The sequence below is a fragment of the Aulonocara sp. 'chitande type north' Nkhata Bay genome, linkage group LG18, assembly GCF_057382095.1.
Source record: "Aulonocara sp. 'chitande type north' Nkhata Bay isolate Kocher_YH1m ecotype deep benthic linkage group LG18, A_spYH_male_GT1.1, whole genome shotgun sequence".
Lineage (NCBI taxonomy): Eukaryota > Metazoa > Chordata > Actinopteri > Cichliformes > Cichlidae > Aulonocara > Aulonocara sp. 'chitande type north' Nkhata Bay.
In genome coordinates, this window is record NC_141361.1 from 26,377,007 (window position 1) to 26,445,610 (window position 68,604).

The 68,604-nt window shown below is 44.3% G+C and overlaps 1 protein-coding gene across 2 annotated transcripts; it reads right to left on the minus strand.

Annotated features, from left to right (window-relative positions):
* Positions 1-14,886: 14,886 nt before the first annotated feature.
* ephb3a (eph receptor B3a) lies at positions 14,887-60,631 on the minus strand. 2 transcript variants are annotated; one of them, XM_086273523.1, is made up of 15 exons: positions 60,031-60,631; positions 54,268-54,332; positions 51,476-52,148; positions 49,242-49,397; positions 45,707-46,042; positions 37,618-37,742; positions 31,156-31,312; positions 30,861-30,969; positions 30,500-30,552; positions 28,791-28,913; positions 27,866-28,113; positions 23,075-23,290; positions 22,636-22,785; positions 19,649-19,842; positions 14,887-16,655 (listed from the first exon to the last, which is right to left on the minus strand). In XM_086273523.1, exons 1-15 carry the CDS (start codon positions 60,092-60,094, stop codon positions 16,544-16,546), a joined length of 2,781 nt encoding a protein of 926 aa, XP_086129649.1. In that variant the 5' UTR covers positions 60,095-60,631; the 3' UTR covers positions 14,887-16,543. The 2 variants fall into 2 exon arrangements, with proteins under 2 accessions (XP_086129649.1, XP_086129650.1); XM_086273524.1 differs by lacking the exons at positions 54,268-54,332; positions 60,031-60,631 and adding an exon at positions 53,478-53,577.
* Between the last annotated feature and the right edge of the window lie 7,973 nt (positions 60,632-68,604).

Sequence of the window (68,604 nt, forward strand, 5' to 3'; positions counted from 1 at the left end):
GGGATTAAATCATCCACTAGAGTGGTAGTGAAAAATGAAGGCTTTCTTTCTTTCTTTCTTTCTTTCTTTCTTTCTTTCTTTCTTTCTTTCTTTAGCGCTTCGTCAAGACTTGCAGGACAAGGTGTTGTTTAGCAAAGAACAAATCCTGAAGTCCCTCTTCTTCATGCTTTTCTCTCGACTTTTCATTATCCTTACAAATCTCCCAGTGTGCTAACAAGCCGCTACGCTCAGTGAGTGAACAGACGGAGCTCAGGGGGGGAGAAGAGGATCAGAGAGACTTGGAGCTCTTGGGTTGGTGTGTGCTTAGAGATTCACATCTTTTTTTTTTCCTTTTTCTCCCCCCACACATACAGCTGGGGCTCAATTAGTGTCCATTTTTGCTAATTAAGTACACTCCGTCTGAATCAGTGGTGCAAAAACGTTGTTTGTCAAATCATAGGCTGTATCCGGCTTGCTGCCCCTGAGGCAGGCTGGAGGCCCTTATACTGTACATTGCTCTTTCTCTTCTTCTTGTTTTTTCTTTTTTATCTGTCTTCATGTGTTCAGAGAAGAAGAGAAGAAATGAAGAATTCCCCGCGGTTTTCCAGAGCTGGTACATACACATATACATGTACCGGCCTTGTTGACACAAACTCAAACTTAGTAAGTTTAAAAGGAAAAAAAATTAGGTGAAAGGAAAAAGCGTTGATGTTTAATTTGTCTCTTTACCTGATCCCGTTTAAACTAGAAGCCGAACATCCGTTTCCGCGTGACGTTCGTTACCGTGGCAGCGTGCTAAAGCCCAGCTAAAGGCATGGCAGCGGAGTTATGTGCATATTTTCCTAACAATGAGAGGCAGAGTAAGCTCGGCACAGCAGATAAATCCTAAAGGACTTGAAGAAGAGACCCACAGTCACAGGCATTTACAGTGTGAAAATACCCTCACTAGTGTCTGAAGTTAACACTTTGTAGTATGATATGTGTTAAATTGCTCTCACAGAGAGAACTGGGTCCAAGACTGTCAATCTCTACACACCATCTGCGTATGGTATTAATTTCCCAGACAAGACGACGGTCCTTCCGCGGAAGGGTCAGACTCCTCCAAAATGATCTGTCAACCCCTTCATCCCCTGTCGCACTCTTATCAATGCTGCACACTTTCCCTCTCCACTGTTGCCATGGCTACGGTTTTGGCAGGGATGAATGGTATCAAAAGCGCGCCGGAGTTTAGTGAAGACTCCTCTCCGCACTTACCTCTGTTATGCAGCTCTAATCCCATCCTTTTGATCTCCTTTTGATGGAGACATTAAACCTGGAGGAATTCAGGATATACCTAACAAAACCTCGCGCTACCGTTGTGACCGGACGAGAAGTCAATTCTCTGCGGACAGATGCTCCGGTCCGGCTAGGCTGCTCTCTTCAAGCTAACAGATACCAACCACCTCATTATCTGCAGTCCACAGATAGGGAACCTCTAGCAGTTAGAAGCCCGGCTTTCTTCTGCTCCGCTCTTTGAAGCTAGAGCAAAAAAAAAAAAAAGGAAAAAAACCCAAAACAATGAACTCCACAATTTCAGCCTGACGAACCCCGTGCAAAGAAAGCTCTCTTTTGTGCCAAATAATTTATTTAAAATACTTTGCAGGCTATGAAAAGGAAAAAAAAAAATCCAGATGGAAAAAGGGCTAAAGAGTTTGAAGCCACGCTAGCAGCTTGACGAGGCTGTGGGGCTCTTTGAGTTAAAGGCTTGCTTGCTAATTGCTGCGCACTAACACTAAAGTTTAGCTGAGATTGACTGGAAAGTCATTTTTGCAGGTACTTTATCATCAGCCAGAGTATGATAACATTTAAAGCTTGTCTGTATATTCACTGACTGAACAATGAATATCTATTAGCTACACAATACTAAGAGTCTGCAGCATAAAGGAACAATTACATGGACGCAGTCACAAAGACCTGCAAAAGTCCAAGCAAAGGATTTTGTCAGGGTCCGGGCAGGCTGTGGGTTTTTTCTGGTTTCTATGCTGAGATGGATCCAACTCCACTCGTCCACCCAGCCAGCCACCTCACTCTGGTAAACACCTCTCTCTGGATTATAACCTGCCTGCTCATTCCAAGGTACCACCGGATAACAGCCTGCCCTCTGACCACCCCTCTCTCAAGTACCTTTCCCTGGACTGCAAGTAAGACATCCACTCAACCCACACCTATCCATATGGCCCCTGTCCATCCACCCTCTCTAACCATGTCTCTCCCATCTCCACAGACCCTCCCCGACCACCAGCCTAGATTTTAGTTCCTGCTCCGTTCCCTCTACCTTGATTTCTAAAGTTTCTGCTTTTGTAAATAAAACCTCCAACCTTGCTCACCGCTGTCATTGTCTGCTTCTCGGGTCAGTTGGCGACATCCATGCACGAGAAAGAAGAGCCGCTTTGTTTCTTGTATTTGGCCCAAACAAACAAACAACAACAACAAAAAAAAAGCTGAAGTGAGGAAAGTGAGAAAGTGGTGTGTTCGCCCACTCCTGGTTCCCTCCTGATGATGTGACCTCGCGGAGGAGTCTGCACGGCCGCAAAAAACTGGAAGGCAAGCAACTGTCCACGCAGATCTTTGCACTCGCCATCTGATGATGAACTGCTAATATGTGTGGCTGCAGCTCAGGAGGCAGAGCGGGAAGGTTGGTAGTTCGATCCCGGGCTGCTCCAGTCTGCATGCCAAATATCCTTGGGCAAGATACTGACCCCAAGTTGAACTCTGGTGCATCCATCGGAGGGTGAAGATGGTTAAAAAGTGCTTGTACATCTGGGTGAATGAGGGAAGCTGTACTGTAGTAGTCGAGTAGAAAAGCGCTATAAGACTCAGTCCGTTTACTATTTAATGCTATTATTAGCATCCATGCTAACATGTGCAAAATGATTGTGTTTACATGTTGGACTCAGAGCAGGGTGGGAAATTAATTTTACCAAGGAGGCCACGTGAGAAACTAGAACTGGTTTGAACTAGAACTGCACCAATAAGCTGAACTCAACTTTCTTCAATATTAATTTAATCTCTTTATAAACTGCTACCGGTAACAGAAGACAGCACAGCCAGGCACTAATTGTGCCCCGTTTGGAAAATTAATGACCCATCCTTGATTTAGATGATGTGTTAATGTGCTAGTTAACTCTACAACAGAGAGCTGAGAGATAACTTCATTATGTACTTGTTCAAACACTGTTGCCTCATATTAAATAGATTTTCTGCGCGGAGCACATTCTCCCCGAGCCTGAGTCTCAAGCCAGTGACGTCTGCTTTCAGACAGTGGTGATTATGCCCATATTTTATATACAGTGTATGTTCTCATGACAATGGTGGCAGAAATGGCACGGCAAAGAAGCAGCAAACTTTGGGTTCAGTGTCATTCTCCTCCATTTCAGTATGTGAAAGAGGCCGGGGATTGAACCAGCAATTAATGATAGCTCACCTTTAGGGTATTTTCACACCAATAGTCCATTTCCTCTGGTCCAAGCATCTGCACAAATGAACTGCACCAAGGGGGAAAACAAACCAGAGTTTGACTTAAACAGATTAAATGGGACTGGTGTGAAAACACCCTTAGAGGAACATGAATATCTGCATCAAACAGAGCTGAAACTCATCCATTTCTCCACTATAAGATCATTTGTTTCTCCCCCCAAAAAACATAGATGGACAGTTAAAGCTATTAGCAAAGGAAGCCTATTTCATAAGCACAAAAACACAAAAACTGCACAATAGCAGCATGTGAACATGAGTTATTTTGAGATGAGACCAAATCCCACCTAGACTGATCTGTAGGCAGAAAGTTTCTGTGAAGCGCGAGCTCCAACCAGCCTGCACTAAGGGTATAGTGGTGGAAGAAGGTGGGAACAACAAAGTCTGGTGCTGTTTTTCTTACAGCGGTTTAGGTGAACTTGTATTTATAGATGGAAGCATAAACTCTGAAGTGTTTAAGGATAGCAGCCACACGCTGAAAGAATATTTTCCCTTCCGAGAGAAATTCGAGCCTTAGCTATGGGATTTAGGCCAGAAACGAGATCTGAACCACAAGGAGCATCTATGTGCCGCCATGGATGGAGAAAAATCTGTGTTTGCGGATGCTGCAGTGCGGGTGAGCTGAGGCTTTGTTGACTGAAACGGCTTGAACCCCTGTCCACATGTTTAGTGTTTATATATTTCAGTCCGAACCAAAGTGGTTGACCGAAGGCAGGCATTGCATATTTCTTAAAACTGCACCGCTTGCAATGCTAACGAGGAGTGGAAATTAACACGCAACACCCATGACGAGGGGTGGGCGGATCGATCCAAGTATGGATAGTATCGATGCATCGTTGGTATTGGTATCGGCTTCAATATGCTGTTCCTGTTCATCAGAAGGGAGACACGTCTGCACAAACTCCTCTGCTCTTATGCAGGAACTATAGGAGGGCTGATCGATACCGACACTGGTACTAATATCGGATTGTTACTAGGGCGATATGATCGATACTTTGTTTCTATCCTCCAAGCTTCAGCATACAGCCCACTGAACCCTTTAAAATAAATTATTTTTTGGAAATGAAACGATATACCTCAAGCATGCATAATGAAAAACGTCTGAACCCTTTTGTGTTGACTGTCACCTCTATTTTAATTTATAGCCTACAGCACTTTCAAACCACAGAAGTTGACCCAAAATTCTTTACAGACAGGCACATTTTTGCCCTCCAGGTCTCTAATAACACCCATGTTTCAAAATACATGAAAAGCTTGGTATCAGATCAATTCACCGCTGACTAAAACTGAGCGAGCGCGGTCCAGCGTCGACATAAACCCTCCAGGTCTCTACATCTGTCCCCAGGAGTGACGAGAAGATGTGTATGTCTACATCCCACAAATATTTCCTCACGCTCGCTCCTTTCCTTCATCCCGCACCCCTTAGCCCTTTGTGAGAAACATCAATATCTCTGACAGATGGTAGAAGCACAGCAAGAGTGAGGGAGGGAAAAAAAATAACATCTTCATACAGTCTGACTATTTGTGCCGTGCGCGCATCCTCATCCTGTTTAATTTAAAGCCAAAGAATTTCCATTTCTGTTTGTATAAATGCTAAATGAAGGCCTGCTTCCTCGGTATCCCCCGCTGACTGATGTGAACCGTGGCGGCACATGAGAGTCAGCTCCATCTTAACAAATTCACTTTCCCCCTGTCACGTTAGCTCTAACGACTGACAATTAATGCCGAGGGAAGAGCATGATGCAAGGCGACACACGTGCGCGGCAGATCGTTAGATTTTGAACGCGTCATCATGCGCTGACATGTTTTGTGTGGCTACTTGTCAGCGGCTGGTATAAAAAGTTGACTCTGACTTGTTGTTGTGAATATGCTGGAGTTTATATGGGCTGCATGATGAATAGCTGGTGTCAGGTGTTACCATGGGGATGATTACTTGAAAGCAGCCAAGGCAGTATAAGCATTTGGGATTTCTAGCCAACCCATCAACTGCTTGGCAGGCCATTTATTTCGAATATACAGGTAGTTTCGGGCGATAAGAATCAGCCTGTGTGTGTGTGTGTGTGTGTGTTTGTGTCTCTTTGTGATATAGGCAAAAAAAGAAGAAGAAAGAAATGGCACTGAATTTCAAACAGCCTCTTGCCATTTAATTACAAACCCGCAGTGACACCCATCACTGTCAGCATCGGCACCGCTGACCCCGGTAACGGGACGAGACAGTGTGACGCACTGGCTCGTCGCCGCTCTCTGCGCGGATTGCGAGGAAGTGTTTTTGCTCCTTGTCTCTCCTCATCTTTGCAGCGAACTGTAAAGTCGTCCACATGTAGGGGGAAGAGTCCCCGGAGCCAGTCGGCCTCTCGGCCTTCTCACTCTCGGCCTTGTTGCTAACACGCCCCACAGGCCACAACAAAAGCAGCTCTGAAAACAAGCTCTCAAAACTTTGACTGGCAGCCTGGTGATGCGATCCGCCCTGATGCTCCGCGCAGACACTTTGCAGATTCACTGAGATAGGAGTTAAGCTCGGGAACCACCAATCCCTTTTGGTCTTCTTTTCTTTTCTTTGCCAATTTGGGACATCTGCTCTGAGACCACAGCACTGCACACCCCCTCTACGTTTACTCAAAAGCCTAAAGTCGGTCTCTTCCTGCTCTCTCTATCCATAGCCCCTCTCCTCCCCTGGTGGGGGATTTGTGATTCAAACTGGGTTAAGGGACCTAAACCCCTCTATCTCATCGGCAAACATACAAATGCATAATCTGCTCTTTCTTTCCATCCATTCACATGCATGCTAATGATCTCTGCTGGCCTCTCTTTTCACACAGAGCTCACTGCTTCAGGGCTTTGAAACACACACGCCCTGGCAGTCAGATGTGGTCTTTCACATGCTGCATCGGGCTTGGTTTTGTTTGTGTTTTTGTTTTCTTTATGCTGGACAATGGAGATTTGTTACAGTGTTCCCTGTGATGTTTCATCTCATGGCAACGTGACAGCGCAGTCACGGCCTCTCAGTCAAACACACAACTGAGCTGTTAAATGTTAGATCCTTATCCATCACAGATAGCAGCTAACAATTTAGGAAATACAGTTATTTGTTTTTGTGCTTAGATGGAGAAGCTTGTCATCCATGTAGGCCTGCATAAAAACCAAGCAGCAACGCCTGGAGCTAAAAAATTAAGTCCCAGAGTTTTGCTGCACTTCCTCTAGAAGTGAGTCCCATTTACAAGTTAGCAGCATTAAAAAACATGTTTACAGCCCAGTCCAAAAAATGGAGGGTTAAAATTGTCAACATGCCGTGTTCCTTTTGAAGTGGGAAGTCGGAAATCTTGAGTTCCAAGTCAGATTTTCTTTTAGCTAGAAGGCTCTCTCAAGCTGGGAAGCCGCACGACTTTGCTGTTCAGTTCAATTCATTTCGTATAGCGCCAATTCACAACAGTCACTTTATATTGTAAGGTAAAGACCCAACAATTATACAGAGAAAACCCAGATACTACTCCTTATCAGAAAGCACTTGGCAACAGTGGGAAGGAAAAACTCCCTTTAAACAGGAAGAAACCAATCCAAGAGAGCTGCAATAATACTGGGCAGGGAGTGTTGTTAAGTGAACACAACAGTTATTGTGTTGCATTATGAGTGGATGAATCACTTTAGCCTGCTAGCTTGTGGACTCTAAAACCAAGTGGGTTATATTACAGTGGCATTGTATTGTCAATGTCTTATATAAAGTATATCAAAAAGTCATAAAACATCTACTGATTATATTTTTATTCATGTAATGTAACAGGAACCTTTACTTTTACAGTTAAACGCAGTTAAAGTTGTGTTATTTTTAGGTTTTAGAACCTATATGTCACCTGTAATTTAACATTTATTTTGAAAGTCTTTAAAAAATGATAAAGCATGGTTCTGTCTTTTACTTTCCAATTTCTAGTATGCCCGGCAGCTTCAACATCCTTTGCCCAGTATGTCCACTATCCCTCCTCTGCACATGCACACATAATGGTAACCTTCCGGGCTTACGAAGAAATAAGTAACATAATAGGAGTCTTATTTGTTTATCTTGCCAGATGGAAAAGATACTTGACTTCAACATGTAGCTGCACTTAAAACAGCATGCACTCGTTTTTTACTGTGCATGCAGAATATTGTGTGGCAATTGAAGTATCTAGTTTTCCTGCCAAGCTAGGGTGAATAAAGCGTCACACGTAACAGACACAATCAACTTTCTGCTAGAGAGTGAATAAGCGTGAGTCTGAAAATGTTTAATACGGCGCAGCTTTAAACTGCAGCGATTTATCCCCAATCCCTCCTCATCCTTTACATTTCCTCCGCTCCTAAGTCTTCCCTCACTCCCTTCCTCCTCCTGACCTCGTTCGCCAGCTCTGATTCCCTTCAAACTGTGGCGGCTGTGGCCCAGAGATCAGCAGCCCTGGCAGCAACAGTAGTGGAACGGGGGTGGTGATTGTGGAGGTGGCGAGAGAATGGGAGGGGGGGTTAGCAGCTAGCAGGCACTTTTCTAATGCACATGCATCCCGTCCTTCAAACCCAACAGGGTACTGACACCCGTTAATCAATGGCTGGGGCTTCAGAGGCCATTTAATGGCTCACACTGCAGAGATAGAGCCAGAGACTGGCAGAGGTGGGGAAGCCTTTCTGTGCACAAAATGCACTGTCATGCTAATCACCCGTCCCTGCAACACTGAGGGCTTTTATAGGGAAAGTGCTGGGAGGTAAAGGCGAAATTGGAAAGCATTATTTACTATCCCAGATGTGCATGTGTGTGTACGTGTGAGAGTTTCTGTGTAGCTCTTTTTTAATTAAATGTGAACAAATCATTTGAGGGGAAAATTGAATATTTCTGTAATGAGATATTCTGCAGCTCCCCATATATTTTTCATTAGGTGCGAGGCTGCAGCTCAGATTACAGTTGCATTTAGCGCCAGCTGCTTTGCAGAAATGTTCAGATATAATGGGCTACTTGAAGACCAGGGTGAGGGATTATCTTTAACAAGATTACAATAATCTGGTTACAAGAAATGTTAAACGTAATCCATTAATTTGGATTAAAAGAAGACGAATGTCACATAACTTTATAGCTTTATAATGAGTTTCAGATTTCAGTGTTAAATTGTGGGCAGATTGGGAAATTCTGTTCATTTTCTAAAGGTTCTTAATGATGAATTAGTGTCTATCAGTACGGAAAATTTCATGCCTAGTAATACTGTTGAAATACGGAATGTGTTGCCGAGGCATTTTTTCATTTTAATAATAAAATATAACTGCAGCTATCAAACAGACCTTTAAGGATTTTTCTTATTTTCTGTCATACACAGTCAAGTGAAAAAGAAAGTCCTTCACAAGACTCTATGAAGTGAAAAACTAACTACACCCGACTGCTTTCATAGGAATTAAGATGGTAAGTAGCAGCCAGGTGCTGCTACTGTGAACACCTCAATAAAAGCAAAAGTTGTGTGGTCTGGAGCATTCAGGTTTGTAAGGTCACAATCTTTGCCGGAGCAGACATCCCAGCAAATTCCCAGCAAAACCCAGAGTAACATCTCAGACTTTCCAGGCCTCAGTTAGCATGTTGAATGTTAAAGTTCATGACAGTACAATTAGAAAAACGCTGAATGTGTACAGCTTGTTTGAAAAGGCTGCCAGGAAAAAACATCTTGTCTCTAAAAGAACATGGCAGCACAGCTTAGGTTTGCAAAGTCACATCTGAAAACCCCCCCACAAGACTTCTGAAAGAATATCTTTCAGACAGAGAAGACCAAAGTGGAGATATGTATAGCACCATAGCACCATTTGTATGTATAGCACCATATTTAGAGAAAGCCAAACACATCATATCAGCACAATGGTCTCATGCCAACTATCATGCACGGTGGGGGAGGAGTGATGGAGTTTGTCTTGCAGCCACAGGACATGGGCACCTTGCAGCAATTGCATGCACTCCTCTGTGCTGATGTTTTGCAGACACGTGGCTGCTAACCACTAGGGTTGCCAACCGTCCCTTAAAATACGGAATTGTCCCGTATTTAGAAACAAAAGCACACGTCCCGTATTGAGCTAATAAGGGACGCACTTTGTCCCGTAATACAGTGAGAATCAAAAGTAGTCTATAAATGTTAATGGAATTAACGCTTTGTTGGAAAGCATAATTCCCAGCCCCTCTCCTGCTTTGTGACCAATGAGCTGACAGCACACTTATGACAATTCGAGTATGACAATTCAGATTACCGCTCATCTCATTGGTCGATGAAAGGTCGCTTACGGAGAAAATACCGGAAGACAACAGATGACCACAACAAGAAGCATGGCCAACAGGGAAACAAACGCCGACACGGCGGTGCAAGTCTCGGACGACAGTACACCTAAAGCTGGGCAAACACTGTGCGATTTTCAGTCACGTTATTCAGCTCCTGCTCAAACTGCACGATTGACTCGCAGGGGTTAGAAGTTGGTAGGTCACGATGCAGGTCTCACACTATACGGCCCGATGCTCTGATGCGACCTGAGTGCTCACACTGTGCCTCCATAACATGAAGGTTATAACAGAAAATCTGTCGCTCGCTCTCTCTGTCTTTCACTCACACAGACACACCACTACCATCAACTTTGCTAAATTGCTAATGAAAAACATTGATCAGGCAGCTGTGATTGAGCAGCAGTGTAAATCCAACTATTTTCACGGTTGTTGTGGTCGTGATAATTTTGTGATGCCACATCGAAAAGGCTCGGATGAGCTTTTCAAAGTTCTACAAGTTGTGCCTCCATCACTTGTGTCCAGATCACACGCTGCACAGCCGTGCTGCTCCGTCTTTTTCACCGACGTTTACGTGTTTGCGCGTGAGCAGTGTGAGCGGCTCACGAGCGATTGATGATCGGGAGCTGCTCGAGGTGTTAATCGCTTCTCGTTACCCCACGTATACTACACGATGCACGATGAAGGCCAAAATCTGGCCGATCACCAAATCGGTCGCACGACTCAAAAATCGGCTCAAAATGGGCCAAAAATCGCACAGTGTAAGCCCAGCATTAGAGCAGCAATGTTTGTTCGCTCAGAGAAAGAAAAATAGGCTGCAAAAGTACTGGGAGGAATGGGAAAAGGGAAACACCTGGCTGGGAAAATACACCATAACACCTTTAAAGCGCACTGCACTGTGTGCCGGCGCACTTTTTCCATAGGCATGCTTCTATTGGTGGGCACATGAAGAACATGAGGGGCGTGAAAGCTCGGGGAACCCTTAACCAATTTCTTGTCCACCAGGCCACGGCAGAAGCAGATATGGTATGTAAACACTGGTTTGTTGTTTAAACCCTCTGGTTAAGGTTAATATGGGCATGTGCAGTGAATATCAGCGCTATGTGGCCAGAAGTGTGATAATATAACTTATTTTGTGTAATAAACATCTGTAAGGATAGATGATTACAACAAATAGATCACTAATACATAAAAGTAATACATAGATGAATAATGATGATGAGTTATGATGCGTAATCATGGGAACAAGTGGGTTTACAAACCTGATTAGCTTTAGAAAAGCTGAAATAATACCTCAACTGAAGCCAGTTGTACTAAATGCACTAAATGTGCACAGTTACAAGAATGATTTTGTTCTATTGTTTTCTATTAATTTATATAATTTTAAGTTAAGCAGGACAGAGTTCTTTTAAAGAAAGATTTACTTATATCCTCAAAAGCTAAGCATGACAGGCTTCTGTTTAAGAAAGAGACCTGTTTTACTGTGTTAATGTTGTCATTTTGAGCTAAAAATAAATGGCTAAATGATCATTTGTTTCCCATATGGTCATATCACAAAGAATATGCATCTGCTTAAATCAAATTCAAGTCAAATGGTTAAAAAATAATTTCACACACAAAAAAAAGAGCTACCACACTGGGAAGGGTGAAGACAACTGGGTTGCCCGGCCCTGGCCACGAGGTGTCCCTTATTTATTTTTCAGGGAGTTGGCAACCCTACTAACCACATGAGACTAACTTCTGTCACGCAGGCCTTGTGACCAGTCCATGACTATCTGGCAACCACATGTTGCTGGGAAAAAAATATGTATTCTCCAGCTGGGTGGTAAAATCTGTCTTGGGTTTAGTTGCTAGCATATTGCTGTGGTCATAGTTTGAATGGTAGTGAGTCTTATCTACAAACATCCAGCTGCTCTTCGAGGTGCAGTGAAACTGTGGAGAGCATTTGCCTTCAACACATTTTTAAAACACTTTAAAGACAAACCTCAATTTCTGGTCTGTGTTGGGTTTTTTCAAGCTTTGCTATTGCTCGGCTAGTAGTTAGCAAGCATTTGCAGACAATCATGACAAATTACAGGGATATTACAGGCAGCCATTGCAAACTGCTAGCAACCAAGTCAATAAGCAGGAGGTTTTTAGTGCAGCACCTTTTTTTGCAACCAATTTCACTCACCGACAGTCAGAAACCTCAAGAAACCACCGCCAGGAAGTCGGGAAATACATATTTTTCCCTAGCAACCGGTCCTTGTATTACGTCTAGTATGGGTGATGACTCTTGAGCAACGAGCGCATGATGTAACGTGAGAAACTTCAATACCAAAGTATGTGAGGCCATCTGCTCGACAGATAAAGCTTGACTGCAAGTGGGTCATGCATCAGGACAATAGTCCCAAGCACAGCAGCAAATCTGCAACAGCCCAGTCAAACTCCAGACTTTAACCTGTCTGAAATGCTGCAGTGGAACTTTAAGAGAGCAGTGCATGAATAAATGCAAATTCCAAAGATGTGTGACACTAAGAAAGTAATACAAAAAAAACTGCTGCTGTGAAAACTTCCCTTTTCACATGGCTGCTATAATCTTAGAATAGTTGATGTTCATGATAAAAATATCCAGAGCTTGACATAATGATCTTAGCATGTGTACAAGTAATCGCTGTGAATGAAAGCTCTAATTGTGCCATCTCAGACATTTTTTTCTACTTTTGGATCTGTATGATGTCAGTAAGAGCACATATCCCTTATATGGTCATATCAGAAGCCCCGCCCACCTCCAGTTCTGTTTTGTTTACTAGGAGCAGTCAATCAGAGGCAAGTCTGAAAGTCACCAAGACTCAGTGTGAGATAAGAGATATGAGATTTTGCTCTGTAAATCATGTAAAGCTCTTCATAATAGGCCCCCTTGAATTTTTTATTGCAGATGGTGGTGCACATTAATAATATGGACATGGATTAGTCAAATCTACTACTGCATGATATATATATGTACATACAAACAGGATATAGCTAATCCGTTTAACTATATAATTTGAAAAAATCAAATCAAAGCCAGTTTTAGTATAAAGAATATATATATATAAATTTTGGGGAGATGAAAAGTTCTTTTTTTCCTTGACTATCATATATAATTAATGCAGCACATCCCGTGCTTCGTGTCAGTCTTACGCCAACTATCTTATCCTCTTGCACCCATTCCTTCATTTCGCTCGCTTTACACCCTTGACACTCTGCTGTACAGTATCAATTAAAATAGAGCCCGTTTTACATCCAAATGGCTGCTGAAAAGACTTTGATTTCCGTTTGTGCTTGCGGTGCAGAGATGCAGAAATTCCTCCACGCAGAGAGTGTGAAGAAACAGCCAGCAACAACTCGTTAAAAAGCCCGAGATTTCGTCTTCTTTTTTTGTCCTTTGTGTGCGTCTCCTCACAGTTTTGGCTTAGTGCTGCATGCGCTTCACCATAAAGAGGGTAGTTTTCCATTGATGAGCCGGCGCAGGCGGCTTCACCACCACCAGCAGCAGCAGCAGCAGCAGCAGCAGCAGCAAGCAACAGCAAATCACTGCTCTGTTAAAAGGCCCTGATGCGTAGCAAACACTCCTGCCAAGCCGCCTCGCTCCAAATCTGCCTGCTTGCAGACCCCCTGTAATTGGAGGCATTAAACTTGCTTTGGACAGGATGGCAAATGAGTGCTTTGAGCTTGGAAGAGAACTGACTGCTGCATTCAGAAGGGCTACAGCAGTAGATGCAGCTAAATCTGACTAATCGCTGCCAATCCAGCAGATCTGAGCGTGAGCGACGCGGGCGTGTTTGTAGTGAGCCTGTGTGTTTGTGTGTGTGTGTGTTATTTTCATGTCTTCTGTGGGTCCTGTCTTGGCTGGTGTTCTCGTGTGATTATATACATCCAGTATAACGGCTGGGCTGGTGTTAATCTTTCAGTAATCGTTGGGATCGCTGCGGCGACGCAGCGATTTGATGTTGAACCGCAGACGGTCGGGGTTAGTGATGAGCAGCGAGCAGCCTGCGAAATAAAAACCTGCCTGTCATCCTGCCACCGCTTCCTCGGCTCCCCCCCCCCTCCCCTCCACGGAGCACGCTCATTAAAATCTCTGTGAGGAAGCGTTTCAGCTGATGGTACAACAAATCCAGATATTTTCCTTTAGGTTTGCTGCCGTCCTGCGTCGTCTATCAGGGCCCCGCAGCAGCTCTGCTGTGATTGGAAGGGACGTGAAGGCTGGTTTATAGTGAGCAGCAGGCTGAAGCGGCCTGCAAAAACTGGAAACGCTTCAAAGGTTTTGATGATAAACAGGATGCAAATTCTCACTTTTGACACCGTGTCAGATCTCAGATGTAGCGGTGAAAACCAAGAGACCGTGATTAAAAGCAAGGCCCCCCCCAAATGCAGCTTCCCCCCGACAGACTTCCTCCTCTGCAGGCCCGTGTGCAGAACACTGCTCCCCAAGGTCGGGCATTTCTATTTCTTTTTTTTCCTTTTTTGATGTATCCATAAAAACCCCACCACAAAGCATCTATCTACCTTCTCTACCTGAGAATCTGACACACTTGATAAATGCCACGGGGCTGTGTGTTGACTGCTGTGTGCACATCCTGTGGGAGCTGCAGAGATGATTAGAGAACATGTGGAGAACACGGCAGCAGTCTTCCCTTTGGTGGCTGATCATACAGCAGCAGCCTGAGCTGTGAGTCAGAGATGGTTAAGTATGAACCCCCCGACAGTCGAGCTTCCTCTCAGTCAATAAAAACAGCGGGTGACAGCTTCACTCAACCGCGGCAGTACGCAGGGACCTGGTTTGTGTCCTGGCAGACAGATTAAAGCCAAATAACGCTGACATTTGGTGTGAAGCCAGATTAACTTTGCCTCCTTGAAGCCTCTCCAGCAGCAACAGAGACTGCAAAATCCCCAGAATAGTCCTGTGGTCTCGCTAATTGGCGAGCTGTGCGGACGGGGCTTTGATTAATCTTAAATCTTAATGAGTTCATCCAAAGCCGCTGTGATATTCCGACCGAGGAGGTAAAACACGCTCGCTTCTCGCCTAGTTTCATCCCACGGCTGGATGAGAGGAGGCCGGGAACTTCGGCCTAGTGAACCCACGGAGAAATCAAAGAGAATACCAGAGATCCATTTAATAATTTATTTGCATATGATTATCGTAAAAATACTGAAAGAGAAATGCTTATTTTTGTTCTAGTTTTTCTGGCAAATTTTTTTCTTCTTTACAATCTAATACACCTTTACTTGCACAGGAAAAAAAAAAAAAAGAGTCTGCCCTAACAGACACATTTTCTTTCAGCGTGACATATAGTTTCAGATATTTAATGACCATTTAACTGTAATTTTCCTCTATTTGTCTGCTCCTCAACATTAAACAAACAAGCATATAAACGAGGGTCATAGAGAGGCCAAAGTCAGGTCAGATAGTTGTAAATGCCGAGCAGGTTGGTCTAATACAAATATAGTGTTATATACAGGCAGTCGTTTTAATAGGAAACTGCGCTGAGAGCCGGCGTGCTGGAGAAAACACGTGAGGAGAGATGAACCAGCGAGCGGTCGATTTTACATCCGTGTTTGTAGGTCTGGTCGCTATTAAGGTCACCAAGCTATCATCTGGATAACGACCTTTTAGATTCACACTGACCTGCAACACCAGAGTTTAATGTACAACACAGCATTACCACAGGCGCTTTTAATTTGAGGAAAAAAAAAATCCCCAAATCCAACAACAACCAAAAACAAAATGAAAAGACAGGCCCTTGAACATGTCTGCTCAGTGGGTTTAAAGGTAATGTACTCTGTGTGAGCAGAACTATTGATTCCTAATTCACCCATTCATGTCTGTCTGCTTTGTTTATGTCAGAAAACAAGTGATTAAAAAAAAAGAAGGTAAGTCCAGGTAGGAATCACCTCTTCGCCAGATAATAAGTTAGCATTCAAAACAATGCGTCCGTGAGTCAAACAAGATTAAGAAAAAACGTGGACATTAAAGCCCATCCAGCAAGATGCCGACAAAGCAACAGTTAAGGAGGACCGTTATTCATCCTTTTCTCGTGAAGACGTTTCCACTTTGGCATGCACATGACGTGTCCCGCACAGTGTCAGCTACGCCTCCCCTCGGACCGAGAGAGAGACGGTGTGAAGACTCGGATGCTTTGTACAGGTTTTGTAACGTCTCCCGTTACACACGGAAGACGGTTTTTAAGAGGAAGCGGATGAAAAGTGTGTAGTTCTTTTTTCTTGTTTTACAGGAAAAAATAAGAATAATAAAATTTGCAAAATGAATGAACATATTTGGTTGGGTTTTTTTTTCTTTTAAAAAGAAAAGGAATCGCTGATTGGAGAGATGGTCCACAGCTGTCTTTGAGCTGGTTTTAAGCAAACGATTGCTTTATCTTGGCACTGTTGCATCATCTGCATGAAATTGCCCGCCCTGTCCTCAGTCGGAGGGTGAAGAGAAGGAAAAGACTGATTCCCCAACCAGCAGAAAACACATGCAGACATGCAAACACAACCTGAGAGGGAGCAATAAGAAGTCTGGCTTTATGTCAACAGTCACAAATCCACAAGTGTCAAGTAATGAACACACACACTGGAATGGAGAGTTCTCTTTAAACAGACACTGAGTCTCCAGTGGGAAAGAAATCTCCAGATTGGTCCTCTTTCGCTGTGTCGCCGGAGCTTCCATCCTTTTCATTTACTTCTTCTTCTTTTTTTAAATTTATTTTACATCAGTTCTTCGTCTCAAGAGTTTTTAGGTAGTTTTTAGCTAGTCCTTCCAGCTCACACCCTGATCGGGAGAGTTTGGCTCATCTGTTGCCGAATGATTTCCTGACTGTTGTCCGGACTCTTCCTGTTGTGTCCCGGCAGCGTTCCTCCCAGCCGCAGCAGGTCCCTGCCAACACAAAGCCACACAGGTCAGCGCCAAGTTCACGGCCACTTTAAACAAAAGGTGCAACTCATTATCGCGCCACTAAGTGCTCTCGCTGAAGGTGGATAAAGGCCTAATCCATCTTGGTGTCAAGCGTAGCTAAATTCTGCAGAGTCTATACACTTAAATCTCCTGGTTATGGACAATGAAAAAATACAGCGCCAGGAGAATGAGCTCAAAATTGCTGATCCGGAGATTCATCTGCTATAAACAGCATCCAACTCAAATGCCAAGCCTGAATCTATTCATCGCATTTCCAGTTTTAATAAAAGTTCAACACATTTCTCGGCTATCTTGGAAAAAGCCCCGCGAGCCTCCGAGTGTCCTTTGTTCCTCGGCCAGTGTCCTTGTTTTTAAGGCCCTCGTGGCACAAGATACTCCACAGATAGCGCCGCATCTCATATCCTCTCTCTCCCTCCGTTATCTGCCCCGACATCACTGAGCAGCCAATGGCAGGTGAGCAGCAGCGAGCGTTCCGACGGCTCGCGCGCGCACGCGCAAACACGGGAGACGCTCTCTAAATCATGCTCTGACAACATGATCCGTTCCCTCTCCTCCTCTTCCTCCTGCTCCTTCTCCATCTATATCTCTAGCTGCTGCATACAGATGAGGCCATAAATTAATCATTGGCATGTCATCGGAACACAACAACAGCACAACATGCATACACACACACACACACACACACACACACACACACACACACACACACACACCCATTGCCTTCCTATTTGCTCATCACAGCATTGGGTGCACCCTCCCCTGATGCATTAAAAAGCTCATTAGCAACCTAATTAAACACATTCCTCTCTTTTAGCTTCTCCTCAATCTCCCTTATTACTCACACTTCATCACCTCCTGCTTTTCCACATCAGCAGCTCTGGCTGCTGTCTGTCCTATCACCTACATTCCAGCATCCAGCCAAGTATAGGGGGAATTAAACTGAGGTCAGCCATTACATTTCCACACACAATTAGCTTCGCCGAGCCCAAATCCTGGCATAAGAATCGCCCTTGGGGCTCAGCGTTAGAGTGAAATTGTGAGCCAAGAAGCTGGCATCAGACCCGGATCCTCTGCGTACAATTTCTGCCTCATGTGACTCTGAAACAGGGTGCCATCGCCGACGTCAGAGGCAGGGGCTCGAGGACGTGTGCTCGTTTCGTTACGCATCGGTTAAGATGTAGGGATCTGGTACGTCTTAAAAGAAGTACTAATCATTAAAATTCAACAGTGAGAACAAGCTCGAAATCGAAGACGGGCGCCTACGAGTAAGCGAAATCTTTACACGTCCACGGGAAATGTCAGAGTCCGCTGTTTGCTCGCAAAGGCCTTCAGCTCAAAGAGGCATCCTCCAAGTCCCCCAAAAGCATAAAACAAAACCGAAGCCAACAAGCATGAACCCTGTTGTGCCTTTCCTTAGGCCAGCCATAATTTTCTTTACTGTGACATCTCATTCCCACAACCCAGAGGCGCGGCGCTGCTCGTCCCTGCACCAGTCTTCATCCTGCACTTCACAGCCGTCATATGCATTACAGAGGACAATTTCGCACAAGGTGAAAGAGAAGGAATTGCATCACTGCTTCCTTGTGTTTGCACTATTTCTGCTCTTATTGCAGAAAGACCTCAAAAGCATTTTATGCCTCGGTTATACATCAGGTGCCAAGTCTGCCACAACACAGCTGGTATTATTTCTAATTAGAGTCCATGCTTCTGCATTTACTGTAAACTCTGGCTGCTGCTGCTGTGACCCAGGAATCCTCAAAACGGACACGAGCTGGATTCTAAATTTGCAGCCCCAAACACTCGTTTAGAACTTCCTGTGCATGGAAATCCACTGATATTTTATTTATTTTTTCTGTAGCAGCTACCAAGAAAAGTAAATTCAGCGAGTTTCTCTGAAGAGTTGCTAAATCTCGCGGCAAACTTGCCAAGGTGGTGACAGTGAAGCGCTTTGCTCTTTCCACAAAGGACTGAGACGCAACACTTTTCTAAAAGCAACACTCTCCATCCACTTTGCAACTTCTCTTCATCTACTTTAACATTAACTTCAACTTCAACATTGATCTTTAGCTAGAAAAAGAGAAAACTCTGTCTCAAAGTGCTTGCTGGGTGGTGGGAAAGTGTCTGAAACCTCCAGCCTTCCAGCAAGGTAATCTAAGTCTGTGATTCTAACAGATCTATACCATCTCTGGATGGAAGAGAAAATTTAACCGAACTTACTTGTCTTCCTATAACCGACAGAAAAACCATACTGAAATCAGCCCGACTCTGACATGTCACATGGACATCTACTTTAAATTTATCCTGCATATACAGTTAGATTTGAAGAGCAAACTTTCAGATTTAATTCAAGAGGTTTTTACTAAATATTTGAATGAACTGTTCAGGAATTGCAGCCATTTTTATACATAGCCCCACATTTTTAATTGGACGTTTGACTGGCAATCAGTTTTAATAGGCGGGTGAGACCGGTTCCCTCCTTGTTATTTCACGGTAAATGAAGAAAACATAATAAACAAAGTTCATTAAGAGGGAAGAGAGGGAAGCCATCAGTTCACTGAAAAACAATCTGGTACTTTCTTAAAAAGAAAAGAAGAGACTGGTCAGCTCAGCAAGACCAAAAGTGAACTAAAGTGGATGATCGCAGAGTTATTTACATGGTTAACAGAAACATCTTCAAAACATCTAAACAAATCAAAAAGAAAAAAGGAAAAAAAAACAACAACCTTGAACTAGTTTTTTCAATCACTATAGAGGATTCACAAAGTGCAAACCACTGGTTACACACAAGAAACAAGAAGGCCAGATTAAACTTTGTAAGGGAAAAATCTAAAACAACCTGCACAGTTCTGAAAAAAAAATCTTTGGACAAATCAAACCAAGATGAATTGACTGTTTGCCTTAATATGCAACTTAATATGCACTGCAACAAATCAAGGACCTAACTGTAGACTCACCCTGAGTAGGTGCTGGTCACCACCTTGAGGCTTGCGGCGTTGCGAAGCAGCTTGTCCAAAGTGCTGACGATTCGGGAGAATTTGGGCCTCAGGTTTCTCTCCTTCATCCAGCACTCCAACATCAGCTGGTGCAGCACCATGGGACAGTCCATGGGTGGGGGCAGCCGGTAGTCCTGCTCTACTGCTGTCATCACCTGAAGGCAAAGGAAGTCAATCTTAACAACTGGCTTGTCCACACAGGGAGTGTTTCACTTGTTGTGCATCACTTTGGTAAATGGCCTGTATTTATATAGCGCTTTACTAGTCCCTAAGGACCCCAAAGCGCTTTACATATCCAGTCATCCACCCATTCACACACACATTCACACACTGGTGATGGCAAGCTACATTGTAGCCACAGCTGCCCTGGGGCGCACTGACAGAGGCGAGGCTGCCGGACACTGGCGCCACCGGGCCCTCTGACCACCACCAGTAGGCAACGGGTGAAGTGTCTTGCCCAAGGACACAACGACCGAGACTGTCCAAGCCGGGGCTCAAACCGGCAACCTTCCGATTACAAGGCGAACTCCCAACTCTTGAGCCACGATCAAGAGTTGGGAGTTGGGAGTTTGAAGCTGACAGTTTACTCCTGACTGATGAATGGTAATCCTCTCATTTATTTACAATATCCAGTATGCTGCACTCTCATTGGTAGTCGCTTCAATCACTCAGCTCTAAGTTGAGAAAAGTTTATACTAGAATTGTCTGTCTAAGTCTGGCACTTAAATAATTTTAACCGTGCACGTAACTTAACGGTCACAAAAATTTGTATCTGTAAGGTAATTTTGTTTGAGTCTCCACTAAATACTGAATGAAGCTAAAAGCAATAATATAGTATATTTGATGTCAACACTGACAAGGGTTTTATTACAAGTGTAAGATGGTGTAAAAAACTAAGGTGTAAACATGTTTCATCCTCAGTGCTTGCCAAGCTGTCTCCAAGGTAGGAGAAATGTGACCATCAACCAGTTTTCAGCCAGTGGGAGGGTACACCGACATCACTAAAGTTAGCTAGCTAGTTAGTGCCAACGCTAGCTAGCAAGCTAGCTAACATTGTTTTTGTTTTTGTTTTTGTCAGGTATTAATGTTATACTTGTGGCATGATTTGATGTTTGTGGATGCTGAAGTGTCTTGATTAGGTCTTTGATGTAAAAAAGGGTCGGAGGCTTGACGAGTTGTAAAGTTCTGCAAAATGAAGCAGCTAATGTTGATAATGGTCATTAGCTACAATCGCCATTTTCAACAAGCGCATTACTAGCCGTCTTTGGATTTGAAACAACACTACCCTGTTCATGTACTATGCAAAAAGTATTTTGTACTATGCAGAAGTGTACTACAAGAGATAACTGAAAGAATACACCATAATAATGTTTAAAATGTTTAGGCTGTTAGCATTTTAAGAGGAGAATACCATTTGTTTTGCAAGTTTTTGATCATTTGCTAAAGAAATCTGAAACTTGTTTCAGCTATTACTCTTCATCCTTTGTATACTTGTAAGAAATTTTAATGGAAACCTATCTTAGAGTTTTCAGAAATTATTGCATTAAGGGATAAAGTTGAGGGGTCTCTGAAATCATTAAATTTCCTTTGAAGACAAAGAACACCAATACATTTGGACACATTTTATGGCAAGCTTTCTGATAATTGTAAACCTGTCTCACTCTGGTCCATAATCATTTCCGCCACAAACACATTCAAATGAAGATTACATTTGAAATTTGCTATGCTAAATAAATATCAACCCAGAAGACTGTGCATAAGGATTTAGGCAAATTTCATGTGGCGCCTCTACAGAGTGTTACCATTTGGCTCTGAATCATTCGTATTATGCTCATTCTGTTTGGCCTTTGTTGTTGTGGTGTGAGAATAATCGGCAGTTCCTGTATTATCTCCTGCATTAGACAGTTCCTCAGCTCGTGCTGTCACACATTCCAATCTTTCTTTCAGTGTCTTAACAAAACTATAAAAACAATATTCTCAAATTTGTCACTTCAGAACTGGCATGATTGATGGGAGAAACAATAAACTGGAGGAAGAACACGTTGGCTCACGGATGCGAGTTCGCCTAGCAACTGCATTTGCCTCCGTAAGCTGCGTATGGGTTTTAACTCCCCACAACAATAAAAAAATTCCATTTGGGAACAATAAAACATTTCTGCAGCGCTTCTCGTCTCCCGCCGCTTCTTCTTTGATTTTTATGTCGTGCTTCTAAGTCTGCGAGTACTTCTGTTTATATCTCGTATTTGTTGACTCTGTTGCTTATTGAGCGATGACTGTGGCACAAAGGCTATTGGGAACAATAGTGGGCTTCTACTTTGATGCTTTCATTACTGCATGTGGGTTCTGTTGTGAAAGTTATACATACATTACTGCCATTTTTCATTTCTGATCCTTTTTTTTCTCCTTTGCTTTATTGGTATCAGCGTTATAAGTCGCTTTTTTGAAGCTCAGTACAGAGCAGATATTCCTCAGAGAGTGAAGTGGAGGTGTACACATTGCTTCAGTACTTTGTTCAGGGAGGAGGAACCAAGAGATTTATTTTTTCTTTCCTTCGAGCTCACTGCTGCAGTTACAATGTCTGTGCAGTGCAGATAGCCTACAGGTACCAACACACGTAAAGAAGAAGGAGAGAAAAAGCCAATCCTGAGTATGCCTTTGTAAGTGTGAGGAGGGAGGCTTTGCAGTATGGATTTGTAGGGGGGTGGGCAGGCCAGGGCCGTAAATAAGGTGGTAAAAACTAGAACATAGGCACGCAGCTGCAACCAGCATCTGCAGTGAGGAGATAAAGACAGCAGAACAGGCCCGAGTCCAACATGTCACGCTGGAAATCAAAGCCACAGCAGCCTGGAGAAACTCTCAGCCGGCCCTAAACTTAGACATGAAACTCCTTCCATGAGCTTTCAGGCTATAGATATACGTTTTCTCGTGAGACTCTTGTGCTGACTTACATCCTGGTTGCTCATGTCCCAGTATGGCCGCTCTCCATAGGAGACCACCTCCCACATGACGATGCCGTAGCTCCATACGTCACTGGCAGAGGTGAACTTCCTGAAGGCAATGGCCTCTGGTGCTGTCCACCGAATGGGAATCTTACCGCCCTGCACACACAGACAGAGGGGGATGGTATCAGCACTCTGAAAGATACTCCAATCCTATAAGCGCAGGCACAAGCAGCAGCACACAAATGCAAAAAAAACAAACAGCAAATGCAAATTTCACAGATGGTGTCGCGCGCCAACGTAAATATTGGCACACGTGAACAGTCACACATGCATTTATGTGTACATGTGAAACAAGTGAGTGGGGATCGAATTAAGACGCCCAATTAAACAAGCACAGTGTACACAAACGCACAGCGGCACACACATTCACGCGTATTTGACCAACCAGAGAGCTTGTGTAAGTGGGGTCAGCGGAGGTGTCGTCCAGAAAGCGCGACAGGCCAAAGTCGGAGACCTTGCAGACCAAGTTGCTGTTGACCAGGATATTTCGGGCGGCGAGGTCTCGGTGAACATAGTTCATGTCGGACAGATACTTCATGCCTGCAGCGATGCCGCGCAGCATCCCGACCAGCTGTGTCATTGTGAAGCGCCCGTCGTTCAGCTGCAAGCAAGGAAAAAAAAACACACATGCACACAGTCAGAGATAGAGGGGGAGAAGCGGGGAGGGTGCAGCAGAGGAGGCGGTTAATGAACAGGGAGTGGAAAATGAGAAAGAGAAAAGATGTGTTGAAACAGATGATAGGGGCGAGTACGGGAGATAAGAGGAGAACCAGAGGCAGGAGATCAGTCACCGAGGCCACGTAAACATGACATCTGTCATAGTGCTTCATGGCTCCCGCTGACAGTCACTGACAGCTGACCTTTTCATGCATGCTGTCCAATTAGCTGATTAATTAGAGTCTTTACTGTCATACTAAAGCTGGTATGGCTCGCCATTGACTCAACAAAACAATATAATAATGGGAGCCAAAACACTGCAATCAAAACCAGACCACTGCAGGTATTTCCCCCTCATTCACTGACTGACAAACTAGTAGCAGTTAAAGGCTGAACATGGCTTTGCTTTTTCTTCTTCCTGTTGACATGAGAATAAAATCAGCCCGTCAACAAAATCACTATGTCATGTTGCTCAAAGATCATTTGTAAAAAGGGCAAAGTCCTCGAGAAGCAGAGATTTGCCCTCTCGTGCAACATTTGAGAAGCATGAAAGTAATCTTAGATGAGGGCTTTCAGGGTTTAATTTACAATTCTCCGCATTTGTGACGCGTGTCACATACTCGAGATCGCAATAAATCAGCGCTCCTGACTCGCGAAGGCGCGTGTACCCTGATGTGTGGGAGCTGAACTAAAACTAATCAATTAACCAGTTAAAAAATGATCTGAAATTTCTGCAAAATTGAACGAAGCTACGGTGGGAGGTTTTCTCTCATGACCTGAATATCTAATCCGAGCGAAGGGAGTCACAGGGGTGGGGAAAATAAGAATTTTTTTCTCGACATAATCAATTCCTTCTTTGGCTCCGCGATGAGAAAGCAAAGAACACAGGACGTGCCATCGCAAACCCATAAACATCCTGCCTTGTAGTCTGCACACTCCAATGAAGTCTGACAGGCAAACAAGCCGGGATGGATGGATGTGTAAACAGCCGTGATTCATAGCAGGCCTTCAAAGCCACGGTGGCATGAGTGCATGTGTGTTATTTCTGTGTTTCTATAAAGTTTTCTACATGTGCATATGTCCACATGTCCGGGGGGGAGTCTGAAGCTCCACTGCGGGTGACACGCTTGGACAGTTTGTGCATGTGTGCGTGCACATGTGTGTGTGTGCATTAACTCAATAGTTTCCTTGTTAGAGCAGGACTCTGAGTTCCTCTGAGTCACAGGCAGTGTGACACTGGCGAGAGAGCGGGGGTGAGGAGAGCACAGAGCAGGCACTTTTCTGTTATCTGTAGGACAGCTGGCTGAGAGGAGTGGGTGAGAAGGAGGGAAAAAAAAAGCTCAGGCTGCACTATCAGATGTGGAGCTGCAAATAATGAGTGTTGGCGTTATCAGTTCATTATTTATAAATTGAAAATTAACTTGAAAATTGTGAAAGTGTCCAAAATGCTTAGAAAGGAGACGGCGAGTTGGCTTGATGATTGACAAACGAATAAAAATGACGAAATACAATAAAAACATATATCCTAAAACCCAAAGATTTTATACATAAAAACATCTGAAATCGTCCGCAGTAATGATACAGATGATTACTTGATAACTAAGATTAGAACCAACAAATGTTATTTTAACTGAGCAACTGAGAGAAAGAAAAGAAATCAGAGCCTTTGATTCTGAAAAACAGACTGTAAAGAACAGGTTTAGAAGATCTCCAAAAAGTTGATTCTGTTCATCTGGACGTAGCGTTTTGTGGGAGAAACGTTTCGTCACTCATCTGAGTGACTTCTTCAGTCTCAGCTGACTGCAGGTTTCTCCAATCTTATAAACAGCCCACTGAGGAACAATGGGCTGGGAGGTCAGTTCCTTAATTCCCCAACTCTCTGTGAATGGTACTCATGACCACTGATCAGTGGTTGTTGATCAATGGTCATGAGAATTTGCATAATTAAGATCAAGGAACTGACCTCCCAGCCCATTGTTCCTTCAGTGGACTGGTTTCAGTCATTATGCAAATGTACTGTTTATAAGATTGGGGAAACCTGCAGTCAGCTGAGACTGAAGAAGTCACTCAGATGAGTGATGAAACGTTTCTCCCACAAAACGCTACGTCCAGATGAACAGAATCAACTTTTTGGAGATCTACATACCTGGATGATTGAGCATGCATCAAGAGGTTTAGAAGATATTTGTCACTATTTTCAGGTTCATGTACTTAAAAAGTGCTGCTGCACAAAGTAAATCTAAAGTATTTTAATGATTTGCCTAAATTATTGACTCATTAATGTGCACATCGGTTTAATGTGGCAGCTGGACAGGAGTTTAATCACCGATACCCTGCTGAAATGCTTTATATATAATAACACAGCATCATATATTAGTAGATTTACAATCTAAAATCAGCATATTTATATCATATCAGTGTTATCAGTCCGATCTAGATGTTGGGTAATGCAAGCTTAACAGCACTCTGGTCTGATAGCATTCGTGGTGTCACAATCATATTGGAGTGTGGCTGTCACCGCCCAATGCCCCCTTCCCTGTATCGAAATGTAAACCAGCTAGCCCCCGCTCGCTAATTTCTGGCACTGCCGAGGTTAGCTGAGCTCAGTAACCCACTCTTAAAGAACCGTTAAAGTGTCACCAAACATATTAAGTTCAGATGAATAAGTCGGTCTCTACCGACTGGTTGGAGAAAAGCGTGGAAATCAACTAGAGCCAGCCGTTCATCGCCAATACGACGGTAAACTTGCCCCTCATGTCAGCGGTTTCTGTAAAGCTACTTATTCAGACAACATTTATAAATGTTATTAATTAGTTACACAGCGACTAAACGTAAAAAAGGAACAAGATTTTGAGTGATTAAATCTCAGAAGCTACGACTGATGAATATTTATCATTTATTCCATCTCGACAAATAATTATCAAAACTGATTAATTCCCCGCTGATCGAGAAAAGGAAGTGAGGGCTCTCGTGTGGAGCTGCAGCTATTATTCTTATTGCTGATAAATCAGCTGGTTTTCAGGTAATTAATGAATCCTTGTAAACTCCGATAGATCTTTCACAGAGTCAGAGAGGACCACGTCAAACCGCTTCTTTTTAAAACAAATATATTAGCACTCTAAAGTCCAAAAGGCTTTGAATTGAGAACGATTTTAAAAAGAGATCAAATTGTGCTTAACAATTAACATCCTGAAAACTGAAAAAAGTGAAATTTTTGATTATTTTATTTTGTTTGAAATGCACAATATTAACATGTACATAAGTATTAAAAGTACTGCATTGAGAAGTATTGAGAAGTTTGAAATTCTTCTTAGATCTGGCCACTTGACCAGTCCGAGCGATTGGGGTAGAAGGACCTTTTCTGCAGCACTCCACCAATCAGGCCTGTTTGGTAGAGTGGCGAGACTGAAGGTTACCCGAAGGGCTTTAAGACCATGAGAATCAAAATACTCTGGTCTGATGAATCAAACATCGAACCCCTGGCTTGAATGCCAAGCATCACATCTGGAGGAAACTAAGCATCACCTGGCTAATACCATCCCTACAGTGAAGCATGGTGGCGTGCTGTAGGGAAGGTTTTCAGAAGCAGGAAGTGGCAAACTAGTTAGGATCAAGGGTAAGATGAATGCAGAGATATGCAGCCTAGATGATAACCTGCTCCAGAGCGCTCTGGATCTTAGCGTGGAGCAAAGGCTCATGTTCCAACACAACAACAACCCTGAGCACACAGCCAAGAGTGGCCTTGAGCAGCTTCAACAAAGTACTGAGCAATACTTTTTTAAACTGTGTGACGAATTCTCTTTAAGAGAGAACCGACATCACACCAGGCATCAAACCCACCGAAACCAGCTCGACAAGCTGGTCAGTGTCGCCTTTCTTCAATATCATTAACAATATCCCCCGAAAACTGCTATTAATACCAGCATCAGAGCATTTATTCATCGCAAGCATGAAGAATTGTCATTTAGTCAAAAAGCTGCAGTAGTCTTCTTCACAGTACAGCCACGCAAGAAAACACATTTTATTGGATGTAAATGACATGTAATAGTCCCCACGCAGCTGGAAATGTACCTTGTGACACCTCATTTCTCATCCCGCCTTTGTTCAGCGTTTTGTGTAGGTGGTCTGAACCAAAAACTCTGATCACTAATGTATTCTGCGGTGGTACAAAGACTCTCTAATACACCGAAGCAAACCTATCCAAAGGTCTGCGTGTGTGACAGTTTTCCACCAGGAGTTTGTGCACGGGAAGAGCCTGTCAGCATCACTCAGTCACGTCAAGCAGAGACACTATGCTTGTCTCCAGGCGTTATATTGCGCATTTAATCTCTATCACTCAGCAAGTAAAGAGCCTCGGGGTGTTTTACAGAGAGTAAAACATTCTGATAACCCAGAGGTATCGTGAATGACTGTGTGTGTGTGTGTGTGTGTGTGTGTTCCTCTCAGCTTTGATGCAAACAGAAAGCAATCTTTTTTCTGTCAGAGGTGTTGGGCGGCGCACGCCTCCCGCCAAGCTTACCCTGAGGAAGGAATCGAGCGCTCCGTTCTCCATGAATTCGGTGATGATGAGGACGGGGCAGCTTCGCGTCAGGACGCCCTCCAGACGGATCACGTTGGGGTGGTCGAACTGACCCATGATGGAGGCCTCGGCGAGGAAGTCCCGCCTCTGACGCTCGGTGTAGCCGGCTTTCAGCGTCTTGATCGCCACCACCATCTCCCTGCGCCCGGCCTGCTTGAGACGCCCGCGGCACACCTCGCCAAATTCACCTGGAGCGAGGAGAACGAGGTGGCGAGAGGAGGGGTGGGGGGTGATGGAGGTGGGCAGGGGTTGAGTGAGCAGAGGAATGAACGGGGAGGAGGGGTGGCGGGAAAGAGAGCGTCAGGGAGAGTGCGGGGAGAGGAAGCGTTACTGGTCGGACTCGGGAGTGAGTTGAGGGTCGACTTCGACTGTGGGAGAGAATTAGAAAAGAGAAGACGGGGGTCGCTAGTGGGGTCAGGGGTCGAAGATGTTGGGGAGAGAGGGAGTGACTGGTATAGATCGAGTGTGCAACCTGGGAGGGGTGCAGGGAGACAGAGGGTGGGCGAGGTACTTGAGGGTTTTGCATTTGGTGCCTGAGTACGAATGTTTACAAGGGAAGGAAAGACAGAGAAGACAGGAAGGTTGAACGAGCGGGAGCAGACTGTCATTTGAGGTGAAGTTAGGACACAACATGCTGCTGGAAAGACAAGAAAGAAAGAAATAAAGGAAGGAGGGGCGGAGAGCTACAGAGAAGTCCTTCCCACCCACAGCTCTCATGTGCACTCTGAATCCTAACCTTGCTCTCCCACAGAGGACTCTCTAACAGAGCAGCGCCCGGCCTTGATGGCATACTCTTGCTCAAATAAATGTTTAATAAAGGTAAATTATTCTGTCCACTTGGACAAAAACCATCAGGGTTCTTTACCTGCGCCGATGACTTCTTCTATTTTTACACAGGAGATGTCTATTTCTTTGGCAAACTCGTGGACTGCGTCATTGGGGTCCTCGTAGGTGAAAGGGTCGATGTACACTTTGACCCCCGGAGAAACTAAAAAATAGAGAAAAATGGAAAAAATCTGCATCTTTAATGTCGTTCATATGAGTTCATCTGTTAAAAGCAAAGCTTTGAATACGGCAACGGCTGAATAATATGAGTGAAATCAATGCTGCAGTATAAATAAGACATGTTCCTAGCTATGCTGTGTTTGATCCACGGATAGCAAAGCCAGACGATGAATCCACACTGATTCATCTCAACAACTTTGTGGCGAACTGCTATGAGATTCAGCATTCGTGTAATGAAAAGGATAAATCCTAATCCTAAAGATCGGTCTGACTTTTCTTCTGATGCACGAGTGGACATTTTTTACAGAGTGGCCACATATTGAATAAGTGAATCGAAATATGGCTGCAGTGAGAAGATTTCTAACATACAAAAACAGAACATAAGATATAAAACACGGAAAAATCCACTTAATTCCTACATGAACATTTACACTGATGTAGGAAATTGTAGGCATCTGCCCACATGTGAGTTAATCCCAGGATCAGGTCAAAATTTAAGGCCTAATCGTGTAATTTCCTTCTCGACACATACAAGGTTTTAATAATCACACCACATGTTATTTTCAGAGACCTTATAGTGCCATCCTGAGAGCACTTCTCTCTCAGACTGAAGGTTTGCTTGTGGTTCCTACGGTATTTAAAAGAAGACTGGGAGGCAGAGCCACCGCCACCGCATCCACCACTCAGCATTTAATAATTAGCTGTTATTCATCTCTGGCTCTCTTCCACAGCGTGTCTTTTATCCTGTTTTCCTCCACTCATTCCCAACTGGTCATGGCAGATGTATGCCGGACATTTTCTTCCTTTTAAAAGGGAGTTTTCCCTTCCCGCAGTTGCCAAGTGCTGGCTCATAGGGCATCGTATGATTTGGGGGGTCTTTAATTTATAATATAAAGCACCTTGAGGCGACTGCTGTTGTGATTTGGTAAAATTGAATCACTGAGTTTAGTTTATAATAACTGCAAGTGACACTATTGTGCTCAGACAGAGACTCACAGCACAGCAGTAGATTCTTAGTCCTGTTCTCCTACTGATAGCGCCTTGATTAAGATCTGTGCAGCGAGGCTGATGTTTTGCATTAGAATCTATCAAACCTATCAAAACAAAATATAGTTAACAAACAATTCATTTTGCTTTATTTTTGGCCTTCAAATGACAGCATCCCGTCCACAGGCAGACAGAAAAGTGGAGAACTTGAATGACATTGGGGAGCTTGCAATTCATGCCATGTGTGTTTCAGGGGGAAAAAATAGAAACCAAACAAATGACTTTCCGCAGACTGAAATTTCATCAAGCAAAGACCTCGGAAAAATGTTGCATTAACAAATATTTTACATTTCAGTGTGTGGGCAGCCCCTCCTCGTCCAGTGTGGAATTATTTCCCGCTGCGCACGTATCTACTTCAACTCAGATGATCTGTGTGCTCGGACCTCCTCCGAGACAACAGGGAAGTGTTTTCCTGCCTCAAACAGGTGATTGGATAATTGATTGAATCAGTGGGCTAACTGTGCTGGCATGAGCAAAAGTAGCACAGAGGAGACGGTTTCCAAGCTCAGCACATAAACTTACTGTATTGCTGCAGTTTCTCAGTGTACTCCAGCTCTGACCCGCTGCGCTGCTTCCTGTAAACAAGAAGCACATGAGAAAAGTCACATTGACATAATCAGCCCTGGCCAGCTTTCCAGGTACAGTGAATCAAGCTAACGTCTAACTGCGCTATCAGATAATCACAGGCTGAGGACGAAACTCCTGGCAGCACATCTGCTTTTTCCTTTCTTTGTTTCCCCTCTTTTGGAGCTGATTTGTAGCGGCTAACAGTTTACATCCTCTGAGAGCATGTTAAAATTTAATGAGCGTCTTTGTTCAAAGTCTAACGGACAAAGTGAAAACATGTAGTTCAGCCTGTCGGTAATGAAAATCAAACACTTACTTAAGGCAGACAACAGCGATAACCACCAAGGCAACAATGACCACCAGACCCGCGGACGCCGAGCCGATGATGAGAGGCAGCTGGTCCTGCACGGACTTCTGAGGGTCACCTGGGCCACGGAGACACACAAATGAATGCATAACAGCAGAGAGATTAAAGGGTGGCTCGCGCTGCATGCATAATGGCTACCAATTAGGGCAGCCATAAAAACTATCAAGTCTGAACCCTCATTAAGAGAACCGCTGCAGCAGATCATCAGGAACAGACGGTAAAGTGGGAGAGAACGAGTCCGTACTGTGGAGGCTGGTGCTGAAGTCCATGGGGTTGCTGTAGCGTCCATACCCAGCAACGGTGCGTGCTCTGACCTGCACCACGTAGGGCGTGGCAGCCCGCAGCCCCTCCACCTTGGCTGAGCTGTGCTGGGAAGTTACAGTGTGTGACATTGCCTGGCCCTGAAGGAAAAACATAAATATTAAATATTAGTGCAGCAGGGTTATGTGTCTCCATCTTTCTATCCTCGCTTAGCTTCACAAACTAATATCATACTTTGAAAAAATGTCGTGTCATAATCTTCTTCTTAGGGATTAAAGGATGAATTCATTATTCGTGGATGTGCCAGTCCTTCTTTTTATTCTAACAGACTAATAAGTTTTGCTCTTGCTGCTTTCTTTAGTCTATTACAGGCGTGGCAAACATACGGCACGGGGGCCAGAATTGGCCTGGCGAAGACTCTCATCCGGTCCGCTGGAGAATGTGAAGGAGGACATACACACTGTGGACTTAAATGAGTTTGACATCCCTGGTCTGACCAGCTGGTTTTTTTATTACTAATAAATGAGCCATTGCTAGCTGAAGATTGGCAATTTTCTTCTAGCTTTAGTGTTATAGACCCTTTTACAGTTTGTAAACAGTGATTACGTAGGCAGTAAAAGAGTCTGTAGTTCTTTTTAGTATATAACATTATCCTGGAAGTGTCACTTGTGACCACAGTACTTGGTGTTTAACAAAAATTGCTGTTATGTTTTAAATTCAGACGATAAGTGTTCTTTAAAACAAATACAGCTGAAGATGAACTCATAAAGAAAGAATCAAACCTGTGCTGATATTCAGTGTAGCAGGAGTAGGTCTTAAAATTTTAAAATGACTTAGCATTTTCCTCCCCTGGCTCCTTTATCTGAAAGTCAGCAGATTTTTTTTTTTATTGGGCTTTTTCTGTGAGACGACTGAAATACGGTCTGCAGTTAATGCAAGCTTTAGTGGTAGTCACGTTTTGTACTACAACATAGAAAAATCCAAGTTAATACCCCTCTTGTGTATTCTGAAACTGTAACCAACCCAAGCCAACACAGAGGAGCCAAAAAAACTACAGCTTCTTTAATGGCCACTTGAGGCTTGCTCTAAAAGTGACTCAATCTCCATAGACACCCATGTTAAAATGTCCAACTTTACAGCATTAAAAACACATGTTTACAGCCTGGCATTAAAAAAACAAAACAGTTTGGGCCTCTGTGGATAGTTTCCCTCTTTGTTATAACTGTATCCACCGAATACTGGAGTTGCATTAATACAGTTTATAGAAGCAGCTGCTGAACAAGCTTGTTAGTGTTTGCACTGTTAGCACTGTTCGAACTATGGCATCAAAATAGTGAGATTTTGGAGACACATGACCTCTAACTACTTGACTAACCTGACTGTCATTTGGACAATGCAGGGTCAAGCGAACAAGTTCCAGTCACGCAGGCCTACAGGCTGGTCAATGACAAACACTTGTGTATGACTGGGTGGAAAAAGCCTCCTTGCGATTTCTTTGGCCACTACTATGTTGCTGCAGTCGTAGTTAGAAATTGAAGCGACAGACATGTGTAAAAACACTGTCCAACTACACTCTGAGCTGTAGTGAGACTGTGAAAAGAGCAACACAACATATAGACAGCAAAAAATGCAAATTGCAGGCTGCACTGATGAAGCTTTTACCTAAAAAGTGAAAAATGTTTTGTGATTTGCATCGTGACTTTTCTTGTTTTACTGCTGCTGTTAATGATTAAAGCAATTGCTAGAAAAATTTTTGTGAAGTATCTTCTTTTCAATCGATTTCAACCTTCAGGACAGGGGCGCCACCAAGGGTGGTTTCAGGGGGGGGCACTGGTCATCCCCCCACAATTCTCCTGTCTGTCCAGGAAGGCCCTGGCATATTTTTCCATATATTTTTTTGGTTGTTGTATCACATCCAGGGTTTGGGTGTGACGCATTGGAAAGTAATACTTTAAGCTTGATTTAGACTTCTGTGGGAAATCTTCATCCTATCTTACAACATGACTGGAAGTCCCTCTTAACACTTAACCTTCCACATATCTTTTCTCCCAAGAAATTTAACTACATGGCAGGTCAAAGCTGCCCGGAAAGACTATGTTTCAGTAAGAAATCTACGTCAGTTACTGTTAAGAGAAGAGGTAACAAGCGGTTTACAGCTTTTGAGGACTGAACATACAGGGAGTGCAGAATTATTAGGCAAATGAGTATTTTGTCCACATCATCCTCTTCATGCATGTTGTCTTACTCCAAGCTGTATAGGCTCGAAAGCCTACTACCAATTAAGCATATTAGGTGATGTGCATCTCTGTAATGAGAAGGGGTGTGGTCTAATGACATCAACACCCTATATCAGGTGTGCATAATTATTAGGCAACGTCCTTTCCTTTGGCAAAATGGGTCAAAAGAAGGACTTGACAGGCTCAGAAAAGTCAAAAATAGTGAGATATCTTGCAGAGGGATGCAGCAGTCTCAAAATTGCAAAGCTTCTGAAGCGTGATCATCGACCAATCAAGTGTTTTATTCAAAATAGTCAACAGGGTCGCAAGAAGCGTGTGGAAAAACCAAGGCGCAAAATAACTGCCCATGAACTGAGAAAAGTCAAGCGTGCAGCTGCCAAGATGCCACTTGCCACCAGTTTGGCCATATTTCAGAGCTGCAACATCACTGGAGTGCCCAAAAGCACAAGGTGTGCAATACTCAGAGACATGGCCAAGGTAAGAAAGGCTGAAAGACGACCACCACTGAACAAGACACACAAGCTGAAACGTCAAGACTGGGCCAAGAAATATCTCAAGACTGATTTTTCTAAGGTTTTATGGACTGATGAAATGAGAGTGAGTCTTGATGGGCCAGATGGATGGGCCCGTGGCTGGATTGGTAAAGGGCAGAGAGCTCCAGTCCGACTCAGACGCCAGCAAGGTGGAGGTGGAGTACTGGTTTGGGCTGGTATCATCAAAGATGAGCTTGTGGGGCCTTTTCGGGTTGAGGATGGAGTCAAGCTCAACTCCCAGTCCTACTGCCAGTTTCTGGAAGACACCTTCTTCAAGCAGTGGTACAGGAAGAAGTCTGCATCCTTCAAGAAAAACATGATTTTCATGCAGGACAATGCTCCATCACACGCGTCCAAGTACTCCACAGCGTGGCTGGCAAGAAAGGGTATAAAAGAAGAAAAACTAATGACATGGCCTCCTTGTTCACCTGATCTGAACCCCATTGAGAACCTGTGGTCCATCATCAAATGTGAGATTTACAAGGAGGGAAAACAGTACACCTCTCTGAACAGTGTCTGGGAGGCTGTGGTTGCTGCTGCACGCAATGTTGATGGTGAACAGATCAAAACACTGACAGAATCCATGGATGGCAGGCTTTTGAGTGTCCTTGCAAAGAAAGGTGGCTATATTGGTCGCTGATTTGTTTTTGAATGTCAGAAATGTATATTTGTGAATGTGGAGATGTTATATTGGTGTCACTGGTAAAAATAAATAATTGAAATGGGTATATATTTGTTTTTTGTTAAGTTGCCTAATAATTATGCACAGTAATAGTCACCTGCACACACAGATATCCCCCTAAAATAGCTAAAATTAAAAACAAACTAAAAACTACTTCCAAAAACATTCAGCTTTGATATTAATGAGTTTTTTGGGTTCATTGAGAACATGGTTGTTGTTCAATAATAACATTATTCCTCAAAAATACAACTTGCCTAATAATTCTGCACTCCCTGTATGGGCATTAATTTTTTAATTAAATTTTTTATTGCATGAAGCGACAACATCGTGATGGTGAAATGCAAACTGTAACCCAGACAGCAACAAACGCTAACACAACATCGACTCCTTGGAAGTGTGTGCACAGAGAGTAAGCTAACACAAAGCTAGCCAAGAACCCATAATGATGTTAAAGCTGAGTAAGTGCTGATCACAGCCCAGCAGCCAGACCCTGAACTTCAACAGGTAACAAAGGCGGTGATGAGCATTCGGGTTTCCAGCACTCTAGCCTTGATATCTCCTTATAGATAATTCTAAAGTAGCAATTGTGGAGATCCCTTTAAAGTCTCTTAGGGTTAGGTTTCAACTTTGCTTTGTGGTGTTAGTTTCTTGTTCATGCATAAAAACTAATAGAAAGTTAATGTCTCTTCATTAGGATGGGGATTTGTGTTGCTGTATGGAGGTGTAGCCTCGGGTTTTTATGTGGTAATTATGTGATAATGCATTTTAAGTTATTACATGGATTAATGTAGCAGGTTTAAGTAGTGTAACAAATTACTTTCTCCAACAAGTAATTAGATAGCACAAAGCATTACTTTTAAGAAATGTAATGAGTCATGAGTAATACACTACTACCCCAACAACGGAATACATGTACCGGCATAAAGTATAATACAAAATATGAGTAACTGTATTCCGTTACAGTTACCGTTTAAAAAGGTGGTATTCAGAATACAGTTACTTTGTTGAAGTAAATGGATTAAACTGCGGTCTTTTCTTGTTTCATATGTTAGGCTGTCCTCTCTCTGTTTTTGTCCCCTCTCTCTATTTCTGGTCATTTCACGCCGGTGAAAACCCAAACAAAACACGCAGAGGCTCTAATGCCTGGGTCTCAATCTCGCAGCACATGTCACCTCTACTTGCAGCCCGCATAATGATGTTAAAAAAAATATTTTTAAAAATTATTGTTCAAAAAATTATTTAACATGAAGGCAATAGGCAGAGTGTTACAGGCATAGCCCTAAAGAATGTAGCCTCATGGGCAGTGTAACCCAGTTGTAAGTAAGCTATTAAGACTCGAATGTACACTGTGTTCGTGTTTTTCTGCGAAACAATAAATTCCGTTGGAGCAGCCTTGCAACGCCTCTCTCTTGCTAGAAAGTATATCCGGACAACAAAGTAAAGCTATTTCTCGGCTACGAGCCCGACACGGAATCCGAAGTATTAGCCAGAGGTGCCTTTACTACGGTTCGGAGCCGCGGACCTTTTTTATATACGCGTGGAATAGTTTTCAATACAAGATCGCAGCAAAAAGTGCAGCCTTACCTAATGTCCACCCTACTGTTACTCATTTTATATCACGATTTAAAAATCTAGTTGGTATTGGTATGGCAAGTAACCTTCAGTAATAGTAATAAATCACACAGCAATAGTACATTCATGTAGTTGTAAAAAGTTTGATAATATATAAAGTAATCCAAAGTATTCAGAATACGTTACTTTCATTGAGGAACGTAACGGAATACGTTACAAAATACATTCTGGGGCATGTATTCTGTAACCTGTAGTGGAGCACAAGACAAACAAGTAACATCACGGTGCTACACCCATGACATATCTGAGAGTAAACATCTACCAACAAGTGAAACTCGAAATGTTTTAACACAGGAGATTAGTGGTAGTATGTTTATAACATTAACTAATTCAATTTTTGCTTAAAAAAATAATAAAAGGTGTGTTCATTTATACAGATTATCTTGCTGAACAAAAAATAACAGGCAGCACACATCTTTAATTCATTGTTTGAAATTTTCCAGTTTAACCAAAAAAACCTGCTACTGTGGCTAATGGTGCTACTATTAGCAAACTAGCTATTGCTAGCAAACGCCACAGATGAAGTTCACAGCTCTAACTGAGCTTCTGTTACAATACAGTTTAGTATTTACTCTAACTGAAGGGCGAAGGCAGTGTTCAGCATTAGCACAGAAAAAAAATAAAAGCTGCACTTTAGAAATGACACTTTTAAATCACAGATTTAGTTTATTGATGCACAGCGGCTCACTAAGTAATATGCTAACTATGGCTAACACTCCTAGCACCTACTGGATCCTTTTTTTAACTAAAGATTTATTCCTATGCATATTAAAGTTCTGAAGCTCAATCATTTCTACATTCAGAGCCGTCCAGAAAAATATTGGACCTGCCTCAACTTTTCCCACAATTGAATGTGAAGTCATCCAGCAAAGCTAATCAAATGCATGCAAATCACTTTGTGTACATGAATGGAGTAATTCTAACATTTGCATGACAATTGCAGAGATGGAGGTTTAAACGACAGAGAGATGATGCTGCTGTGAAATATTCATGAAATTCTCCCTGTCAGGCTTAGAAACGCTCCGTGGTGTTTTTGCCTGTAAAGCTTTAAAAAATAATGGGCCTGGTACCAAACGCTGGACTTAGCAGAGCCATTGCAGAGCTTTATTCTTTTAATATAGGGGTGGCAGTATACTCGGATGTTTAGCCATCCGAGTTTATAAAATGGCCCTAGGGAATTTGATCAATGCAAGCGATGCAGCATCTCCACAACCAGTTGCTGAGTTTGCATAAACGCTTATAATATAAACGTCCACCTCCATCGCAGCATTACACCAGTGTCCAAAATATAATCTTGGTCAGAGTAAATAAGACACCCACTATGACCTACATAAGGCAGCAGCTATAAAGGCAGAGCTTACCCTCTCGTGGTATTTAATCTCATAGTCCAGGATGACTCCATTGGGTTTCTCCGGGGGCAGCCACGACAGGCTGAGCGTGTCTGAGGTGGAGCGCATTAGATGGACAGTTGGCACTGCTGAAGGTGCTGTGGGTGGACATCAGAGAGAACAGTATATTATTACACTGGTACTGGAAAGTGTGTTCATATCCAAGTTGGCGGGTCCTCACAGTAAGTTGCCAAGATTTTTCCTCTTCTGAAGTCACAAACCATCCAAGTAAGATAATTATTATTCAAAATTCTTCAACCTGAACGGTTAAAGAACAGTGGGACGCAATTCACCTTCACCGCTCTGCAGTTTATTGATTTGTGAGGCCTGAAGAAGACTCAACTGACAGCCATTGTCCTGGGCCCATAAACTGCAGTAAGGTGGATTAAGCGCAGGTTAACTGGGAAAGTAATTACAGCGTGTGAAAAGCGCTCAGCAGTTTGGTTGATGATGACACTGCAAATATTAAGTGGAGATGCTGAAAGGTGACATTGGCAGTGATGTAACGCAAGACGCCTGGTTGACAGTGGGCTGAATGCTGACACTGGCGATATAGTGTACATTTTACATTTTATCTGCCTGTAAGCGCCAGACGTCTGCTTTATATTTTATTTACGATTGAGTTCATGTTTGTTTTATTATTCATAGATTCATTACATAAGAGCAGTAGTAGCATGAAACCCTGTGTGAGAGGGAAGGGGAGGAGCATGGACAGAGAGGTTAGGAGTCTCACGGTTTTCTGACCGTGTACACAGCTAGTATTGGATAACTGCTATTTTTTGGAATTTTCATGCCTTTTTTTTGGAAGGAGTTCATTGTTACATCCTCAGTTTGTAATAAATAAAACAGTCTTCAAACCATAATGCAACTGGAAGCATTTCTTTTGGAAACCAGGAACACGCGTCAGCCATAGACTCCCCTTTTTTGAACTTGGTTTATTGGAAATTACCCTACATTTAGTCAGAAAACCTTCTTGCTCCTTTTTTGGGAAAAGGAATACTGAAAAGGATCATGTTTAGCAACGCCGCGCACTGTGGATTGAAGGCAATAGCCTACTTGGAGGAAGAATCACGGTAAGCAGTGAAAACAAGCTTTGCTACTGTGGAAATTTGTCATAATGCATGAGAGTGATGAAGAACTAGTGTGTGGAAAAAGAGAACCAAAAATGACAGAAAAGGCTGTCGAGGAAAAGCTGCACAGGTTGACCCAGTCTAGAAAGGCTAAGCTAGGCCACCTAACTAGCCAAGCTAATCAGCTCGAACGGCTAATGGAAGATGATGCTAACGTGAATGCTGTTAAGCAGAAATTGCGTTTAGACTACCAAGATTCATTTGGAGAACTGTGTAAGATAAATGATAGTTTGAGAGTATTAATGCATGAGGAAGAATTTGAAAAGGACCAAAGTTCTTGGTATGAACCTAATGCTAGTCGTATTCGTGGATTTATGCAACATGTGGAAACGTGGGTTAAAGCAGCTGAGGAGCGCACAGAACAAGCTAGACAGTGTGATGCAGACATCCAGCCTTCCGACAGTGTTTCTGTGATGTCCGCTGCATTAAGCAGTAAAAGCAGGAGGCGCAGGTCAGCCGTTGGGAGCCAAGTGTCCACTGCTTCCTCAGTACGCCTCAAGGCTGAAATGGAGAGAGCCACATTGCTTGCACAAGCAACTGCTCTCAAACAAAAACAAGAGCTTGAACGACAGGAAACTGAGTTGAAAGCAAAAAGAGAGCAGCTAGATCTGCAAACTGCTATTGCCGCCTCTGATGCTAAAATAAAGGTATTAGAGAATTTTGAAAATGAGCGCTCGTCACATGTGAGTCCTGCATACCCAACGACTATTGATTCTGGATTCATACCATTACCTGTAAGTCAAACTCCAGTCACCAACACAGAAAATGGATATGGGGAATTCATGCCTTTACAAAATCACCCTATTGGTACGCAGCAGTCTAGAGTGGATTTTGCAGCAGATGAGCAAGCAGTTGAAACACTCTGTACTGTTATGACACGTCAGAATAATATAACAGAGCTGATGGTGAAACAACAAAAAATGATGACATTGCCACCTTTAGACATCCCTACCTTCAGTGGTGATCCTCTAGATTACAATACATTTGTAAGCGCCTTTGAGCACGGAGTAGAGTCTCGCACTGAAAGTCCTAAGGATCGCCTCTACTTCTTAGAGCAGTTCACTAATGGACAGCCGAAAGAGCTAATAAAGAGCTGCCTTCATATGAAGCCAGATGTAGGCTATCACAAGGCTAAACAGCTCCTTAAAGAGCATTTTGGAAATGACTACAAAGTTGCTGTAGCCTACATGAACAAGGTCTCAAACTGGGCACCTATCAAGCCAGAAGATGCAGAAGCTTTAAATGCGTTTTCACTCTTTCTGACAGCTTGCTGTAACACCATGGCTGAAGTGAGTTACATGGAGGAACTTGATAACGTCGCAAGCCTGAAAGCCATTGTAGCAAAACTTCCATACAAGTTACGTGAAAGGTGGAGATCTGTTGTGTGTGGTATGCAAGAGCGAGGCGACAGACGAGTCAAGTTCAATGATTTGGTGGAGTTTATTAATAAACAAGCCAAAATTGCACTTCACCCTGTTTTTGGTGACATAAAGGATAGCACCACTGCTAAACCATTCACCATTAAACAAAACAGTAACAAGGATCAGAAAAGGGTTGTAATGAAGAAGTCATTCACCACCAGTGCCATACCATTGGACATTCAGGAGAAAGACACAAAGACAATGGAAAACACAAATTATGTGAAACCCACTCCACAGGCATGTCTGTTCTGTAACGGTGGGCACATCATAGACCTGTGTGGTAAGTTTAAGGGCAAGCCACACAACGAAAAGTTGGAATTTTTGAAAGGCAAAGGACTGTGTTTTAGCTGTTTGAAGCAAGGTCACATGAGCAAACTTTGTAAGAGAAAGGTGAGCTGTGAGGTATGTTCTCTTGCTCATCATACATTGTTGCATATCAAGAAAAGGGACACAGACGCTGACACAGAGAAGAAAACTAAGAACAGTGAAAGTCAAACAATCTTAAGTGCCTTTGTCTGTGCAGAGTCTGAGGATTGTGGGCCAACTGGGGCCGGGGAAGATGACTGCACACTTGCAATAGTTCCTGTACAGGTCAAGGCCAAAAAGGGAAGTGTAGTAGTGCAGACTTACGCCTTCTTGGACCCAGGAAGCTCTGCCACATTCTGTACAGAGACATTAATGGACAAATTGAAGATCACTGGAAGGAAAACTGACATACTACTGAAAACTATGAATGAAGAGAAACCTGTCTGTACTCATGTAGTGTCAGGCTTGGAGGTCAGTAGTTTATCTGGTGACGACTTTATTGATCTGCCAGATGTCTTCACACAAAGGACAATACCTGTAGGAAAAGAAAACATACCCCTACAGAAAGATCTCGAAAAGTGGCCTTACCTTAAAGAAGTAAAACTGCCTCGAATTGAGACTGACATTGGATTGCTTATAGGAGCAAATGTACCTAAAGCAATGGAGCCATGGGAGGTTGTAAGCAGTGTAGGTAATGGACCGTATGCTGTAAGAACCAAGCTAGGTTGGACTGTGAATGGACCTTTGAGAGAAACTGGCTGTCATGCAGACAAGAGAAACCCAGCCAAGGCTAATGCAAACCGCATATCAGTGAGCCGTTTAGAGAACCTGTGGCTTCAACAGTTCATGGTGGATTTTCCAGAGGGAAGAAAACATGATGAAGTGGAAATGTCAAGAGAGGACCATCAGTTTATGGACATGGCCATGGAATCTGCAAAACTGATGGATGGCCACTATACAATATGTCTACCTCTGAAGAACAGATTGGTCAACATGCCAAATAATCGCTCAGTCGCTGAACAACGAGCACGTAACTTGAGGCTTAAATTTCTCAGGAATGACTGCTTCCGACAAGAGTACACAGACTTCATGGAAGACCTTCTTAAAAAGGGCTATGCAGTACAACTGTCAAATGATGAACTGGCGCACAAAGAAGGAAAAGTGTGGTATATACCCCATCACGCCGTGTACCACCCTGTGAAGCAGAAATTAAGAGTTGTGTTCGACTGTGCAGCATCCTATCAGGGCACATCCCTGAATGATCAACTTCTTCAGGGTCCAGATTTGACCAGCAGTCTCATTGGTGTTGTCATACGATTTAGACAGGAACCTGTTGCAATTATGGCAGACGTTGAAGCAATGTTTCACCAGGTGAAGGTGCCTGACGGTGACTCTGACTTACTTAGGTTCCTCTGGTGGACAGGTGGCGACTGCAATCAAGCTTTGACTGAGCACAAGATGACTGTGCATTTGTTTGGGGCCACATCCTCACCCAGTTGTGCCAATTTCGCTTTGAGGAAGTGTGCTGAAGACCAGAGTAGGCAGTTCAGAGCTGAAGTTGTTCAAACAGTATTGCAGAACTTTTACGTTGATGACTGTCTCAAGTCTGTCGCTACGGAGGAGGCAGCTATATCAATGTGTCAAGATCTAATGAAAATCTGTGCCAACGGAGGCTTCCGTCTCAACAAATGGGTGAGCAACCGAAGGAAGGTGCTTGACTCCATCCCAAAGTCTGAACTGGCAGCAGAAATGAAAAGCCTGGACCTGGATCATGGCAAACTTCCACTTGAGAGGGCCCTTGGTCTCAATTGGTGTGTTGAGTCAGACACATTCAGATTTAAGATCAACATCAAAGATCGCCCATTCACAAGAAGAGGACTTCTTTCTGTCATTGGATCAGTGTATGACCCATTAGGCATTTTGGCGCCAGCAGTCTTGCCAGCAAAGATTATCCTGCAGGAATTGTGCAGATTGAAGATCGGGTGGGATGACGACTTACCTGAGCACATAAAGAGGCGGTGGACTGACTGGTTAACCAGCCTTCCTGCTTTGGAACACTTCTCAGTTGCAAGATGTTTCAAGCCCAAAGATTTTGGAAATGATGTATTTGCACAACTACATCACTTTGCAGATGCAAGTGAGGATGCATATGGCTCAGTCAGCTACCTACTCATGCGTAACACGAGCAATGAGACACAATGTGCATTTATGATGGGCAAGTCCAGAGTGGCGCCTCTCAGGCCTCCTACCATACCCCGTCTGGAATTGACTGCTGCTACAGTAGCCATTAGGATGGATAGTGTCCTGAGAAGAGAGCTACAACTGAACCTTGCAGAATCAGTTTTTTGGACAGACAGTACGGTGGTGCTCCAGTATCTCCGGAATGAGACCACGCGTTTTCGTACGTTTGTGGCAAACAGAGTTGCAGCTATTCTGAAAGGCTCTGATGTGGAACAGTGGAAACACATCAGCACAGACAAGAATCCTGCTGACTGCGCCTCAAGAGGGCAAAGAGTAGATGAATTTATGAAGAACAGAACGTGGGTGTCTGGGCCAGATTTTCTTCGCAGTCCAGTAGAGTTTTGGCCTAACACTCCATTGAATTGTCCGGAAATCACTTCTGGTGATCCTGAGATCAAGAAGGCCACAGTAAACAAAATAGAGGTGGAAGAAAATGTTGCTCCATTCAAGAGACTGATAAATTACTTCTCATCATGGACAAAGTTGAAAAGAGCGGTGGCGTGGTTCCTGAAACTTAAAGCCTTACTTTGGAGTCTCTGTCAAAAACGTAAAGAGCTATGCGTAACCAGCGTGGAGAATAGCTTTGACAATGATCGACAGCTGAGGCAAAGTCAGATTGACAGTTTCAGGACAAGCTTTAAGCCTACACAAATTTCAGTGGAAGACCTGAATCAAGCAGAGCTCGATATAATCAGATTTTGCCAAAAGGAGAAATTCTCGGAAGAGGTTTCAGCTCTTCACAAGGGACAAAGTGTGAAGCGCAACAGCCATTTATACAAACTGAACCCTGTACTACAGGAAGATCTGTTGAGAGTTGGTGGAAGATTGAGCTGGGCAGCTATGCCGGAAATCGCTAAGCAGCCTATTATCCTGTCTAGAGACTTTCACATTTCTGACTTAGTCCTCCAACAGATACATGAAGAAACTGGGCATGGAGGGCGCAATCACATGCTCTCTGAATTGCGACAGAAGTTTTGGATCCCAAGTGCCAACACAGCCATTAGAAAGATCATCGCAAAGTGTGTGACATGTCGTCGCCTGCATGGGAGAGTTGGGAAACAACTGATGGCTGATCTTCCACAAGAGCGAGTGTTGCCAGATGATCCACCCTTCACCCGGGTTGGTGTAGACTACTTTGGCCCATTCGAAGTAAGACGTGGAAGAACCATCTTAAAAAGATACGGTGTTATATTCACTTGTTTAGCGGTTCGTGCAGTACACATAGAGCTGGCCTCATCATTAGACACAGATTCATGCATAAATGCAATCCGGCGCTTCATAGCACGGAGAGGACAAGTGAAGGCGATTCGCTCAGATAATGGGACAAATTTTGTTGCTGCCAATCGTGAGCTGAAGGAAGCAATCGCTGACTGGAACACTTCACCGTTTCAGCATCTATTTCAACAGCATGGAATTAAGTGGACATTTAACCCTCCCACTGCTTCACATCATGGCGGAGCATGGGAGAGGTTGATAAGATCAATACGAAAAGTGCTGAATTCTACTGTGAGAGAACAAGTTCTGGAAGAAGAATGCCTTCATACAGTCTTATGCGAGGCAGAGTCGATCATCAACAGCCGACCAATCACCAGGGCATCAAGCGACCCAAATGATTTGGAGGCTCTGACACCTAATCATCTTTTGTTGTTGAAAACAAAACCTTCATTGCCTCCAGGATTGTTTGACCCGAATGACCTCTACTCACGACGTAGATGGAAACAGGTGCAATATATGTCCAATCTATTTTGGAAGAGATGGACTAAAGAATACCTACCTCAACTTCAGGAACGTCAGCGGTGGGCCACAGCATCAAGAAACTTTGCAGAAGGAGATGTTGTTCTTCTTGTGGACGACTGTGCACCACGAAATTCATGGATTATGGGAAAGATCATCAAAACAGTTCCAGACAAGAAGGGTCTCGTTCGCCGAGTACGGATAAAGACAAAGACTAATGTTTTGGACAGACCCATCACCAAGATTTGTCTGCTTGTGGAATCTGAATGGGCTAGTGGTAAAGACTAAGCCCCTACGATGAGCCATGTGCTAGCAACCTCTGGCTCTTTCCTTCTTTCTCTCTTTCCTTCTTTTCTTTCTTATTCTTTTTCATCTGTTCTTTTGGAAATGGACAGAAACCAGCCTTAATATACTTTGCAAAGCTGATTGGCAAAGTATTGGACAATTCATTTGTCTATAAATAATATTTTGTCATGTGTTTAAACATTGGATATGTCTAAACGTGGTTCATATTAAGTTTGTAAAGTTAAAAAATGTGGTAATTGTTCTAAGGCAATACATTATTAGAACAATTAGGGGCCGGTAATGTAAGCGCCAGACGTCTGCTTTATATTTTATTTACGATTGAGTTCATGTTTGTTTTATTATTCATAGATTCATTACATAAGAGCAGTAGTAGCATGAAACCCTGTGTGAGAGGGAAGGGGAGGAGCATGGACAGAGAGGTTAGGAGTCTCACGGTTTTCTGACCGTGTACACAGCTAGTATTGGATAACTGCTATTTTTTGGAATTTTCATGCCTTTTTTTTGGAAGGAGTTCATTGTTACATCCTCAGTTTGTAATAAATAAAACAGTCTTCAAACCATAATGCAACTGGAAGCATTTCTTTTGGAAACCAGGAACACGCGTCAGCCATAGACTCCCCTTTTTTGAACTTGGTTTATTGGAAATTACCCTACACTGCCTTTTCCTGTAACACCCTCAGAAAGGCTGAGCTCCTGCTCAGTCTGTCCATCTGTCGCTTTCAATGAGCTTGTTCAGCAATGTTTACTCTTGGTGTTAGCACCGCTCTGTATCCTAAAAGCTCATTAAGACACTCATAGACATTGACTGAACGTGGGATTCACTAACCAGCCTGTTTCATCGTGATGCTAAGTGGTATTGATTGGAGCTACTCTATGAATGAACTTGTGGAAACATCCAGTGTCACTGACAGATGTTCTACTAACCGGCTTGGTTGGTGGTGATGTTGACTATGGAGTATCTGGGTGGGGTTGTGTTTTTCCCGGAAACCCCGTTGACAGCTTGCACCTCGAAGCTGTAGCGGGTGTGAGCCTGCAGGTTCCTCACCACCACCTTCCTCTGCCTCAGCCCCAGCCGGCGTGGAGCGATGTCCACGTTGTCATCGCAGCGCGTGCACGGGCTCCGGTCTCGGAGGCATTTCTTGCACACGACGTTATAGACGAGGTCACTCCGCCCACCCGTGTCCTCGGGCTCCTCCCACTCCAAGGACAGAGAGGTCTCGTTCACGCTGGATATGACGTTGCGAGGCGCCGAGGGGATCGCTGCACAAACACAGACGCGCACGTAGGTGTTAAAACAGGTGGGCAGGCAGAGAATAAAAACACACAGTGAGGCTTTAGTCATGCTCCCTATGCAATGCTGGCATTATCCTCCCCAGTGGTGTAAAAATCCTTTAATATCTCAGGAAGAAGATGTGCTGCTAAGTGTACTGAAACAGACAACATGTTAAGAGAACACAAACAGAAAACCAGCAGCCCTGTAGTCCATTCCTATGTATAACCACACTCTCGGTGCTTATGGAACTTAGCTAATCTACTCTTGATAGAAATTCATGTTCTCGTGCCAGTATGACCCAAGGCCACCGCAATTCAATAAGCAGTGCTACGTTTTTGAGTCAAGAGCCTTTAAAACCTGGATAAAGTATGATAAACTAGGAGGGAGGCAACACAGATTGGTTCAACAGACGTGCTTTTCATCCTGTTACAGGGAGAGAAGAGAAGCTCTCTGCCTCTAAGCTTCCAGCAGAAGAAAGTCTAACCTGTCTCACAGCAGAAAGAGAGCGAAGGGGGGGGGGGGGGCTCTCTCAAGCTATCAGCTCTGAAACCGCCTGTTCACGGACTTCAGCTCAGCCAGCTCGCCCTGAGCTGGGTTTCACTCACCCTGTCCTTTCTAATTAGGCAGGCACAGTTCAGAGTGGAGGCTCTTTTAATTGGACACCCAACTAAAACACACGCTGAGTCCAAGCTGCCGGCCATTGACTGGCTGAGCCTCTCTTGTGCAACGCACACAGCTTCCAACACAAAGCGCAGGCTGCCTGGCACAAGCCCTGACAGACCGCAGGGACAGAACTGTCAGGCCTGTGTGTTTGTGTGTGTTTGCATGTTTAGTCGAAGGCGGTGTTTGTGTCCCTGCCCGCCTGTCTGCACACACTGGTCGGTGTCAGAGTCCACAGTGTTCCTGTGACGAGGATCTGGGGGAGACAGTTGCGAGCCGTGTGTGTCACTTAACGTAGCGAAAGGCCCCTGGGGCCTGACTTTACACGGTCAAGGCAGCACATGTCGCTCTCCATTAGCACGACTGGGGCTGCGGCTCCTCTCCGAGGCCCTTCCATGCAGAACAGGCACCGACACCGCGGTCAGCACCAGACCCGATTACTTACCACCAAACTACCGTTAAATTTGAAACGCTGACAGACGCGTGTTTGCCATTTTAATGTCAAACTGAGTTTTGAGCATTGTGTATTCGGCTTCAGAGCCTAGAAAGAGAAAATGTTTGACATTTGAGAGCCCTGACGATTTTACTGACGCGTTACCAAGTGGAGCTTTTTATCGACCTGTACGTTGTTGACACATTCTTTTTTCATAATTTCAGCACGTAACATTATGTTGCTTTACTATTCTACTACATCCCTACCAAGGTAGGCCCACCTGCTGCTACTTTCCACTCAGAAAGTGAGTTGGTCCTGTTACTATTTCAATTTTATTGAGGGAGAACTGAATAAAGATCATCCCCACTAACTTGAATACATATTGCTTGCCTGGTGCATAAAGAAGAGCCCCAAAAGTAACCCAGCTCTTGTTCCATTTGTGTTTCCCCCAATGGCTCCGCCCTTATGTTCCCACTCCAACTATGAAGACTTTGTGGTCACATGACTGCTAACCATGCGATAAATCATCTGCCATTTAAGACATGTGAAAAACCCAGTCTAACATTCCTATTAAACCAGCAACCATCTTGGCGAATGGTTGCTGGAAGGCGCTGTGAAACTGATAACGTCTCAGTCACACGGGATTAGAGACTGTTCAATGACCCCCTGAACCATTGATCACTAGGAAAAATGTCTTCCTCAAGCAGCTGGCGAAAACCTCTAGGCGAATGCTTTGGTCACTAGCAGACTGCTGCAGTCACCTTTAGTTTGCATAGAGGACGCCAACTTGTCTCCTATTTCCAAAGCAGCATTTAAAACGGTGACAAATGCAACGTGAAACAGAAGCTGTTTACCTTCAAAGTAAAAGTTGCACCTTTTAAAAGGCCTCAGCTGCAACGCTGAGCACAACTTTTACTTTGATGATGATGATGAACGTTCTTCTGTTTCTGGTTAACACTGAACTTTTCAATGCCTTCCATGTAAACTAGGAGCGAGCTGCTGGCGACTGACTTCAGCAAGCATAAGGAGGTTTTTGGTGCAGCATCAATGTTTGCAACTTGCAATTTTACTCATCGACTGCCAGCAGCATCCAGAAACCACTTCACTATCGGTCAGTAAATATACGTTTTTCTTCTCCTGACTGGTGGTTGTATCGTGCACAGCACAGTGGACAACTCCTGCGTCACGAGAAATCTGAACACACTGCAGTTCAGCAGCAATTAAAGTCCTCTTTCCATGCCAGTGGAAGATTTAAAAAACAAAGAATATGTTTCTCAGATTTTTAAAAATCTTGTCACAAAGCAGGGTGTTGCGCTGTAACTGGGTCTCTTGATGTAATCATGTTTGAAACCCAGCACTGGGATTTGTCGTGAAGGCAGAACAAGCCCTAGCACTGGGTGATAGAGGCGGTTCGGTTAAGGAAAAATGCAACCCGACAGGTTGCCAAAGTGTTTGCTGGAGGTTGCTGGCTGCTGCTAAGTGAAACCAGTGCTGCAACCGGAAGTGGTTATCATGGGAGACCCCGAGTTGTCTGCAAACAACCTGCAGCTTGATCAGGTTTGGCTGCAGGAAACTGGCAAAACCTTTAACTGGCTTCACCATTTCTCTTTCTGCTGTGGTGATAACCACCAACTAAAACCAAACACAATCACGTGATTTGAGAAAAAAACATGTTAACATAGTCCACTCCTACAATCATGACAAATCGACACTGAAGTGTGCAGACAAGCTGTGCAGTTTCGTGTGCCGTTCTGCTAAAACAGAACCCAAAAATGTAATCATTTCAAGCAGCATCAATCTAAAAAGTGACAGAGTGTGCAGAAGCACACAGCAGCGAAAACGGCAACATCCTAGCATCTTCCCCCAAGCTGGCTTTAAGCCTATTTACATACATTGTTCCGATGAAGTGACACTTTCATCAGAGTGAAAGATTTACACCCCACAGGGAGCACTAGTGTATTGGGCACAATCACTACTTCTCTTTTTGGTATGAACAGATTAAAATGAAGCCCCTACAAACAAGTCACAACGAGCACCAAAGATATTCCAAATTCAGACTATTTTTCCAGTCTGTGCAGCGGAGAGTGACTTACTGGTGCAGGCGGAGTCAGGGGGGTCACTGTCAGCGCGGTAGAAGCCATTCTGGCACGGACAGATACTGGCTCCTCGTGCACTGGTGCGACTGTTGGCTGGGCAGGGAGCGCAAAATCCCTCTCCGAATTTGGATTTGAAGGTCCCGGGGATGCACGCTGGATGAGTGGGCGAGAAAAATGAAAAGGACAATAAGAACAAAAGCAAAAAAATATATATAGATCTATCTAAATAAGTAAATAAAGGAACAAAAAAACCAAAAAAAACATGCTGGGCTGTCACTTATCTACAAGACCAGGGGCTGTCACATCTGTCAGAGAACAAAGTACCTGTGAAGTAGCAGCAAAGCTCAATATTTATGGAGGAAGCGCTGATACGTACGTGAGAAATGACGAACACTTAAGCACGAGGGCTTATCTATACATTTGCATCTACTCTTTCATTTTCACTCTCTCGGCTAGGTGACATTAATCTCCCTAAAAAGAGAGTCGGGATGACAGCAAAGTTTCATGTTGAAGAGAAGGAAAAAGGAGGATAAAGATGAAGACCGACTGCTGACAGGAGATTGCTGTTGTCAGACAAACAGGGATGGAGAATGCTTCTGAGAAAAGGGATACACCCTAAACCCATCAATCAGTGTCTGCTCAGTCCTCGGTTCTCCGAATCCGCGCCGCGGAATACAAACAAGGCCTCCACGCGCATGTGGAACGGCTCCGTAATAAGCCAATAAATCAATCCGAATGATCAGAGCAGACGCGAATTAGCCGAGCGGAGTTATTAGGAAAGCATACGAAAAGTACGGTTATCTCACACGATGTGTCCAAAGCGATTCGTTTGAATTCCAGAGCGTCACGCTGAAGGTTGCGTGATATCAAGTCTTAAGGATAAAACCAGCATAAGCCGAGACTAAAGAAGGATTCAGATAAAGGGGATTAGCAGCAAAAGGTCCGGATATATCAGCCCCCCTTGTTTTACTGTTTGCCACATTCCTAACCGGTGCTGTAAAAGTGGCGGTCTCTGGCAAACATCTGTCGTGTCAGCATGAGGGCTCCGACAGGAGGGAGAGTCTGTGATTAACTAGTTGGGTTAAGTGGTCTCTCGTTTTGAACTCAAGTTCCACCCTAATTCCCCAACAATGACACTTTTAGGAAAAATCAGCGCAGCTAATGACACCGCAACGGCGCTGTGCAATAAAAAGCCAAAGACGAGACGAAAATGTGTGTTTTTTTTTACACTTTCACAATCCGAAGAGACCTTAAGGCTCTACAGTCTGTGATCTGATTTATTCTTTTTCGTGTTAAGGGCTGCATTGTCATCTTCTCTTATTTGTTTGTTTTCCCCCACTCCTTTTCGAGAGGGTGCTGAATCACCCGGCGCTCTTTTCTCCAATCCATTAACCTCTTTGGAGGGCACCATGATTTTCCAGTTTTTGATACACTTAATGTTTCCCTCTCCCCGCTCTTATTGTGCCTCATCCCCCTCTTCTTTTCTCTTCTTCGCCTCCCCCTCCTCTCCATCTCATCCCGTGTTTGGCTGTGAGCGAGAGGCAAGACTGAGGTAAGAAATGAAATGTCTGAGTGATTAATGTTAGCGTGGCAGTGTTGGCTCACGTTGGTCTGAATGGTGTTAATGAGTGTGGCCGCCTGTAGATTAACTAACAGGAGGCCGCGGAGGAAATTACACTTCCTCATCACAACCGCTGGCTGAGGCCCTGGAGAGCTTTTTATCAGGCGCTGGCGGCAAGCTTTTAACCTTGAGCAGCCAAATGGCAACGAATGAGCTCTCAGCCAATGTTAGACAACATTTCTCACACCCAGGTGACAGGAAGCCTTGCTTGTCTGTCTTTGACTTCTCTGCACCTTCCCTCCCTTTTCATTTTCTGTCCCGTTTTCTTTTTTTGGGCACATTCAACCCTTTTTACTGTACATCGTGCTATCTCCCTTTTCTCTGTTAATATCTCTCCGCCTCTATTATGCGCATTTTCCTTGCCTTTCTGTTTCTGTGCCTTCCCGCTATCTTTCTCTCCCTCCTGTCCTGCCCGCACAATATTTGTATGCGGCTCCTCTCTACAACAGCTCATTAATTCATACTCTCCTCCACCCTCCTTCACCCACCCCCTCTTTCAGGAGCCACACAATAAATGCAGGGAAGAGGGCACAGACTGAGGTGACTTGCGCCGAGCATATAAAGGAGCTTTGGTTAAATAAAAGTCAAAATGTCTGTTAAATACACGTACCCTGGCACTGAGTGCTGTCTGCGGAAGGTTCAAAGCCGGCGTTGCAGGTGCACGAGCCCACGGGAACCATCCACTCGCCGTCCCCGTTGCAGTACAGCTTCAGCGGCACGGACAGCTCCATGGCGTTGTTCACGCAGGCCCCCGGGGCAATCACCAAGGAGGTGGCTTCTGCTCCCGTAGCGGTCTCGGGGAAGACGGCAAAGTTGGCAATGGTGGTGGAGCACTTCTTGAAGAAAACCCTGACTGAGATTAGAGACATGCAGGCTCCCAGGTCCTGGAAGGCCAGGTAGAAGCCTGCCTTGGAGAGGGGGCCAAAGCTGCGCACTTTGGTGTTGATCCTTCCCGCTTCCAGCAGAGAGAAACTCTCATCTGGGGCAATAGTATCCACCTTCACGTAGGGGTTCTCCCTCCACAGAGGGCTGGTGTCCGTGGCCATGTCCCCATCTGACTCATAGTAAAACAGATTAAAGGTCTCTTTGCAGGAGCCTGGGATGTTGGGGATGCTTGCACAATCGCGGACGGAGAACTTGAGCTCCACGTAGACGCGAAGCACGCCCTTGCGGGGTATATAGTCCGTCCTCAGCCAGTTGTTCTGGCTGGGCTGTTTGACATTGCACACCTGGTAGGTTCTGATTGGGCTCATGGAGTCATCGTATCCGCTGACCTCCTCCCACTGTGGAGACAACACGGAGACACTGCGATGAGGGGAGGTAATGACTGTAAATACTGTGCAGAAAGGAGCAGAACGGCTTTAAGAATTAAATGAGGAGAAAAAAATCCCCGTGATTATCTAATGCTTTCTCTCAACGCAAAAACAGTTCCATTTCTCGCTCAGCACCGACCGAGCTGCGGCAGAAGCTCAATTTTTAATACGCTGATAATTAATATTAAATAATGTTAAATGCAGTGCATCCTAATGCAAACTGTTCACCCATAGAGAATGTTGAAAACAGCTAAGTGATGTCTGGCATAAACATGGTTGCACGAATATACAACACGTGCACACCAACACACATTCCCACGACGTGCGTGTGCGCGTACACGTGGCCTGTGCAGAATAATTTGCAGCTAAAAAGCTTCTAATTGCATGAATCATTCAGAAAATTCTAATTATGATGGACTTTCAATGGAAACATTTTCCCATTAAAACAAATTTCACACATTATGGCTGTTTGACGAGTTCTGATACCGATCGTGTGTCGCAGCTCAGATCATCATCAGCAAATCAGTCACTTGCGGGGCTCCGTCAAAGCTCAACTTCAGTAGCTATTAAACAAGGTGCAGACACACCTATAGAAGGCAGCGCTCGCATCGATGTCTGTTGCGCTGCAATCGAAACAGCCCCGAAGGAAGACTCGGTTTCTGTAACCCCCCCACCACCACCACCACCTCCTCTCCTCCATATATGTATAATGCAAACAGTGAGTTATTTATTAAAACGGCCATCTAAATGCAATGCTTTCAGTGTGATTGCACTATGGCAGCACTCTGGAGCATTTCAGGTTACATGGACTCATATATATCCTCTTATGCCTACACACACAATACAGGAGCACATATTTGCATCTGCTTCGGTTTGTGTCTCTGCGAGTCTGATGTCTTGCTGTAGAAATAGTGATTTAGGGGCCCGGTGTGACACGGGCACCAACTATGGCTTTATGTGTTGTTAACAGTTGCGTCTCTATATGGTAACTAACATTAGCAGCTATGATAAATGTATCGGTGGGTCAATAAATTTAGTCCATTAGGAAATAACCTTGTGAGAAGTCAATTGTTTTGATTCCCCACCACCGCCGCCCCACCCTCTAATTCCACGTCGGACTGAATGCTTCGTTTCCATAACAAATGAGCGTTCCAGAAATTGATTATTTCAACCGGAGGAAAATAATGCATAACTCATCTCACGTCTCTGAGCTCCCCGCGTGCAATTTATCCCCAAACGATGAGCCCAAGAGTCAGCATTAGGCGTCGTAAATCACCGGCAACCCCGCTGATGCACTACCTGACAAATATGATAATTGCCGGGCCTCCTTGAACGTATGGGCTTGTCAGGCGTGAGGAGAGGGGCTGCCTCGCCAGTCGTGACATATGACTTCATGGATGCTGGGACATTTCAGAGCCGGCCCTTGTTTGGTTGGGGGGGGGAAGAAGGGAGCCGGGGCTGCCGGAGATCGTTTCCATGGAAACCCACCATTTCCATTGACTGACTTTGCGCTCATGTAGCGAAGACAAATTACACTGGCCGAGTGTGGGGGAGGTCTGTCAGGCTGTTAGCCCTGGGGTCAAATTCATGTTGTTTTATTTTCTCACAATTCCTATAGGGGGTATCAGCTGAAAACCTTAATTTCTGTCTGTAATGCGCTCTTGGGCCCACATTATAAAAGACACATGCTTTCAGTTATCAGGCTACTCTATCCTAGGGAGACATTCAAGGTAAAGTCTAGCTAATAGTCCTTAAACGTGGCGGGGATTTGACTCCTGTTTGTGCGCTTGCTCATTAGTATGTTTAAAGTGCAATATGCACAAAAAGCACAAAAAAGATATTCCTTTGCTGATCTTTTCATGTGGTCTGAAAATCTTTGATATCCTCCACACAATGTCTCACAGTGTGCTTCTCATTTGCTTTATAGAATCCGAGAAAGCAAACATACACTGCAAAAACAAAGCCATAAAGCAGCAGGAGGTGTGCTGTTCAAGTCAGACTGGGCTCTATTAACAAGCAAATGGAACAAATGCTGTTAAAAAGCCAGGAGAAAAAAACACAACTAAGCTAAACACATGCGCAAACTCACCCCACTCTCTGGGAATGTGGTCCAAGCCAGCTCTGTGGTAGCCCACCGACTGTCCATAAGGGTTTCTGCAAATTAAGAGTAGGAGTAAGGTTCACAAACTGGGAATTAAATGGTGTGAAGAAGGATAAAAACAAAACAAAAAGTGTTGCAACACTTTAAAGACCACACACACACACACACAGTTCTCTGTTCTCCAGAAACGGATGCAGGTAAAAATGACACACACACCCCTCGCTCCATAACCTCCACCCACATGCGTTCAGTTTTTTGAAAGCTCTGACAATCGTGGCATATCTGTGCTGCTGCCTAATTAAGGCTTTCTCTGCGTTTGGCACCCACAGATGCACTTCTTTCAAATATTCACTTGTGGACTAAAAGAACAAAGCCTGTTCAGGGTTTTCGTCAGAGGGGAAATATCCCAGGGGAATTGAGGGGGGGGGGGGGGGGGGGGGTCACATGAGCAGGAATATATTGTTCTCTGAGGCAAAAACACAAAAAACTGTGACCTCTCTCAGGTGAGCAGATGCTTACGTCACCTGGCTGTTTACAACTTTGGTGAGAGCCAAGTCGACAATCTTTTAGGGGGGGGGGGGGGGGGGGGAGAAGTTGAGAATAAACAGCAGGATCAATGAGCTCTGTCGTCTGGCTGTCAATCACACGTTTACCTGAGTGGGGGTGATCTGCTGAGTTCATCTGATACCTCACTCACTCTTACAGCTGTGTGGCCGTGCAGGCTCCCATTGTTCCCCTGCTGCTAATTACTGAAACAATTATACTTTTCTTCACGGAGACTCAATGACACAACTCCCGCTGTGCACCATTTGCTCACAAGTTGTTGATAACAGCGCCGGAGAAGGGTGTGAGAGGCTAAAACAAATAGCGTGTCCTGTGTGGAGCAACAGTAGCACTTGGTGGCTTTGTTCCGGTGGAGCCCGCTGAAGACAGTGGTTACACCACAGTGTGTCCTTGGCTTTTGAGTGTCACTAACTAAAATAAGTTGCATTTGGGTGTCTAAATCGGTCGTCCATCTGTGGCTGCTGATATGAGCGATGTGTGTTATTCAGGCAAAACCACAGTGGCTTTTCTTCTTCTTCTTCTTCTTTTTCAGAGCATGGGAGATAATGGACATAGATCTATACATGCACGGGGATGGATTACTTTTCAGTGGTGGTCAATAGTGTGCCAGTGGAGATGCAAGATTACACTAGTTTTCATTCTAACTTCAGAATGAAAGACACACAGTGATTGGTGGATATAGGAAATTTTACCTGGGGGTGGGGGTTTAGGCAGGGTGGCACATTTCTCTTTAAAAAGGTATTTGAAAATCCCCTATATGTTAATGAAGCCAACAAAAAACGCTTTAAAACTACTTTTGTATCATTATCTCTTCTAAGAAAACAAAGAGACAATAAATGAGACGCAAAAAGGTTCTCCAGTATAAATACATAAATAAATAAATACAGAAAACAACTTAAATTACTGTACAGGACTAATAGAAGGCTCCACAGCAGGGGGACACTTGCCCCCCCTTGCCCCCCCTGTAGATCCGCCCCTGCACTGATCTCTTTCATACAGTTACGTTCACATCGTGGTTAAAGGGAAGCAAACAGACATCCCGATGTGGCGTTTTTATGCTAGGTAACGTTGGATGTGTGTGTAAATGATAACAGCCGCTTGATGTGCAGCGATAAACTGAGAGTTAAATCCTATAAGGCTTCACTAATAAAATGCTTGAGACTGCAAAAAGTCAGTGAAGATGAAGCACGCAAGTTTAACATAAAGCTTGAAACCGGGGTGGGTGTGCTGTGTCTCAGTTTGATCTAAAGCATGATTCATGATGATCCAGTGCAACCATGCATCACGATTTCCTGTAGGTCACCCGTGTGATCGGATCCAGCCACTAAGAGTTTATGTAATGAGTTTATGCTCCCTGATTGATCAGTCGCCATCTGTGATCCTCGGGACACGTAGCAGCATTTTAGACACTTATGGGAGCAGCTTTTCCCTTTCTGACTGGGATCCAGCTAATCTAGCCGTGTACATGTAAGACGTAACTGTGCATTAGCCGTCGCTAAACGATGGTTAATTAGGCATTCACTAATCACATAAACTCATAATGACTTGATAATTTTGAAATAATGGAGAGCAAGAGGAGTCGTGCATTAGCTGAAGAAGAACTAAAATGTTTTCCTTTACACCCTTTTTAAATTTTATATTCTGTTACAGTGGTAGATGCTCACATTAAGCACGGCCAAAGTTCAGTGAGGTGAGCATGTGCAGGAAATCCCTCTGAGCTATATGAACCAATCACTTAGATAGCTTTTTTTGGTTCTTGGCTCTGTGTGATGTCAGCAAGAAGGAATATCCCTAATATGGTTAGCACTAAAGCCCCACCCCCTTGTTATTAAACCTTCTGTATACCAGAGGCAGCCAATCAGAGGCATGCTGGCTTAAAGGACAAGGAGCTAAAGAATGTTGTTTCAGACTGAGAAAATAAGGAGCTGGACCAAGACCCAGAAAGAGGAAAATTAGGATTTTTTAAAGCTAGGAGGTACTCCAACCCAGTCCAAGAATAAAAATCAAAGTGCGGGAAATTAGCATAATAGGCCACATTTAAGTGTGGGATTTGTGCTTAAGCAGAATTTATTTAATGTACAGTACATTCAGAAATGAAAAGTAGGCTGCTAGGTTGGAATAAGCATACGAGTGGTTCTGCAATAAAGAAAAAATCATTTAATTTAAGGAGGAATAAGTGGCTGCTTCCATTTTTGTGTGTCTGCGTGTTGACAATAGAAATCCCATTTACCTGGGCATGATAATTAATAGGTAACATTTGCGCAGAGGACAAATGCATTCTCAGTTTTCTGAGCTTTACGTGCGAAAGGGCATGAGCGACAGCGGTTAATAACTTCACTTGTCGAGCCCGAATGCACGTTCGTGTACAAGGTTGTTTTACTGATTAGCACGACTCGAGCCAGAGAGAGGAGGGACTAATCAGTGAAATCAGCGCCTGTTGTCTTTGCTTGGCTACACGCGGGCCCTCGCGGCGCACAGCCAAGTGAGCACTGGACGGCTCGCTGCTGATCCGTGGATGCAGGCCCGTCTCCAGAGTGTCTGATCCACCCCCCACACCTCCCCTTCCCTCTATCCCCTGTACCCAGAGGCAACAGGAGACAGATCCGCTCAGCCTCAGCTAACCACAGCCTCGAGCTCATGCCTCTTTAAAACAGGCTTCACCTCACACGGCGCAACAAGCAGGGGCAGCAAGGTGACCAGCTCATATCTGTAAAAGCCCCCTCTGTGAAGGCAAGGACTGCACCCAGCTGATGTGAGGGAGGGGGGGTTAAGAGGGGAGTGGGTGGACCTTTGACCTCCATGCGGAGCAGGAGGAAGACAATATGTCTACCGAGATCTTAAAGTAAAGATGCAGCGTGAACACGGTTTTCGTTCCTCACCGGAGTGTGTCAACGTCCTCCTCCTCCTCCTCCTCATCAAACCACTGACTCCCAGAAACCCGCTGAAAAAGATCCCATTTGTTCCACACCTCTTCCCCCTCCTCACCCCACCCCTTCTCCCGTTAAATTTACAATGCCTCTGAGATCCCCTAACTGCTATAACTCAAATCCAGAAATCTCTTCCCCTCCACCACCGTTACCACCACCTCTCCCATAAAACTACAGCAGCAGTGGAGTCGTTCTGCCCCCAGGGGTAAAAAAAAACAATGCTCTGCAGTGGGAACTTTAGAGCACCACCACCCCCGTGGCATTTGAGGCTCTTTCTTTCTCCCTTTTTTTGTATTTTTTATAATCGCCAAAATGCCACACAGCTCTGCGCTCTGGGAGCTCACACACGCTGATGTTTTATTCACTTTGTACGAGCGGCCGCATCATGAAAGAGACCCCCCCCCCCTCCCCCTTGTACTACACAAGACACTGCCGACAAGCAAACACATGAAATATTAAAAGCCCAAAACATCATCATCGTCGTCGTCGCCGTGAAGATCTGTAAATGCTGCAGGTGTTAATAATAAGAACTTCACTCACAGTGCACCTCTCTCTCTCTCTCTCTCTCTCTCTACAGGCTCACAGCTGAGTGCGACGCTCAGTTTGACGCCTGATGATGAGCACCTTTTTGTGCTGCTGACCTAATTTAAACACATGCAGCTGCTTTTACAGGTCAACAAATAACGATTCTTGTTGACATTCGTGTGTGTAGGAAGTAGGGAAGGAAAAACAAACGTGAATGAGGCTCGCTTTTAATATGAAAATCCCCCCCCCCCCCCCCCCGGTCCTCCCTTCGAGCGTTTTGCACCGCAGTCTTGCAGGGCGCGTTTGTAAAACGCTTTCTGAGCGCTCATCCATCTCGTTTACGAGTTTTTTTTAAAAAGAGTACAGTAAACGCCGACTGTAAATGAGAGCATTAGAACGTAAAAACGTCACAGCTGGCCCAGGCTTTTACTGCAATCTGCTGCCGCGAACCGGAGATAAGTCATCCTGATCACTTTGGCAATTAAAGCGCACACTTTCAAGTTGCCAAGGTGGATCCAACAACAACAAGAGACCCCACTGTTCAAGGCACATGTAATCCCGCCCACACCATCATCACCACGACTTCTCATTTAAACCCGAGTGATGATCTGCCCTTCATGTTTACCCTCAGAGGACAAACATTAGTTAACCCCCGTGCTTTGAGTAACACTTAGTGGTCGGGCTGAGGGGGGAAAGCGGGGCTGATCACCTTTGGCGTCAGAGCCCACTGGGACTCGGGGAGTGCTGCTGCCGCTGCATTGATTTACTTGCTGACACCAGAATTGATGAGGGATCAGGGGCTGGCCACGGTCCAGGAGAGGCAGATTGGACGGGGAGGGGAGAGAGGGAGGCGAGGCAGAGCAGAGAAATGTAGCTACAGCTCGGAGAGAAGAGCCCACGGGCGAGGGAGCAAGGGATGTGGGCGATGGTGGGCTTCTCCCCCCGGGGGAGGTGGGGCTCCGGGGTGGGCTCGCAGCGCACTTGTTAAGCCGCTGACCTTTAACTCACACTTGTCATCTGAAAACGTTTCACATGAGCGTCCCAGCGGCATTGTCCGGGGGCCAGAGATTGAGCCACACCGGGACTTGTTAAAGCAGCCCCGCTTAACAGGACCCACAGCATGTCTGCACCTCTCGCACGCATCACAGGAGGAGCCCTTTCTTTTTCTCCTCCGTGGAGTCCGTCTCTAACCTCTGTGGAGCTGTGGGGGGGAAGAAAGGTGGGGCAGGTGGGCATCCTCACCGGGCTCGTGGGTGTGACAACAAGGACAATAGCAACAGGGCAGTCCTTCAGCCGCAATGGAAACACAGGGGAGTAATCATACACACACACACACACACACACACACACACACACACACACACACACACACACACACACACACACACGGACTGGGGCGTTCTGATGCATGTGTGCATGAATTGCAGACTGACGCTCAGCCCAGGAGCCCGCCTTATATTTACAGCCGTAATTACGGAACACACGGATGCCGTGTTGCATGTAATCTCTCCGGTGTAGACAGCGTGCATCACTGATGTGGTGTTCAAACTGACCTCAGCGTGATTCACACTGTCATGAAAAGGAGGCACAGTGTGTGTAATTGTATGTTTTTGATTTTTGTATCCCTCTGCCTGACAATAACATGGTTCGCTGTCAGTTTATAGCGCCTACAAACAGCCCATTGTTCATCCGCGGGGAGCAAAAAAGTAGTGATGAAAAATATCAAACGACCTACCTTCTACAGCCAGGACCACAGGGACAACGAGGCTGCACACCCACAGCAAGTAATCCATTGTCATAAACCAGGCTTTTGCAACATGAATAAAGGTGTGTAGACCTGGAGTGGATGGATGGATGGATGGATGGAGACTCAACCACGGAGCACCGCAGCCGAGCTTTTTGTTCCCCTCCACATTCTCATGTCTTCAGCTGTGATGAGGGCTCTCGCCGCCCCATTCAACCCAAATCCTCAAAAGAACAAGAGGTAGCCGAGCGCGTCTGTATGTTTGCATTCACCCAGCTCCCCAGATCCTCCCCGGAGTGTAGTTGTGGATGCGGTGCTTACAGGACCGCTACGCTGCGCCCTTTTCTCAGTCTCATTCTCTTTCTCTGACTTTACCGACACGGAGCCTCGGTCCAGGGACGCATCTCTGTGCTGCTGCCCCCCGCGGGAGAAGAGGGTGGAAGCCCGGAGTGTGAAGCGCTCTCCGCCCGCAGAGGAATCTGTGAAGTCCGCTCTGACCAACTCCGTGCGGCTGTTGCTCCTCTGCGAGAGATGTGCGTCGGAATGGCAACACAGGGGCACAGACACACACACAGACACACACACAGAGGGGGGCTGGGAGCTCGAGGTGGCGTCAAGGCAGACTCCGTGAACCCTCAGCTTCTGGTAGGCACTTTCAAAACAAGAGCATGTCTTTAAAGACAACTGGATAGACATAAAAATCGATGAATCGATAAATAGATAGATAGATACCTTATTAATCCCAAAGCAGCAGCAGCAGGATAAATAATTAAAATACTACACTCTACAATAAATAATAAATGAATAGCACAAAATAAATTATTATTTTTGTTTTTGTTATTATTGTCAAAGAAGCAGCAAAAGCTGTGATGTGGTGTGTTATTACTAATAGAAATTCTTGAATTTGTAGTTTATTTTATATCATGTAGTTACAACAACCTGTGTTCACAAAACTTTATTTATTTAAGCCACTTCTATTCCTCCGTGGTCTAGTACTTATTACAGTTTCCTTATATATCACTGTCACCGGTTCAAGACTGAAAGGAGGGATGAACCCGACCTCAGTGGACACAGTACTCCCAGTAATGCTTGGGTAAGTGGGAGGGGTTGTATCTAATGTAAAATTTATGTTAAATTAAATATGCTGATCCATTTCTGTATTGTGGACATCCTTTTTGTAAATAAGGGGCCGCTTTTTTGTTGTTGTTGTTGTTTAATTATTTTTATTCTCGGTATAAACATTAATAAGTGACATCAGCTAAATTAACCACTGCACAGGCTAGATCAGCGTTAGCTCCTGCTTTACTGGCGTTTTACCTATGGGGCCTTTTATTTTGAAGGCAAAACATCCACATTTCCGTTTTTCACCTGGACGTTTTCGTGTGGTTTAACGCAGCTGGCGGGTTGGAGGGAGGAGGTGGGAGGAGATGGAGGAGGAGGAGGAAGCTGGTTTGCCAGCAGCCACTGGCCCAAAGTGTTTGTCCGCGCTGGCAGCAGGTAATACCAGCCCGGACTCCCCGCTCATTGCCGTTAAGTGGCGATCAATTGTGGCATTAAGTGGACTGTGGTCGTACTGGTTGGAGGACGTCAATATGAGCTTTGATAACAATGGATAGAGAGCGCCTCTCGTGGGTTATTGAGCAGCCTTTGAGGCTGATACACTGCAATAATAACCAGAAGTGATTTGAGCTGCATGAGACAGTTTTACTTGGTCCCATCAGCCCAGTTCATCTTTACCTAATGCATCAATTGATCAATCCTACTATAAAAGTGGGGCTGTGCAGGGAGAGTTACTGAGGCCTCTTGGGAAATACTGCTGGGACATATAATTGTTTCCCTGTGAGGCTTTCAGAAAGACGATACAGTTTACCGCTCATCAAAGTGTCATCTCCAGAGCAAAGCGGCGTCGTGACAAACTGCCTGCCCTCATTAGTTCATGCCATACTTTGACCTTTTGCAGTCTCTGTCTTGCAGTCTCTCCTTTTAGGTCCTTTCCCACCAGACCCACCCGGCCTTTTGTTTCTTGACGGGCTCCAGCAGGGAGAGTGTGTGTGTGTGTGTCTGTGTGCTGGCTCGCAGAAGCTCTCAGCTTAGGGACAAGGCTCCCCTTCACGATGCCAATTCATCCGTCTGTGCGCCTCAGCTCCCTCTGCTTCATCCCTCCGCCTCCACCCACCCCTGCTGTACCCCACACAGGAACACACCCACACACACAAAGCATCCCCCCCCAATAAGTCCCTCTGTGCCACACACTTAAGACTCCCCCATCCCAAATCCTCACCCACCACTTCCAATCCGCCCTCAGCTCCCTTAAACTTTCTTTGTCCCTCAGGCTTTGTGTACTAATTAACTACAGTTCAGTTCCCAGCAGGCTCGGGTCAGCTTCCACTACAGAAACCAGTGACAGACAGCCTTTTTTAACTAGTTATATTCAAACTAAGAAAACGACAATGACAACGACAAAGGACACTGTCGCTTCCGGCAGCATCACTGGAGTCATGATGAGAGGAGGATATAAATAATGAAATGTGGCAGTGCAGAATTTAACTGCTGCTGCTTCTCTTTTTAATTTCTCTTCTTGTTTTTGACATCCTTCATCGGCTGCAGATTGCTTGTTGTTTGTTTGTGGTGTGTGTGTGTGTTTTCTAAGAGGCTCCCAAGAGACTGAGAGAGTTTTGGACGAAAATTTACAAATCTGCTTTTGAATTCAGCTTTGCTACAGTCCTTGAATTCTCCACGGTATCTTAAAGTACACAGTGCGGGGAGGAATTTCAACCCATTAACAGGCAGGAAAAATCCAATATAATCGCGGTGCTCATTCTTCCTCTTATTTTGAAATATCCTGACAAGCCCGCATAAGACTGATGGCGATTGCAGAGTGTGCCAAACCCATTTTGCTTTTAATCTGCAGCGGTTCTAGTTGTATGTCTTTGACTTGCAAAAAAAGGCTCGTGGAGTCGTGCCAAGTTCATCCGCGTGATACCTTCAGGTGTTGTTTCAGAGCAACCTCTCGCCCTCCCTCCCCACTCTGACATGATGAACTGGCAGGCAAAGTCTTTAGAGTCGCTGGCTGGATTTGGATTGTGCGTGCTTCACTTGTTGCAGGTGGAGTAAAGAATTGCCGCTCTGGAGAGGATTCCTATCCCCTCGCAGATGAGAAATCAGCTCTCAGACTCAGGGGAGAAAATATATATTTTACAGAGCATGGAGTGAAGACATGAAGAGCCGAGGATGGAGGAGGAGGAGGAGGAGGGGATGGAAACGAGCTCTGTGGGACAGCAGTGTTAAGTTGACAAGAAGGGATGACAGAACATCTCCACAAAGCCAGACTGTCTCCTGTGAACTACTCGTGAATTATGGAGTCTGTCCAGCTCGGCTCACTCTGTGTGTGTGTGTGTAACAAAACAGGCATGTGCACACAGAGCTTCGTGTGCACTCAGGGATTTATGTCAGACACATGTAGATGTTTGTTTTTTTTACTTTTACTTGCTTCCAAATAAAATTTACATGAATGCGGCAAATTCTTGAGATGTCTTGCACGCTTATCTTCCAGCTTTTTTGTGTGTTTTTTTCTTCTATCATGAGAATAAAAAAATGCAAATGATAAAAACGACTCAGATTTATATTCATACTTACGATGCATAATTAATAGCATCAAACAGTGGGGAGCAAATGGTTTATGTAAGTTAACCTTGGGGATCCTTCCAATACATTCTTTTCGATCCATAACAGAACAGATGCTCAAGGAATGCAGACACGCGGCAAATACGAGGGAGAAGAAGAACATTACCCAGCAAGGAGCAATTGTTTTCTTCATCTTCTTCTTCTTTTTCTTCTTCTTCTTCTGCTTCTGCAGGGAGGGCTTCTTTTTGATCCCAAAAGGAATCTGAATTTAAAGTCTGACTTCAAGACAACTACTGGAACTTCACTGGTGACACACACACACACACACACACACACACACACACACACACACACACACACACACACACACACACACACACACACACACACACACACACACACAGGCAGAGTGTTGTGTTATCAGTCAGGAAAAAAGAAGGAGCTCTGAAAGCAGAGTTATGTGTAAGTTTTTGATGCCAGCATGCTAATGAATCTTCAGATAATGCTGCCTATCCTTCTTCTTGCCAGTCAGATTTAAATAAATGAAGATGTTAGCTGGTGCATTTAAAAAAAATCACCAAAATGCAGGAAATGATGTGTCCGGTGCTTAAATCTGCCCCCTGGATCCAAATGCTCAACCCACGCCCACGGTATCGCCATCATTAGGCTGTAGCTGAAGGACGCTTTAATCTAGTCTCATACTCTTGATCTGAAGAGTTTGTAGAGATGTAAAGAACTGTCATCAAACATAATTTTTTCCCTCTAGATGCTTTTTTTTTAATCACTTGATGGAAACTAATGATGAAGATTGTGTGTAATCTTCAGAAGGCCCAGTAAAGTGACCATGTGCTTAGACTGTTTTACAACTAGGAAAGAATAAACCTCAGCTTAGCATTAAAGTGTAGTTAAGCTTGTAGCAAATCATTAAATCTGGCCTTCATCTTAAACGGTGTCATAAGAGCGGGCATAGTTGTCACGAGTGGACTTTTTAGCCAGTTTGCCCCTGTTGTGCTAATACTGTCATATAAATATAGCTACCAATAATATGCTCACACTGCATGGGCAGTGTGTTTGGGATTAGCCTTTGTCAATTAGATTCTTTCCAGATGTTATTGTATGGTGGAACGAAATCTGACTTTTCTGTGTTTATAATTTCAACAATTTTGACAAGATCTCCAACACCACTGGCTGAAATGGAGCGCCAACCATGACTGCGGTTCCACCGTGCTATAGACACTCACTGTTGTACCTCTCTTCTGACTTCCTCCGTACATACTGAAAATGAATTGAACCATACATTTTAAATTTGGATTAATTACTCCATCAAACCTGTTTCCACTGATTTTCACTCCTGTTCTTGTGTAATTTGGCATACATCAACCTTTCCCCTCTGCTTCCCTTCCTTAAGAATGGCTTGTTGGCAGCCACCTTTCCACCGAGACAATTTCCAAACAGTAGATGGATCAAGTGAAGGAGCAGATCCATCTCTCAGGTTCTGTATCACATCTTTGCTGGAATTTTCTGTATTTTTTAAGGACCCTCCAAGGGTTAAGGACTTTCAGATACCGTTCACCATAGATACTTTTGTAGGGCTTACACATCTTTTGTCTTTGGCCTGTACTGTTTCCTCAAAATTTTAAGAACACTGCACATCATGCTGAGATATTCCAAGTTTTAGACTAATACCTGCCTGGGAATCACCCTGTTGGTTTAAAAATAAATGTTTTATTCCTGTCAAACTGTGTTATCTTTGGCATTTTTTGCAGTTTGCTATTATGTGTAGGCAAAACACTGATCCATCCCTTGAGGTAGATGCCTTTTTATGCTTGAATGATTCATAGGTCAGTTTTAAGTGGCTTACCAAATAAGGTACAAGTAAAAGGACAAGACTTCACATTTACAAGAAAGTGTGGCCACTATATATAAAGAAAAGCTCGGTAGCTCAAGACTGTTACATACTGTAACTGTATATAACTGTAGCTTTCTGAAAGTAAAACCTAAAGGACGAGCATAGTTTTAGAGCTGTTAGCATTAGCTTAATCTTAGCTTAACAGAAAGTCACAGTACCCAGCAATAAATAGACTAAATATAATAATAAAAACATATATTTTTTTAGCATTTGTCCTTAAATAGCTAAAGGTTGTAGCTTTGCGTGGTAAGTAATACTAGAACTTGTTTTTTGTTAGTTTTGTTTTTTTCAAACTTAGCTAAGCTAACAGGCTAACAGAGCTGTAGCTATGGCAGCTGTGGTCGCCATTTTTCCTCATCCCATTCTTGGCAAGAGAGTATGTCTCTAAATACAATTTCTATTTCATTTCTCAACTGGGGTCTGCGGGTCCCAGCGGAAACATTAGCAGAACTGTTGCAAAGGCGCTGAGTAAACACACAAATGTCACTTTTTTTCTCCCCAGGACCGAAAAACCTGTAGATAATCTATTTTCTTTAAGGCTGCTGATGTGAGAAAAAAACAGAAAATAATCTGTCAACAAATGTTGGGAGACGACACTGACAGATAATGAGGGGGAAAACAATCAGGAAAAGACGTCGCCCGAAGAGATCGCACATAATTCTGCATATATTTGAATATCTGTCATTGTCTGTCTGAGCTTGTTTGCTAACAAGACCAAAATAAAGAGCTCAGAGGCCTCAAGAGCACCGCTGAAACAAGACATGAAACAGAGCAGGAGGGGCATTTTGCTTCATTGATTGGAGAAGTAATGATACATGATTATGTTCAGACAGGGATCTGGCTGTTAGCTGGCGCTTAAGGGCACGAGCACTGCTGGGCTTTTCACAAACTGCTGTCAGCGTGTGGTTGTGTGCACCACTGATTGATTATGAATCGGTGTTCTGTTTGGGGCGCTTGGCGTGTTTGTCTCACAAAAACAGCTCCTGAATCAACTCTCGGAGCTGTCACTGCTCCGGGTTAGGGCACGGGGCTCTGCCAAACGTCCGCCGCACTCCCTCCGTCTCCCGAACTTCCCGAGATAATGAGTGGAAATCTGTCAGTTATTTTATAGGATGTTCAAAATGACTACAACTTCAGTGGGAGATTTCAGGATCGCAGGTAATCTAAGCCGCCGAAATTGTGAAATAATGAGTGCTCACGCGGAGAGTGAGGCAATACACAGCAAAAACTAATTAAGAACAATTTCATTTTAGTGGGTACAGACAGTTTTTCAGCAGAAGTCTTTTTCCTTCAAAATTATTCACAGGAGGCGTTATTGATGATTCGCCACATTCGGCAATTTTCCCACCATTCTCCTCCTCCATTATTCATCCACCTCTACTTTTTAATCTCCTGTGAGCTGACTCAGAACTCCACTTCCATTTGCAGACTGTTCCTCCTCTATGCTCATGTCTGTAGCATTGATTAAATGGACCCCAGTGGGCTGGGGGATTACATTGGGGTCTATTTGAAATGGCATTTCCACAGTGTTTTTCCATTACTGAGCATACTATTGGAATTTAGATAAACTGGGTCCTGGTAGGCTATGTTGATTTCTGAGTTTATTCGTCTGGTCCACATGGGGTCCATTTGCTGCAATTTAACAATTACTGGCTTTGGCGTGCTTACTAATTTTCTGTGTTCACATCCCTCAGCAGCCTAGAGCGCAGCCAACCGGGCTCCCACAGGAAGGCAGAGGAGAGGACGGGGGGAATAGCGGAGGCAGAAAATGAATACAGACAATTGTTTTTCATCAGCTGAGATGGAGCAGGGACACGATCAAACGGGACTGAGACAAATTAGATAACAGAGGAAGGAGACTGAAAGACAGCCGTGCCTGCTGTTCCCATCACTGCTCTGTCTTGTAAACGTATTTGTAGTTTTAACCATGAGCTGGCTCTTAATGATGTTTTTTTTTGTTGTGCCCCCTCTTCCCTCCCCATAGCTTCAGCTGGAGAAACAGGTTTCACTATTTGCAGCGATATCTGTTCAGAGTGGCGGTTCCCCGCGTGAGTTCGCGGCCTTTAAATCTCCATTTTTGTGTTTACTCACTAAATGCAAATGCCTTAAGGAGAGCCCTTTCATCGCAAAATTTACTTTCCGGTCATACTACAACCCTGAGTTGACAGAAGTTAAGAAATGTGACATTCGGAGGCTTTTTCTACATCTATTATTAACACCAGTGTTCTGGATCTAGGAAACCTCGGGGCGTTTGGCCTCTTTGTCATATATGATTTTCCCTGACAAGTGTCCAGGTAAGCGCTGTCTGCCACACTCTCCTGCAAGCTCCTCCGCCCCCATAGGTGGAGTAATTGGTGTCAGACAGTTTTGCTTCTTACACTTCTCATTTGGAGGGGGGAAAAAAAGAAAACCTGCCTGGCTTGGCAGTCATTCCAGCTAAAGGGCCACACTTTAACAGCATTTCATCACCCGTCGTGGACTGCAAACTGATTTCAGTCAGGCGGCAGCATCCTCCACTCTTCAGGTTCTGCTCAAGCATGAAAATCACCTACGAGCTGAGCAGCTTACTGCTGCAGGAAACCAGTGCAAAACTCTACTACTTACTCTAAATCCTGGACACCTGATGAACAGGTCGACTCCCAAAATGCTCCAGAAACTTCCAGTATCATCAGTCCCATGGGTTTGTTTTGGTCACTGTGAGAGCACTGATGAATATTTCCGGTAAAATTAATAAAATATCACAACGACTGATAATCAAAATCCTTGACAGACAATATGAAAGGTGTTGCTCATACCAATTAACGTACGGAGAAGGCTCAACTCAATCATTATTACTGTGCGTTTCTAAATCATCCATTTTTACTGCACCGTTTACCTGTATTTAGGGAAGCTGCTCATTACCTGCTGGCCGCACATCCAGACATAGATACTAGCTGGTGAACTGCGGAGTATTTAGCAGGTAATGAGTCTGATATTTCCCTTGGGAGTTTGGGCGAGATCAAGAACACAGCAGAAAGCTAAATATTGCACAC

What these genes read in the sequence shown, in the direction of transcription:
- ephb3a (XM_086273523.1), bottom strand. Translation starts at nt 60,094, where the DNA reads ATGACAATGGATTACTTGCTGTGGGTGTGCAGCCTCGTTGTCCCTGTG. An exon ending in AGATTAAATACCACGAGAGG is followed by an intron (nt 31,313 to 37,617) that starts GTAAGCTCTGCC and finishes TTTTTCCTTCAG; the next exon opens with GGCCAGGCAATGTCACACAC. An exon ending in GTGACCAGCACCTACTCAGG is followed by an intron (nt 16,656 to 19,648) that starts GTGAGTCTACAG and finishes TTGTGTTGGCAG; the next exon opens with GGACCTGCTGCGGCTGGGAG.